Source organism: Cyprinus carpio, chromosome B15, assembly GCF_018340385.1.
Source record: "Cyprinus carpio isolate SPL01 chromosome B15, ASM1834038v1, whole genome shotgun sequence".
Taxonomy (NCBI): domain Eukaryota; kingdom Metazoa; phylum Chordata; class Actinopteri; order Cypriniformes; family Cyprinidae; genus Cyprinus; species Cyprinus carpio.
The window spans coordinates 3900229-3972317 of record NC_056611.1 but is presented as its reverse complement, the minus strand read 5'-3'; the positions used below and the strand labels follow the sequence as shown (position 1 = coordinate 3972317).

General features: G+C 39.3%; 2 protein-coding genes across 2 annotated transcripts; both read right to left on the bottom strand.

The window, feature by feature from the left end:
- Positions 1-23288: 23288 nt before the first annotated feature.
- On the bottom strand, positions 23289-26051 carry LOC109053554 (P2Y purinoceptor 12-like). The gene is made up of 2 exons (XM_019070935.2): positions 25814-26051; positions 23289-25127 (listed from the first exon to the last, which is right to left on the bottom strand). The coding sequence occupies exon 2, from the start codon at positions 25112-25114 to the stop codon at positions 24062-24064; it is 1053 nt and encodes a 350-aa protein (XP_018926480.2). The 5' UTR covers positions 25115-25127; positions 25814-26051; the 3' UTR covers positions 23289-24061.
- Positions 26052-43067: 17016 nt separating this feature from the next.
- igsf10 (immunoglobulin superfamily, member 10) lies at positions 43068-55435 on the bottom strand. The gene is made up of 7 exons (XM_042738945.1): positions 55223-55435; positions 54435-54701; positions 54202-54331; positions 52296-52686; positions 47942-51730; positions 46917-47817; positions 43068-45458 (listed from the first exon to the last, which is right to left on the bottom strand). Exons 2-7 carry the CDS (start codon positions 54692-54694, stop codon positions 43547-43549), a joined length of 7383 nt encoding a protein of 2460 aa, XP_042594879.1. The 5' UTR covers positions 54695-54701; positions 55223-55435; the 3' UTR covers positions 43068-43546.
- Between the last annotated feature and the right edge of the window lie 16654 nt (positions 55436-72089).

Here is a 72089-nt window from a genome sequence, read left to right as displayed (position 1 = left end):
ATCATGAACTTGAGATGTTCATACATTGTGCCTGTCTTTCCGTCTTCGGCATTGATGCCTCAGTCCTCACGGATGGTGTACGTGAGGTGACAGTCTGCAGATCGAGGAGTTAATCATCGGAATCTTCGCTATTTACGTGACAGTAGTCCGGTAACATTGTATGATTCCGCTCTGCGATCCTCTTCTTATGCCACTCCCACTCCAGTGACTATGGCGTTGATAAACGCGAGATCTCTGGCAAATAAGACCTTCATCCTGAACAATCTTTTTCTTTCTCATGAAATAGATTTTTTATTTGTTACTGAGACTTGGCTTAATGCTGGTGAAATGACTTCTCTTTCTGAACTCTCTCCTCCTGGCTGCAGTTTTTTCAGTACCCCTAGGTCTGTTGGTCGTGGCGGGGGTCTTGCAGTTGTTTTTAAAGACAAGTTTAAGTGTAGACTTTCACCTTCTGCGTCCTTTAGCTCTTTTGAATCTCAGTTAATTATGCTGAATTCTTTTAAATCGGTGTTATGTGTTTTGATTTATAGACCCCCAAACTCTCATGGGGATTTTATACAGGAGTTTTCTGAATTTTTATCTGGTATTGTCCCTTCTTTTGACAATATTTTAATTTTGGGGGATTTTAATATACATGTGTGCTGTCCTTCTAAGCCCCTGGTCAAAGAATTTTTACATTTATTAGAGTCGTTTGATTTTTTGCAATGTGTTTCGGGTCCAACTCATGAACGTGGTCATACGCTTGACCTTGTATTATCTTTGGGATTTTCTATTGATAGCGTGAAGATTGTTGATACTGTTTTTTCTGACCATAAGACTGTTATTTTAAATACTAACTTTCCTTGTGTTGTGCCGGGTAATACTGTTTCTGTCTCAATTTCATCTCGCATACTCAATCCATGTACAGCGAGTAGTTTTTCAGCTGTTTTTAATGTCTCTCCTTTCTTTTCATTGATCGAGTCACACTCTCCCTGTATGGGTTTAGAAGAGTTGGTCGATCAGTTTAACTCTTCTTGCTTAGAGATTTTAGATGCTGTGGCTCCGGTCAAAGTCAGAGGAAGAAAAGTCAAATCGCAGCCCTGGTTGAACAGTACTACCCGTGCTCTTAGGCAGGAGTGTAGGAGGGCTGAACGCAAATGGGTTAAAGATAAATTACAAGTCTCTTATGAGATTTTGAAGAAACCGTTTGAATGAGTATCAAAGAGCTGTTAAATTGGCTAGATCAACTTATTTCTCTGTCATCATCTCCAGAAACTGTAATAATTCTAGAGTACTTTCCTCTACTGTAAATGCTGTTCTTCATCCTACTGCTACTCCTGCACTCACTCCCTCTGCTGACATGTGTGAAGAGTTTTTAAAACTTTTTTATTGGTAAGGGTTGATGGAATTAGATCTCTAATTTCATCTGTTGGCAATGATTTTATTGTTTCTGTTGCCCCTCAGAACCAATTGACCAGTTTTATGCCTGTTTCTTTGCAACAGCTTAAGGATATAACTGCTAATATGAAGTCCACCAGGTCTCCTGGTGATGTGCTTCCTTCTTCTCTGTTTAAGCAGGTACTTGATTCAATTGGCCCAAGTATTCTGTCTATTATAAATATTAGTTTGTCATCTGGTGTTGTTCCAGTTAGTTTTAAGCACGCGGTTATTCAGCCCCTTTTAAAAAAAACCCAGCTTAGATCCATTTGACATGAGTAGTTTTCGTCCGATTTCAAAATTGCCTTTTATTTCAAAAATAAACTAGAAAAAAAATTGTGCACGCACAGCTTAATTGACTTTTTAATTAGGAATAACATCTGCAATAGATTACAGTCAGGTTTAGAGTTGGTCATAGTACAGAATCGGCTCTTTTGAGGGTGTCTAATGATATCCTACGAGGTGTTGATTCTGGAAACCGTGTTGTCTTGCTGTTGTTAGATCTTACAGCGGCTTTTGATACAGTTGATCATAACATTCTCATTGATCGTCTTAGGGATCAGGTTGGTATTCAGGGCTTAGCCCTGAAATGGTTCTCTTCCTATTTGAAGGATAGGACTCTTTCAGTCAGCTTAGGGGATTATTTTTCTTCCATTGCCCCCCTTGTGTGTGGGGTTCCACAGGGCTCAATACTGGGACCAATTTTATTTTCCCTTTATATGCTCCCTATAGGTTCTATTTTTGAGAAATTTGGGATTCAGTATCATCTTTATGCAGATGATTCTCAAATTTATGTACCACTGAAACAACATGGGCATAAAAATGCCATTCAGTCTCTCATGCATGTTTGGCAGAAGTTAAGTGCTGGCTTGCAAATAACTTTCTCCAATTAAATGAGGATAAGACTGAGATCATTTTATTTGGAAATAAGGGGTGTGTGGATGATGACTGCCTGGGCTTGTTTCCTGGGAAAAAAACTGTCTAGCGTGAGGAACCTCGGTGTCATTTTTGACTCTGAGCTTAAATTTGAGCAGCAAATAAATGCTGTTGTTAAGAATAGTTTTTTCCCATCTTAGATCAATATCTAAACTGAAATCTATTCTTACTTTTAATGATATGGAGAAGGTTGTTCACGCCTTTGTGTCTTCACGTTTGGATTATTGTAATGTACTGTATCTGGGTGTGAGTCAGGCTTCTCTCTCCCGTTTGCAGCTCGTTCATAATTCAGCTGCCAGACTTTTAACGGGTACTAAGAAGAGAGAACACATTACTCCGGTTTTAATTAAACTACATTGGTTACCCATACGGTACAGAATTCAATACAAAGCACTGTTGTACATTTTTAAGTCTCTGCATGGTCTAGCCCCTGAGTATGTTACTGATTTAATCAGCCACTGTCAATCCAGCAGATCTCTGCATTCAAATGATCAGTTGCTTCTTGTGGTTCCACGAACTTAAAATGTAAAGGTGATCGGGCGTTTTCTGTTGCAGCTCCTAGGCTGTGGAATGACCTTCCTCTGTCTGTAAAAACTTGTCCTTCATTGGGTGTTTTTCAGAGTGCGCTTAAAATGTATTGTTTTTCTTTAGCTTTTGATAATGCTTTGTAAGTGTGTATGTTATATGCCTGTTATTTTTATTTTTTTATTTTTTTTTGTTTGTTATGTTTCTCTTTTATACTTTCTGTACAGCACTTTGGTTCCACTTGTGGTGTTGAAAGTGCTTTATAAATAAAGTTGAGTTGAGTTGAGTTGAGTCGGGCAGGCCTTCCTTCGACGTCCATAGCGTGCTCTCCGAGTGTTAGTAGTGATAGTAGAGATCTGAAAGCACATAGTGACTACAAGTGACCAAAATAAGTATTTGAGGACAAGCTATACAAAAATTAAAGGGGAGAAAAGCAATACTCAAGTGCCCTGTCGGTGTCCTTGCTCGGTGGAGTCATGCAGGTAGAGTCGATGGTCTTTACACTCGTCGCTCTTCACACGAGGAGGCTTCACAGGAGGGCTGCCGCGACCGCTTCCGCGGTGACACCTACCACTTATATATTTGCCTGATTACCTGTGATTGATGTCAGCTGGTCACGCCTCCCTATTTAGCAGACCGAAACTGGCCAGTCCTGCGATAGGCAAACGCAAAACCAAACCAGAAAAAAAATGGGGAACCCAGAGACCAGAGGAACATGTAAATGGGGAACAGATACCAGAAGTGCAAACACAAAACAGGGAGACAAGGAGGGAGGTAGAACAGGGGGAGGGATGGAGGGCCAGGCCCGTGTAGGGGCACAGGGACCGGCAGCGATGGCTCCACCGGCAGCCAAAGTGCATCAGTCAGTTCAGGGCCCCAGGGTGGCCCCGAAAGTTCAGGGGACCACGATGGACCAGGCAGTTCAGGTGGCCATGGAGGATCAGTCAGTTCCGGTTGCGCAGACGGCCACGTAAAAACCCTCCATACGACCTGCCAAGACGGAACCTACCATTCCGGGGCCCCTGTGGAGACGTGAAGGTGCTCTGGACGCCCTGTGGAGACGTGAAGGTGCTCTGGACGGCCTGTGGAGACGTGAAGGTGCTCTGGACGGCCTGTGGAGACATGAAGCGCCTCGGCTTCGGGAACCATCTCGGGCACCGCATCGGACAGCGCCTCGGGCAGCGCCTCCGGAATGGCCTCGGACCCCGCCTCGGGAACGGCCACCACATCAGGAACGGCCTCAGGCCCTGCATCGGGAACCGCCTCGGCCTCGGGAACCATCTCGGGCACCGCATCGGACACCTCCTCGGGAATGGCCTCGGACCCTGCCTTGGGCACCGCCTCAACCTCGGGCACCGCATTGGGAACGGCCACCGCATCGGGAACCGCCTCGGCCTCGGGAACAGCATCGGGCACCGCCTCGGCATTGGGCACCGCCTCGGCCTCTGGAACAGCCTCGGGCACTGCCTCGGGAATGGCCTCAGGAACCGCCTCGGGCACCGTATCGGCCTCTGCCTCGGGCGCCGCCTCCGGGACGGCAGCGGGCTGCTTGGAAACGGCCTCCGGGACGGCAGCGGCCTGCTCGGGAACGGCCTCCGGGACGGCAGCGGGCTGCTCGGGAACGTCCTCCGGGCCTTGAGGAACGGTCGATGCCTGTCTCCTCCTCTGCCCTCTATGACGGCGAGTCGGTGGTACCTTGTCCGGAGACTCAGGCATTGAGTACTGACAAGTACAAGCAAGCATGAGCATATTACACCAATTTTATTGTCGCTTGAGTGGTTGCCGGTAAGTTTCAGAATCAAATACAAACTTTTATTATTTGTTTTTAAATCATTAAATGGCCTGGCTCCAACATACCTTGCTGGCTTATTAAAACAGCACACATCTGCTAGATCTCTTAGGTCCTCTGATCAACTGCTCTCAACAATTCCCAAATCCAGACTGAAACTTAGGGGTGATTGGGCTTTCTCAGTTGCTGTGCTTAAACTGTGGAACATATTACCTCTGCATATTAGAATGGCTCCATCAATATCTATTTTTAAAGCTCAATTAAAATCGTATTTATTATCCCATGCTTTTAATCTCGATTAGGTCTGGAGGAATGTTTTATTTTGAACTTGGACTAATTGTGTATGTATGTTATTTTTGTATTATTTATTTTATGTATTATTGGTATTAGATTGAAGTTTGTTGTACAGCACTTTGGGGAACTGCTGTTGTATTAAATTGTGCTTCATAAATAAAATAAACAAATATGGAGGTTTTGGGAAGTCAGGTGATCATTTGGGGCGTGGCCCTGCTCCTGAAGATCTGTTAACCAATTAACTCCATTTCACTAGCTAGGACCACACCACAAAACAAGCTATGAAACTGTTAGTTGAGCAGAGTGTTGGGGAAGAGTAGAAAGAGGACAAAGGGGTAGAGGGAACGGGATGATGGGTTGATCAGGACATCTAGAATTGATGGCTCAGAGAGACTCAGGGTTGGGGTACTGTCTCTATCATATATTTAGGCCAGACAATTAGGACCCCCAAAGTTGGGAAGAGCTGAGTTAAGCATGAGCTTGGAATGTAGATGGCCTGATCATATGGAGAGGATGCAGAGGCTAAATAGTTCAGGCGTTCAATGGTTAATGCAGGTTCTTGTTTTCGTAGCCTTTATTAGTACAAATGTGTGAGAATGAGAGAAAGCTGGGCAATCATAGCCGGTGGTTGTTCATAGGAGTAGTTGATCCGTGACAAGTAGGTTTAGAAATGCACATGTGGATCTTAGGAAGGAATGAGCGTAAGATAATAAGATGGAAATGGACGGCGGGTCGGTTGATGGGAAAGGAAGCTTTGAGACAGTTCCAGCCGGAGAGGTATTCTGGAAATCATGATTGAAGCAAGGCAATTAAGAATGGCTTCTTGAGAAGCATGTTTGTTGTCTGATCTGTTGTGAGACCGGAGTGGGATGAATGTTTATTCTGGAGCCAAGTCTAAATTTCTGGAAATGGGAAATGAGACAAAGAGTCGGCTATGAGATTGAGGAGTCCTGGTATACGAGTTGCTCGGAGAAGGAATTGTTGTTGAGCAGAGATTAAGTGAGCCTATGCATGAATTGCATAACTGCCAAACATGATCATCCCTTGTTTATAGTTTTGACTTCTGCTGCATAGTCTGAGCAGATGAGTAGATTCGGACCAGTCAACCCCCAAAGGATGGCTGCTATGACTATGGTATATATTTCATAATGCTGTGGAGACTGCTTTTGACTGTGGATTGTGGGAACTGGACTTTGGAGGGTGTTCGGAATCAACCCAGCAGCCACCATATTAACTGCTGAATCTATTTAGGGTGTTGCATCAGTGTATAGTTGGATGCAGCCGGGAAGAGAGATATAGACATTATGGAAAAGAAATGTTGTTCCATGATGAGAGGTGTTGTTGCCGGAGGCACATTTCCATTGCATGCTTATCTAATGTGACTCTGTCGTAGAAGAAGGGATTGTTGCTGCTTTTGACAGAATGTCTGACGCAAAGGATTTCCCTTGAGAAATTATCTGGATGGCATTGTTAAGGTGGCCTAGAAGTCCTTGTAGCTGATGCTTAAAACATCTGTCTAGCTCAGATGAAGTGTGAGGCTCTGAGGTTTCTACTCTGATAATGGAAGGCAGAGTTCAGTGAAAACGTAGATGAGTGTGAAAATCCTAATTATGGTGGTGCAGATGAAGGTGCAATGATTCAAAGTCTTCGAGGAGGTGAAGGATGTAAGGAGTCTATGGTTGTTAGTAAGAATCGTAGCTTCGGAAAGAGGGTCTAAAATCCTAGGGCTGCTTCTGCAATCGAATGTGGCTTATGGTGAAGTAATGCCACCTTCCCAGAAACCTCACCGGGATTCTTGATGGATAGGCAAGACTTGCCATTAGTGGTATCGGCTTTGGTGAGCCAATCTCTGTGGCCTGCTAAGTGAATGAGTATTCTGGGGTTGTGATGATACAGTTAATGGCTGGAATGTGAGTGTCGTGGGCAGAAGATAAGTTGATTTTTAATTAAACCTCTTCTCCTAGTAGGCTGTCAACTATATCAGGTTCTTGATAGGAGTGCGGAGGTGCTTTGCAAGTCAGTCTGCTGGTGTCGTAGGGTTATGAGGGCAGAAGTTTCTCGCATGGGCTCCATCACAGAATGCACAGGAGCCTGCAGTTAGACAAGGGGAAGCCCAGATGATTGAAGTTGTTGTGTGCCCTCCTGCCTCTCTGATGCAGGATTGGCCCGCCTCTATGTCAATGATTTAAGGAAAGGTTAATGTTTACTGAGGGGCATTTCTTTCGGCATTGGAGCTACTGGAGGGGATGGAGCTGCAGCAGATAGCTGTAGTTTGCATGGAGAAGTGTTGAGGTTTTAAGGAGGGCTGTAATTGGGCATGCTGAAGCTGGATGTGAGGGGGCTCCACAAGTTCACGTAAAGGGATGTTTAAAATTCAAATATCCAGCAGTAGAGTTCAGGGTTGAGAGGGCTCCTGAATGACCCTTGGTTGGATTGCTGTAGATGATCTGCTGCTGAATTATTTGTGAGCGTAGAGCTACTGAGACAGAAGGTGATGGACTGCTGAAGCTGGCCTAGTAGGTGGTGTCGCTATGGCTTAGTATGTACCTGTGGTAGGATGTGAAGGTATTGATGGAGGGAGAAAAGGGGAAATGGTAGACGAGAGGAATGGAATTGGAGGTTGGAGGAGTCATGACTGTCCCACGTGAGGTAGGGTCCCTTGGGGCACTGGATAAGGCACCTGGACTGCAGAAGTAGCTGTTTGAATCATTAGAACACTGTATGCTGTAAACAGCTGAAGGAAGGGTGGAAGAATGGATGTTGGGATGAAAGGATGTTTGTGAGTGGGTTTTAAGCCAACTAGTTGCTAGATGGCAGGATGAGAGGGTATTGATAAGGGAGAAATGGATAGACCATTTAGAATAGAATCGGAGGTTGAAGAAGTCCAGACTGCACCATGTGAGGTAGTGGCGCTGGACGAAGCTTCTGGACTGTAAGGGCAGCTATTGAGAATTATTAGGATGCATGAGAGCCATATTGCAGAAAAATGGCTGAAGGAAGGATGGAAGAATGGATGCTAGGATGAAAGGATGTCTTTGAGTGATGGGGATTGAGGATGAGAGGATATTGGTGGGGGAGAAGGTAGAGGGAGGGAGGGACAGACTGAGAGAGGGAGGTAGGGAGAGAGTGAGATTGGGAGGTATAAAGAGAGGGAAGAATAAGAAGCTATTAAATAGTAGTATATTTTAATTTAATGCCAGGTCAGCATCTTATGCTATTTTCATGGCAAACAATTAAAATACATATAAGTATAATAAGTATAACGAATCAATAAAACATCATAAAATTCTAAAACTTTCTAAGTAGCTACTGAGAATTATTAGAGACACAGGGTCATATTGCTGTAAACCGCTAAATTCAGGGTGGAAAAATGGATGTTAGGATGAAAGGATGTTTTTGAGTGGGGGAGTTTTGAGGATAAGAGGGTATTGGTGGAGGAGGGGGTAGAATGAGGGACTTTAGTCAGAAGTTTTATTGATACTGAATATAGATGAAATAACTGTTTGTTATCTGCACGATTGAACTGGATACCTTGGATTTAAGTGCGTGTTGAAGGCGATCCTTGGTTCAGTTGTCCTCAGCTCTCGATTTTGAAAGACATGCAATGAGAGTGCTGAGGAAGAACAGGAGAAGCAGCTCGCGAGGAGAGCGAGGATTACGTTTCTGCGTCCACCACGCAAACGATGATGGCGATCTCAGCCCGCGGATCCCACTGATGGAGAGGGTGGAGCCCGGGAACAGCTCAGAGTCCTCCCGAGATGAGTCTGGGAGTGGACGCTCGTGGCCCGGAATGTGTGTGACTGAACGTGAGTGCTCGGAAAACGACTGCGATCGGGACGATGAGAGGTGATCCTCAAGTGACGCCAGTGACATTGAATTGAACAGAACACCATCCAGACCAGGTGAGTCTATCTGTTGTTTGAGAGAAAGAAACAAACAGTACGGTATGAGGTGGCCCGATATATGGAGGTTTCGGGAAGTCAGGTGATCGTTTGGGGCGTGGCCCTGCTCCTGAACATCTGTTAACCAATTAACTCCATTTTCTTACAAAAATGCATCGATTCTCTACAGGAGAAAGACTCAGCATGGGGTATTCATCCTGCTTTGGCTGACATACTGAAAAACACTGTCTACATCAAACGTCTCAGGTTACGTATGTAACCATGGTTCCCCGAAGGGAACGAGACGCTGCGTCGGAAAAACGCTATGGGAACCCCCTTCAGCGTGACCAGCTCTGAATAACATGTGTAATCAGTCCACATGAATGGGCGTGACGTCATAGGCGGGTGACGTAGCGACCAGGAAGCTATAAAAGCACGTGAGGTGGAACGAGCATCAGCTTCTAGGAATGAAGCGAGCTCTGGCAGGGATGCCGGAAGTATGGCCTAGAGACGCAGCGTCTCGTTCAGGGAAAGGGAACCATGGTTACATACGTAACCTGAGACGTTCCCCTTCAGGAACTCGAGCTGCGTCGGAAAAACGCTATGGGAACGAGAATGCCCACGCCGCCAGACTTGCAAGTCCCTGCCTAGTGTGTATATAGGGAGCACAGCTAAGGCAAGAGAACAGAAGAGCCTGGAGTGGATCGCAGATCTAAATCATAAAATCTGACAAATGTGAGGGGCGTGGACCATCCAGCTGCGTTGCAGATGTCCTGCATGGACACACCTGACAAGAAGGCCTTGGAGGCCGCCATACTGCGGGTAGAGTGAGCCTTGACTCCCAATTGTGAGGGGAGATCAGAGGGACTCATAGGCGGTAGTAATTACATCCACTATCCACCGACTGAGGGTCTGTTTTGTGGCTGGAAGACCTCTCTTAGGGGGACCATAGCATACAAACAGTTGGTCTGCCTTTCTCCACATGGCAGCTCTGTGGACGTATGCGTCCAGTGCTCGCACTGGACACATACAGTTTAGCTTCTGCTGGTCTGGGTCCCCGAAGGGAGGAGGACTGAAGGCCTGCAGTACAATAGGCTGCGGGATAACTGAGGGAACCTTCGGGACATACCCCGCTCGAGGGTAGAGAAACACTTTGGCCATGCCGGGCGCAAAGTCTAAATAGGAAGGGGCCACTGAGAGGGCCTGAAGATCCCCAACTCTCTTTAGAGAAGTAATAGCTAGAAGAAAAGCAGTCTTAATCGTAAGATAGCGGCCAGCAATTTCTTCAATAGGCTCGAAAGGAGGCTTACAAAGAGCTTCTAGCACCACAGCCAGGTCCCACGTGGGGACACGAGAACGTATCGGAGGCCTCAGCCTCAGTGTGCCACGGAGGAAACGTGAAACTAGGGGGTGTTCTGCCCACTGATTGGTCACCGAGAGGGGCGTGGTAGGCCGCAATGGCCGCCACGTAGACCTTCAGGGTGGAGTGAGTCAACCCTGCGGAGAAACGGGCCTGCAGGAACTCCAGCACTGTACCGACTGGGCAGCTGACTGGGTCAATTTGGCGATCTCCGCACCAAGAAGTGAAAAGTTTCCACTTCAAGGCATACAGTTTCCTCGTTGAGGGAGCTCTGGATTGGAGGATGGTCTCAACAACCTCGGTTGAGAGACCAGAAGCTACGAGATGTGCCCCCTCAGGGGCCACACCCATAACTTCCACAGCTCCGGGCGGGGGTGGAATATCGTGCCCTCCTCCTGTGAGAAGAGGTCCCTCTTGATGGGAATCTCCCATGGAGAGCCGTCGAGGAGCGAGATCAGATCTGAGAACCATACTCGGCCCGGCCAGAACGGGGCTACTAATAGAAGACGGACCCCGTCCTGGCGTACTCTCGCCAGAACTCCCGGGAGCAGAGCGATCAGGGGAAAAAGCGTACAGACGAAGCCTCGGCCACGTCTGTACCATAGCATCCAGTCCCAGAGGAGCTGGACGAACTAGAGAGAACCAAAGGGGACAGGGCGACGTCATCTGAGTCGCAAACAGATCCACCTGAGCCTGACCAAATATAGTCCATATCTGCTTCACCACCTCGGGGTGAAGCTTCCATTCCCCGGGCCCCTCGGCCCCTGCCTCGACAGGATGTCTGCTCCCATATTCATATGCCCAGGAATATGTACTGCTCTCAGCGAAAGGAGTTTTGCCCTGGGACCACACAAGGATCTGGCGTGCCAGCTGGTACAGGGGTCGCGAGCGCAGGCCTCCTTGATGGTTGATATAAGAGACCACCGCTGTGTTGTCGATGCGCACTAACACATGGTGACCTCTTAGGTCTGGGAGAAAAATTATTCAATGCTTGAAATACTGCTAGCATCTCTAGACAGTTGATATGCCATATCAGATGGCGACCACTCCACAGACCACGGGCAGGGTGGCCACTCATGACCGCACCCCAGCCGGTGAGGGACGCGTCCGTTGCTAGCGTCACGCGGCGACAAGGTTATGAAACAGGACTGTATGACAAATTGAACCAAGGTTTTCCTCCACATGTCTAAGGCACGTAGGCATCGCCGCGTGACCTTGATCATGCGAAGTGGGTTTCCCCTCGGGGAGAGACCCCTTGGTCTTGATCCACCACTGTAGGGGTCTCATGTACAGCAGGCCAAGAGGGTATCACGTTGGACGCAGCTGCCATTAACCCCAAAAGTTTCTGAAACTGCTTGACAGTGAGTGACTGACCTTCTCTGACTCTCTTGACTACCATGAGGATCGACTCGATCCGAGCAGGAGACAACCGTGCCTGCATCGTGGTCGAATCCCACACCATGCCCAGATACGTGGTCCTCTGTAATGGAGAAAGTACACTTTTCTTGGCGTTTAATCTTAACCCCAACTTTTCCATATGGGCGGAGAACGACATCTCGATGTCGAACCACCATCTGCTCTGATTGAGCCAAAATCAACCAATCGTCGATATAATTTAGTATGCGGATGCCCTGGAGTCGCAGTGGAGCCAGCGCAGCATCCACACACTTCGTGAAAGTTCGGGGTGAGAGTGCTAGACCCAAAAGGAAGAACTCGATACTGGTAAGCTTCGCCCCTGAAAGCAAACCTTAGGAACTTCCTGTGATTGGGAAGGATGGAGATATGAAAATAAGCATCTTTTAGATCTATCGTGACAAACCAGTCCTCGGACCTGATCTGAGACACGACCTGCCTGATAGTAAGCATCTTGAACTTCAGTCGCATGACCCTGAGTGGGTTTAACTGACGCAGATCTAAAAATTGGACGCAACCCCCCATCCTTCTTCGGAACTATAAAGTATCGGCTCTGTAGAACCCGGACTCTCTGTCGTGAGGAGGGACCACCTCGAACACCACCTTAAAAAACCCTCTGGAGTCTAAGGGTATTTTTGGGGCCTGGAGAAGTTTTGTCATGCCCTGACATTTGTGCTTTTTTCAGTTTCTTATAAATATCTAAATGGCTAAAGTCTAATCTCACTGTAATAGCAGCCACAAAACTAGGCTATAATAATATGTGAGCAGCAGTGTCTGTACATGATTGTGTTTTTGAGAAAAAAAATGTTATGCGTGGTTATGTGAAAAAACTAAAAAACTGTTAAATCACTTGAATAAGGCAATAAAAACATACAGAAAATTGGTTCCCAGGAATTTTGGAGAACTGGAGCTTGTAGCCTAGAATTTTTTTTTTTCTAAATGATGTGAAAATCATCTTGTTTACTCACTTCCACTGAAAACATATATATGATTTAAATTTTTCTAAGACACTTTTTGTTGGTAAAAAGTCATATGCGAGTAGGCGTCAACTATCATGAATTCACACCTGAGAAGACAAAGGCCTGCATAAGGAGCTGCATAATGAGCCATTCAGTCAGCTGTGTCACAATGAGAGGGATGAGTTACAAGAAAGAAATGTGAGGACAAAATAAATCTATATAATTTTATGTTTGTAGTTTATTTAGAATATATTTAATTATCCCACAACATAATTTAATACTCACTTGTGAGTGCATAGCAGTTAAACAGTTTATTAGGAAAAATCAAAGCTGACTTTCAAACTGAATTTTTTGCATCATTACTCCAGTCCACACAATCCTTCAGAAATCCTTTTAAACAATCTTATTTTCTACAAAAAAAACATTTATTGTTATTATTATCATTATTATTATATATATTATTATTATTATATTATTAATGTTGAAAAGAGCTGAGAATATTTTTTTCTAGGTTTTTTAGGGGGGATAAATTGAAAGCAACAGCAATGATTGTTACATTTGTTACAGTTACATTTATTGTTACATTTATATTATTTACATCAAGCTTTTGAATGGTATAGTAGTGTATATTGTTATTGAAAACTTCATAATATTTCACTTGATTATACATTTAGTCAGGAATTATAGTTTGGAAAAAAGTCTTTGGAAAAAGTCTAACTAGTAAAATGTTTACACGTTATGTGAAAGGTACAAGTATATAAATAAATAAAAAAGAGACTTACTCATGTTTATGATCTCTGCTGAAATAAAGTGCTTCATTCTTTTTTTCTGAGGAAATCCAAATCTCAAATCCTCAACCACATCACATCTTTTTGGGGTGAATTATGTCTTATTCCTCTCATCGCGAAGCAAACAGTAAAATAAAAAAAAACTTGAAGAATAGTCTCGCTGCGTTGTCTTCTGTTGTGTGGGCGTATTCAAAAGCCCGCGCGCTTCAGTGAAACATTTGAATCTCAAAAGCGCGCTCGGCGCGGGGGCGTGGTCGCATTAGAAGATAATGAAGGGAGACGTGAAAAACGGACATCGCGTGTTTTCATATGGATTACTTTATCACAGAATATTTGTTTTCAGCAGCACTTGTTTAGTTTAAAAGTAGACATGTCAGGCTTTCTATAGATATCTCTCTCATGTCTCTTCGTTGAGTATTCACTGAGTTACAGTTCATTTTAATGACGCATTTGTATCTGAAGATCAGCGCAGACAAAGGCTGCAGACAGCACTCCTTGTTTGTTATCTTTATTTTATAAGTGCACAAAGTTTTGTTGTTATTATGTCTGTATACAAAAAAAAGTAGACCCTTTACAAATTCGATTGATATATTGCTCTTACCTGTACGATCAAAACTGAAAGTGTAATTTAAGTTATTTTCGGGGTTATCAGGAGAAAATACCCCAAAACGCGTATACGCGTTAATCGACTCCAGAGGGTTAAGAGAGTATTTACTTCTTGTTCCAATATCAGATCCTGCTCGGGGCCCACTAGTGTGGGAAAGACCCCGTTGAAAGGTGGCGGCGGAGCGCCGAATTGAATTCGATAACCTTTCCCTACAGTCTGCAGGACCCAACGAGACACATTTGGCAGTAGCTTCCACGCTGCTAAATAGTCTACTAAGGGAACCAGTCTCTCGAGACTGGTCTCTGATGTACTTTGAGCTGCTAGCTCGGTGCCCTGAAGCGGAGGACCGGCAGGAAACAACTGAACTAGCTGCTTTTGAGGGCTCTGAGGAGAGACGGGCACCGTGTAATGCGGTGCACCCCCGCTCTTCCCCAGTAGGGGTCACCCTCAGCGATCCTGCTTTTTGATGTTGATTGTCAGGAACACTTTGTCGAGGGCTTCCTGGACTGAAGCACGACCCTCAGATCGGGCCTCGTCTTAGAAGCCTCCTGCTTAGAGCGCCACCGACCTCGGTCCCATTGCGGGGGAGCACGAGAGGCGACGCTCACTTTTTGCACCTCTCTGTATGAGCTGGTACCACGGCCGGGGCTGCTCCCGCCCAGCAGCCCCCTGAGCTAGAAAACGGCGAGGGAGGAACCGCTTGGAACGCCGCCGCTGTTTACGAGCCTCCTGGTATCTGTCGACAACGGAATTGACGGCGTCGCCGAACAGACCAGAAGGCGCAAGCGGGGCGTCCATAAGGAAGACCCTGTCTTTATCTTTTAAAATCAGACAGGGTCAACTACAGATGTCTTTCTGCCGCCACCAGGGCTGCCATGGACCGCCCAATAGCACGGGCGGTCCTCCTTGGTGGCGCGCAGAGCTAAAATCAGCAGTCTTCCTTAACTCAGAAATATTTTCCTCTTTAACTTCCTCGCCTTCATCTAGCTCTTTTAGCAGATATCAGCCTGGTATGCCTGTAACACAGACATCGTATGCAGACATGAGCCAGCCTGACCTGCTGCCCGCCGCGTACCCCTTGCCAATCAGCGCTGATGTAGTTCGCAGCGGCTTGGAAGGCAAGACCGGCGCCTTTAATGATGATGCCGCGTCGGGAGACAGATAGCTCGCAAGCGTCTGTTCTACCCGGGGCATCACTTTATATCCATGCTCATCTAACTGTGCCACATTGCCATAATAATTGGAGGTGGGGACAAATAAACGGGACGAGAATGGTTTCGCCCACAATCTCGACACCTCGGTGTGGAGATCGGGGAAAAAAGGCAGGCTCCGGCGTGGAGGAGTAAAAACCGCTCATCTAATTTACTCTTTTGCGGTTCGGCTTTTTTCTCGGCGGGCCAATCGATGTTTAACTTGGCTACCGCGTGAGTTATCACCTCCAACAACTCCTCATACTGTGGTGACTGACAGGGCGATTCATCGACGCTCTCCTCATCCACCTCCTCGGAGGCAGACAGGCGGAGCGCCGCGTCCGCTTCCCGGGGGGAAGTAGCGCCGAAGCACGCTTCCGATCCCAGAGAGCGAACGCTGGATCTGGCAGGTGAGGACGAAGATAGGGACTCGCCCGTCTGCATTCCCTCTACCAGATCCAATTGCGATCCCCACGAGTGCAGCTGCCGCTCTGCCTCGGCGAAAGCAGGGCCAGCACCGCGAGGAACGCTCGAGAAAGCTCCCACCTCAAAGAGAGCCCTCCGAGAGCGAAGCGTACGCAGGGGAAGCTGTTCACAGTGCGGACAGTCGGCTCCCTCGAGAGCCGACTCTGCGTGCTCCGCTTCCCAAGCAGACCACGCACAAAACTGTGTGTATCCCCGCTCGTGATGTAGCGAGAGCAGGGAGGAACACACAGCTTGAAACGCGATCCACTTTCGCCCAAATGCTTTGTCTTACTATCAGCCTTTCTTGCCATGTTTTGCTTGTGCAACTTTCTAAGACAGACAACAGTAAATAAGACTGACAGACACGTAATGGTAACTGACCACACACAGAGCTTCGCTGAATGACAGAAAGCTGACGCTCGTTCCACCTCACGTGCTTTTATAGCTTCCTGGTCGCTACGTCACCCGCCTATGACGTCACGCCCATTCATGGGACTGATTACACATGTTATTCAGAGCTGGTCACGCTGAAGGGCGTTCCCATAGCGTTTTTCCGACGCAGCTCGAGTTCCTGAAGGGGAACTTTCTTTCTGTTACTATTAGGTACTATTTGAACATTGCTGCATATAGGTCCTATAAATGTACAGCTGGTAGATGTGCACAAAATGAAATATCAGATTTTTCAAATAAAACATAATTAATTTCTAGCCAGTTTTGCACAATTATTTTTAACCCTGCATGGTGCAAAAAAGTTTTTGCACTCAGTTCTGGTGGAAAAATATAGTAAAGAAGGGAAAATATTGTTCATGTGCTAAACTTCCAGGTTTCTTCAACAGACATACATACGGAGATCAAGCAAATGGGAATGGAATGTCTTCAGCTTTATATGAAGAGGAATTCTTCAGTTGTATAATTATTAATGAAAAATATTGGTAACATCATGTTAGAGACCAATTCTCACTATTAACTAGTTGCTTTTTAGCATGCATATTACTAGCATATTGTCTCCTTATAAATAGTTATAAAGCACATATTAATGCTAAAAAGTTAGTCAGAAATATACATTTACACACAAACTGACCACCATTATGGAATGGAACGCACAGGATTTTGGGATATCAAAGGCAGCAAAGGATACATCTATGCTGCCTTCAAAATTCGATCAGAAGAAGGTACCCTCCGGAGACAGGAAGTAAAGCAGAATTTGGATTCGAACGTGCCTTGATGCCTTCCTGCCTTGGAGGCAGCATTTTAGAGTTTTCAGATGCAGCCTACATATTTCACAGATGGAAGCAGACAGAAACATGAAAATGGTCTCGTTTGAAAAAAGAGATCATAATCTAAAAGATAATATAAAGTATTTGTGGCTCTTTGCAGCTGACTGAAGCAGTAGTACAAGTAGGAATGTGACCCATACGAAAGTTTGCTCAGAGGTAACAAATTTCACACCGCGATTCTATTGAAGATAATTTGATTAGTGATTGTCACAGAATGAAATGATCTACATAATGAAATTCCTGAGAATGAGATCTTTCTTGTGATATATGACTTGACTGTTCTGTGAAAAATATATAAAATAAACACACATATAAAAAAAAAATTCCTACAGTTAGGCAGAAATTTGTGTGTGGGACAAATTCATATCTAAGCTTAATTTTCCTGCTTTATGTATCATAAAACCAAAAGGAATTCTTTGTAAAGAAGAGACTAAGCTTTCAAATGAACCCATATATGGGCTAATACCATATAAGGAAAGCTATGCAAATTAAGCATAAACATTTTTAACGTGATTTGGACCTGTATCCGGGTCCGCAGAGCTTAAATTAATAAGCAGCAAATTAGGAGTTTATTGAGAGAAAAGTCATAGTTAGCTAGCTAATAGTTAGTTAATAATGGGTATTGGTTTTTGAAATAAAGTGTGACCAAAATATGTATTTTTTTCTGAAGTGCTACTGTATCTTGAACAGACCATAAAATTCCATTTAATTTAGCAGAATATTTTATTTAAAGCAATTTATAAACAAGGAACATCACAAGCAATTTGAGCAACAATATTAATAGCACACAATGCAGAGTTTAAAGAATTAACAAACAAACAAATAATAAGAGTTAGTATAGTGTCTTTGTTTATGGTTTTGGATTAGTTATTGTACGTGCTTGTGGAATAGGTGTCTTTAGCTGTTTCTTGAAAGTTGTGATGGTGTAGCAGATCAGATGGAGGTTGGTAGCTCATTCCACCAAAGAGGAGCAAAGGGTTTCCACAGGTATTTAAAAAACGTCATAGGGCATCTTATAAATGAAAGGCTTTTAAAAATTCTTGAATAGCTTAAATATTCTAGAAAGAAGACTTAAATATTATTTTCAGAAGCCTATTATTGTAGATTAATGCATATTCACACTGCTGAGTTTAAAGGCAGGCACACTAGACTTTTCTCCACTGACTTACATTCACACGCATGTGAATGCAGAAAAACAAAAACAGTTTCACATTTCACTGCATTCGAAAATTTGGGGAAATCTGACCCATGTATTCACATGACATAAAGATGAATGACCAATAGAAGATCAATGTGTCCCACAGAGTGATCTCTTGATGAATTCAAAGAACACAAACTTTAAAGCTACAACTAGATGATATATTCACATTTTGAAACAAATTAATGTTTGCTATTTATGTATTTACTGATATCACATCCCAGCCATTGCAGTGGCCAAAATGTCAAAGGCTCAAAGTCTTGTGTAACCACAGCTTTAAGGCTCGTAGAAGACCTGTCTCCACATTTTACAGTTCTTGTTGAATAAATAAATGTTGTTTATTTGTGTGTGTAGGCCTGTATGTACAGTATGATTCAATATAATTCTTCCATAAAATAATTTAGTGAAAACTCATTTTTTGAATACATTATGTATTCCGATTCTTTTGTGTGTATTTGCTCTGGTGTAGAAATATGGTATTCATTTTATCAATTGATTTTATCAATCTTAAAAAGCATTACATTTTATGCTAAAAAATATGCAGCAACCCTGGAACAGAAAGTTCATGAAGCTCTTTGTTGTGTTGAGAAGTATACAATACTTGATGTTCAATTTATAGTAATTGCTTACTATTAACACATGTAATGCGGAACTAGACCACTGGGGGGATCTAGTGGGAAATGGTGTAGAGTAATGCGAAGAACGAGAATAAAAGAAGGTTTTGAGTGTTCATTATACACGTGTGGAGTGTGTTCTGTGAGAGAGTTAAAAACACCACACTCTTCTTGTGAAGGAATGACCATATGACAACAGAAACCTGCTGTAACAGTCAAAACCATGTTTACATGTTTTGAAAAATCGCGCAGCAGACAGAAATGAGAATATATTTGGCTTTTTGCCATACTTTTATGTCACACACAGAAACGCACATGTGTGTTTACTGTTACTGATCTGAGCTGAATCAGCACTGAACTAACTTGAGCTTAACAATGTCACTGTTGTCTTTTAGAGGTACTTTACAGCAGAAAAAAATATTCTATATAGCTGAGATTGTTTCATTATTGATTCTGTTATTTTCCTGTGTATCTCTGTGAAGTGGATTTAAATCAATCTATATTGTATAAAATGCTATAGAAATAAAGATGTGATTAAAGAGTGACTTTGGAAAGGGCGGAAACACTAATCTACACTCTAAAAAATGCTGGGTTAAATATAACCCAACGCTGGGTTAAAAAGGGACCAACCCAACAGTTGGGTTGTTTTGACCCAGCGGTTGGGTTATTTTGACCAGAGGTGGGTAGTCCAGGGGTCAGAAAGTAAAAGTCCTGCCATATTTTTGCTCCATCCATGAACTCAGCAGCTGATTTCACCAGAGGAGGAACCAAGTCATTCCTTTCAAGTCACAAACAAGTCTCAAGTCAAATCCCAAGTCCTCAAAGAGTTAAAGTTAATGAGATAAATAAGTGATTAATTAATGATGATTGTGCATTAATGATGAACACATGCTGTTATTGGAAATTACAGAGGATCAGATGTTGATGTTTTATTGGTTAAAATGATGTCCACCATCATGGAGATCAGTGTTTGATTTAGTTGTGCTCTTGACCCCTTGACTTGTTGCGTTAGATCTCTCTCTCTGTAGAAATGCACGTGGTGTTTTACAATGATGAGATATTTGCTGTTTTATATGTGATGAAACAAGCCTCATGAAATGGCTTGATTTCATTTAAAATAAACTTGCTTCCATTTACATGTTCAGGTTTTGCATTAAGAACTATGTGAAACTACAGAACACTGTTGTTCTAAAATATATAGTGAATTAATAAAAAAAAAAGTATGTGTGTATATATATGTGTGTGTATATATACATATAATACACCAAAAAAAAAAACTACTATACTATTTAGACACAGAGAGACATCAAGAACCAGTATACCAATCTCAACAATGGTGACAATCAACAAAATGCTTCATGATGCAATGAATGCTGGGTAACACCATAGTAAAAACTCCCATCATGCACTGCAGTATGAAAAATTATTGTCACCACTGTTGAGGATAGTATGATAAATGTTCATGGCTAAATTCCTGAGCTGATATAGCTTTTTTTTTTTCATTCAATATTAACACATTAAGGTGGTATTTGTTTAATAGTTTTTTTTTTTTTTGTAGTTATACAGTACCTGAACAATAAACCAAAGAGAGAGACCGCTTTATGATGTTTATTTACCATGAGTTATTAGCAGAAATCACAAGTTACTCTGCTACTTCAAGGTTTGATTTAGCAATGCACAAATGTTTGCTGTGAAACAATATTGCAATTGCTCAGAAACCAACTACTTTGAGTTATTAAAAGGGTCAAGAGACTAATTAAAGCAAACCTTGACCACAGTTATGGTGGCATCTTGTGTGCTTTTAAAAAAAAGAAATAAATCAGTATATTTCATCCAAGGCTGTGCCTGGAGTCAGTTGTAGTTCTTGTGTTTCTCTTTTTTTCTGTTAAGCTGATTGTTAACAGCAGGTGTTCATCACTAATGCACAATCTTCATTTAATTAGTTACTTAATTATCTCATTAACTTTAACTCTTTGAGGACTGGGATCTGACTCGAGACTCGTTTGTGATGTGAAAGGAATGACTTGGTTCTCCTCTGGTTAAAAGCAGCTTGCTGAGTTCATGGGTGGAATAAAACATATGGCAGGACTTTTACTTTCTGACCCCTGGACTTTATACCTCTGCCAAATGCTGGGTCAAAACAACCCAACTGTTGGGTTGGTCCCTTTTTAACCCAGCATTGGGTTATATTTAACCCAGCATTTTTTAGAGTGTACCATATAGGTGATATCATTCATATGGTTTTAAGACATTTATATGTATTATTATTATTTTTTTCTATGCACAAGGAGTCTGACAGCAGCTAGTGCTCCATGCAGAGGTCTGAACTCACCATCATCAGTCTGTCTGGAATGACATGAAAAAACAGAACAAACTGAGACGGACTCAATCCAGAAGAAATGTGGCAATGTCTCCAAGATGCTTGAAGAAACCTACCGGCAAAACTACATTACTGTGAAAAGTTTTAGGCACTTGTGTAAAAATGCTGTAAACTGAGGATGCTTTCAAAAATAATGTTTTAAATAGATTTGATTTATCAATTAACTTCAGTTAACTAAATCAAATCAACAGCTGGCGTGGGTTTTCAGGTAACTTTGCAGGTTGGTTTCTTGAAGTGTCTTGGAGATGTTGCCACAGTTCTTCTGGATTGAGTCTGTCTCATTTTGTTCTGTTTCTTCATGTCATTCCAGACAGACTGATGATGGCGAGATCAGACCTCTGCGTGGAGCACTGGTTGTTGTCAGACTCCTTGTGCATACAAAAATCTCACTGGATTATTACAGTTAATGGCAAAATAAATGTTATTTCCTGCTGACACAACTACAGCAAAAGATAGAACTAACAGGCTTAAAAACTAGTTGTTTTTTTTTTTTTTTTTTTTTGGTGAAAATACTAATGGCCTAAGACTTTTGATCTCTCTCTCTCTCTCTCTCTCTCTCTCTCTATATATATATATATATATATATATATGAGAGAGAGGGAGATCAGTGAGCAGAAAGCAAGTCTGAAGTGAATTATGTATGAACCATTTTACCAATTATTTAATTTTATATGGTAGGCTACCTAAACAATTTAATTAACTGCTAAATATCTCTTTCAAAAGTTGCCAATTTGATTTAATTTGAAAATACGTCATTCTGATCCATGTTATCTGTTTTAATGTGACGACACAAAACACATTAAAAGAGCTATTTTTGACATATGATCAAGAGTGAATGTGTACATATTTTAAAATAAACATTATTTGCAAATATTTCAAATGCATTACAATACATTCAATTTATTTTACTCTTTTTATTTGTTCCCTGAAAACCCTTTAAATCATGGGCCTTTGTCAATACACCAAATTATACAAGGCCCCGTGGTCGCACACTTCACACAGTCCTTGCAACGGTTCTAATGACTGCTGGTTGACATGTAGTTGCAAAATTACTTAAAGTTACTTGAATGTCTAAATGGACTGAATAAAGTGTTACCCCAATGACTGATACTGAGGTTTCTAGGTACACTTTAAGCTAGACTGTCTGCTGGCACCCTTACATCCACTAGCCAGTCACTAGCCAGGTTTGAATAAGGGAGAAAAGCATAAAATAAAACATTTGATTCACCAATGTAGCTGTTACAGCATGATCAGAGCTGGGTAAATTACTTACGAATTGTAATCCGTTACTGATTCCAAAATAAAAAAAAAAAAAATTTATTACAACACATTTTAGGTAAATATAATTAGACTACTTTTTGATTACTTTTGACCTTATCTCATTTTTCACATTGATTTAAATAGAATACACTGTAAAAAAAAGTCTGTAGTTTTTACAAAATAATTTTGGCAGCTGTGGTTGCCAGAATACTTTTGTAAAAAATACAGAAAAACTGTAAACACAATTACGGCCAAAAACTGTAAATTTTACAGTATAAAACTGGTATTTACAAACAAGAAAATTTTAATGTAAACCAGTAAATTCAACAACGCACACTGCTATTAAAATCTGTTTTGTACCTTTAACATACTGACAACCACCATAATAATGCAGGTGGTAAAGGAGAAAGCCACATGAAGAATCGAAGTTCTTCACAAGTAGCTTCGCCACAAGCAGACAAGCAAGTTTATATTAATATATAGAAGGTGCACAAAGTCATTCATGCAAACACAAAACACCCATCATGGTGACACACGATACTTAAACAATTCAATAAACTTTCATTAAACAGCAGAAGATGTAACATAAAGCCCAAATGTACAACTGATAACAAAAAACTATTAAAAAACATGATTATTTAAACAAAAATACTTTCAAATGTGGAGCGTCACACAGGGAATTCTGGGAATATCAGTTTACAGTTTTTGACTGTAAATTATACATTGATTTGTTCTTTTTTTATTTCTAAAAACTGTAAAATTTAACAGCATTTTACTGTAAAATCACATGAAATGTCTGGTTAGATCTTTTACAGTTTTTCCCTGTATATAGTCCAGTAATTTACTGTTAACCTATTAACACTTTTTTTTTGTAGCGTTTGTCTAAATGATTGAAAAAAAAAACACATAATCCAATTTGTCCATCATATTATACCATATTGATATAAAAAATACAAATATTAATATATTCCATTCACTGTTGTTAAAAAGATGAAGCACATTAAACATTATGTTAAGAAAATATATTAGGTGAAAGAGGATCAGGTGATAGAAAGTTTTGTGAATTTGTGCATTTTAATGTGTCAAAAAGACAAATGTCTCCCAAAGCTATAGTAATACAGGGTTAAATAACCTACAGAGTGATAATTCAAATAAAAAATAATGTGTTGATCAGTAGTTGATGCAATGTTCAACACTTATTAAACCTGAAATGATTTTTGTATATCCAGTGGTCAAATGCAGTGTAGCCACATGATTAACGACTGATCTCTGTGTGAACGTTCACAAAACTGGAAGAATTTCTGAGAGCATATAAACAGTGGACTATTTTAGAAAGGAACATTTAAAAGATGGAAAAGTGGAATTCGAGAGAATCAATAAATATATAGCTATAGCTTACAGTAACTGTAATCTGATTATGAGTATTGTAAAATGTAATTTAATCTAATTACAAGTAGGCCCTACTTAATTTTTGGAATCTGGGCTGCGTTTCCATCATAGCTCCATTGGTTTCAGTGGGTCTACGGTGTACTTAAGCTTACGATGCTTTTGGGAAACGCAGTCCTGATTAACCAAGATTATATGTGATCAGTTACTGCCCAGCTCTAAGCGCCGAAATATGTTTAAGCACAGAAGAATATTGATGTCAGTAAGACTATCACTGTAGATGATGAGAGTGTTTCCAGCAGCAGAGAAAGACTGTGTGTCCTTCACATCTGAGAAGGGCTGGGCGAGTCTGTCCCGAGCTCCCTGAGCGCCCTGCAGCGGCCTGGAGACAGACACATAGTGTTAAACAGCGAGCTCCTGAACGACTTACAGAGGAAGAAGTAGATGAGAGGATCCAGCACAGAGTTAAGGGAGGAAAGCCACTGCGTGCTCTCCTTCAGCTGGAAGAGAAACAGCTTCTGCTGGCAATTTTGCGTGCTTTCATGTGTCTGGCTGATGGTGTACGGCACTCGGGCGAAGTGGAAGGGAACGAAGCAAACAATGAAGACCGCCAACACCAGGAACACGTTGGCTTGAATGTTCTTCTGAGGGGTGTTCGTTCCTGGCGTTGCCTGGTGTTGAGCTTGTGTGCGGGCGTAAGACTTGTAGAGCTCTTTCGAGATGAGCGTGTAGCATACTATCACAGTCACGAGGTTCCCCCAAAAGATCACCTGGCACACGTAGTTGACCAGCTCGTGCCACTTCAGTCCCATCTCTGTCTTGAGGTCACTGCATTTAATGTGGTCAGAAGTGCTGGGACGGCTCGTCAGGATTATGTTGGGCAGAGAAAGAGCCAAGAGCGACATCCATATGAAGCCCGAGAGGATCTTTCTGTATAGCAGGTGTCTATGGCTGGTGCCCACAAAGGGCCACATGGTCTTTCTGCAGCGGTCGATGCTGATCAAGCCAAAGAAGAGGATGCTGATGTACATAGTCATGTAGAAGACCACGGCTGACACGCGGCAGACGAACACACGCCCGCTGACAGATGCCAGCTCCGCATCGGTGAGGATCTTGAAGGGGAAGGTGAGGGTCATGATAATGTCGGCCACCACGATGTTCTTCAGATAGATGATGAAGTGAGATTTACTAGGGATTCGGAGGAACACCCATGCTGCCAGGCCGTTCAGTGACAGACCCAGGATGAAGAGGACAGTGTAGAGAAGAGGCAACACGATGATCTTCAGAAAATTATCTCGTGAACAGGCCTCAGATGACTCATTCTTGACGGTCTGGTTGGAGTCAGTGAGGCGAGCCAGCGCTGTCGGGAGCTCCATAGATGCGCAACTTCTGTCAAAGAAAACACACATTACTGCTATGTTTAAAAGAGCAGAACCTTAGGCATTATCAGCCACAATTTTTAACACATACTTGACTCATAGTTTAAGTGTATAATACAAAGGGGTAATTGTTGAATTGTGCATAAAAATCATGGCATCTTACTTCTAAAGCACGCTGTAAATGTTTCACTATGTCAGGTCTATAACAATGAAAATCAAGTCTGATTACTATTGTGACACATATGCTATTTGTTTTATAATTTTCTATGGGAGAGAAAAAGCTTAAAGGCCTTTTCCCTTGGATTACAGTGTTTTTGCAGTAGATAGTGTTTATGGTTGAGGTCATTGCTTTAGATCAATAATCCATTTGAAGTGATTTTAGAAGAATGTTACTTAAAGACATTATACTCACGTTCCAAATGCAATATCAATAATATTTTTTTAATATATTTATACAAAATTACATTATTATTTCATATGTAATGTACAACATTAAACATTTGAGATAACCAGTAATTGTAATGAAAATATGTTAAATAGCAAGTAGAGAAGTGGAGAGAAAAAAGGTTAATGAGTGTATTAATCATATAAAGACATCAGTATTTATAACTGCACACCGTAAAACATCTTGTGATTCTTGTTTTGAAACTCATTTTTAGTAAAGTGTCATTGTATTATTCAAAATGTAACACCTACCTCAACAAGACGCCAAGATAAATTGTGATGAGTTTTACTCTGAATAAGTTTAGAGTCACTTCATGGTTTTAGGAAACAAGCTTCATTTTAGGGCCTTTCTGAAAGGAAATGATTCTCACTTTCCCCCTTCTGCTTTTTGTTTCCTGCCATGGCAAGCAGATACAAGGAGAAGTTTAAAATGGTCTAAAAGCTGCTGTTACATCAATTGTGCATTAGTTCAACATCTTTCGTGCTGACTGAGCCAAACAGCGTTTGTGTCTCAAAAACCACTGGAAAAACAATGGTGGAACACATTTGACCTTGAATTTTAAATTGTGTTTAAATAACATCAATGTTCATTTTCAAAAATGTAGTGCTTTGAACAATCTACATTGTTTCAAAGCATCTTTATAGAAAATTCTGCCTTAATGTCTGAAAGCACCCAGTGAGCAGCCAAAGACAACTGTGGCAAGAAAAAAAGAAGAAAAGAAAAAACTTTAGGTTGTGAAAAAAAAAAAAAAAACTTCACCTTGGGGAATTTGGCATCCTTTGGCAGTACAAAGAATGATCATACTGTAACAAGTCATCAAAACTATTACACAGTACGTGTTATACAAGTCATGAACAAATATATGATTTGTTCTCACTGCACATTTTGGGTGATTCTCAAACATAATGCTAAAAGTCTGTATATCTTAGCTAACAAGTCATCAAGTGGACCAACTTTTGAATGATCATTGGAGGGCAGCTTTTGTTTTGCTAGCTTTCTTGTGGTGTATTTTTAAGGATGCATTTAACTGTATCTTTTGCATCCTCCAGTCACCCATAATCCTTTGCACACATTCCAATTCACAATAATAATAATAAAAAAAAAGTTGCAGTTGCTTCAGACATAGACGTAAAATGGGTGTCAGATTGTAAAAGTTGTTTAGGTTGCACAGCTTTGCAGTGGATATAATCATGTAGTGTGTGCTCTGTGTGCACCTGACAATGTTATTGGACCAGTACAAATAGGGATAGATTTAAAGATACTATTTGCTTTAAAAGAAAAACAAATAAATAAGAAAATTAATAGAAACACATGAATAGTATTTCTATATTTGCAGAATAGCAAAGTGAATTGCCAAAACCCTAACTCTTTTATGAATAAGCAATTTCCTATGAATTCATACATGATTACTGATTGTTATCACAGCTACTCCTATACATATTATAACGAGCTGCAGCCTTAATGCAGAGTTTTACTCACCAAAAAAATATATATTTTTGCAAACATAAATAGATATTTATTTAAAATGTTTTCTTAAACATTGTCCATGGTGGCATGCAGAGTAGCATATGGAGCTCAGAATGAAAACAGAGCCGGGTTGCATGGTTTTGACTGGATTGCGGAATAGTTTTTATTCATGCAATGTTTCCTGTACCACAACTGATATGTTAATGCACTGTCACAACCGTAAAATGCATGATAATGACTAAATATTCAGCATCTCAGGCAGAGGCAAACCAAGCTGAAGTGGGGGCCCTAAGCAAAATTAACAGATGAGGCCCTTCTAAAAGATTGTTTTGTAATATATCTTTGTTACCTATATATTTATATAACATACAAAAAGTAATTAAAACACATATAATAGAACATAAATTGTTTATTTTGCAAAACAAAGTGCTTATTCTTTTACCAAATATCAATGTTTATCTTTATGGTAGAAGATACAATACTGTACAAATACAATCTTGAAGATACAGAACAATCTTTGTATTTACAGTAACGGATTGTCACCTTAAAAACGGTACTTTCGAGCCTTAACTACAGTAAATGCTGTCACTATGTTCTCTATATCCAAATTAGTGCCATTGCTGACAGCCTCTCTTGGTTCATTGTTGACCTGAGGTATGTTTTAATCAGCTTTACTAGTTTTATTAGTTGACAACTTATTATGTTAACTCAACTAATTTAATGTAGAAGAGCTAAATAAAAAAAAAATTCACGTCTTGCTTTCGGATTTATTATAAAATGACTATGAAGTCTAGCAAGTGCAGGAAGTCACAAAGTCTATAGTTTTGTTACTCTGAATTTACTCTGAATCACTTAAAGCACAGCTCTGTTTTGACGTTGGCTTGTCAGATAGTTCATTCCGTCCATTGCTACAGTTCACAATCAATCGGGGATCAATTTGGCGGATTCATTCATAATTTTTTACACTTGCGTTTGTCATTCCTGGAACAGTATATGTGGACGGTCCTTTTAAACTTTTCTTCAAACTGTGAATGAAGTAAAAACCGAGCAAAGCGCGCTTCCATTATGGTGCATCTGTCCGAGATTACTCACACTAAAACTCTCGATATAATCAAGAACTGACTACACAATGAATATCTTATTTACATCGTGTAGGTTTTCTTTAAGATCTGTGAGCATGTAGAACTACGCAAACTTACAAAAACAAAAATTAGATCAGAGCAGATTCTGAGTAACCTACAGTAGACACCTCTGATTGGCCAGTGTTTTCAACAGAGATGCCTATGATTGGCTACAATACTCAACGCTGCAAAACACGTTGTAAATAGAAACTTTTGGTTTTGTAATTCGAAACCAGACCACGTGCACAAAAACACACAGGAGAGTTTTAAAGTGGGTGACTTTGAGCGGGTACAGAATTGAGTTGATACTACTGTCTGGAACTGTAAAAAGACCTGTCCCCACCCAAACAATTTTAAAAACTCAGCGGATCTACACGAACCACACAAATGACCCATTTTGAATTCAAAACGGCGAATTTCACCGTAAGGTGACAAGTTTGCATCCCTGGTAACGAATCTTGCCAAGCAGTGATGCTGGTGATGTGCACGTCTTTCCCAGTACCATCTATTCTATTGCAGCCTATATTAATACCTGCTAAAACACTACATAATACGCTGCTCCTAAGTGCAACCATTGCTAACCTGTTTCCCAGTAACCCTGTTAGTGATTGGATTATTACCAGTAATTCATCTTGCAAATAATTAAAAGAAAATAAGATGGAATTAACATGAAAATATTTGTTTGTCATATAATTATCTTAAGTCAATCTTATCTCCATCATTTACCACTGTCATGTTTCCTCTTTTCCTCCTCTCCTTTTTTCCACTTCTGGCTGCCAAACGGATAAGTCATCTTCATGTTTAAATTAACAAATACAGCCAGTCCTGTCGATATGTTTCTTTCTGTAAACCCCACATTAAAAGGCACAATTTCTATCTTTTACAACCTTATTTCAAAATTGCATAGCCCTTCATTAGAAGCTATAAGAACCATGTGGGAGCAGGACCTAGGTTCTGTCTTCACAGATCACATGTGGGATTCAGTCCTGGATCGGATACACTCCACCTCCATGTGCACCCGACATGCTCTTATGCAATTTAAAGCAGTACATCGTATCCACATATCTCAAATCAAATTAGCTTGTATGTTTCCTGATGTGGACTCGACTTGCGATAGCTGTAAGAGCGCACCTGCATCACTTTTTCATATGTATTGGACGTGTCCCACCTTGAATGAGTTCTGGATGTCAGTCTTTCAAACGATTTCTGAAGTACTTCACCATCAAATTGAGCCAAACTCTTTTACCGCAATTTTCAGCATTGCTCCAAATTTGGGCAGCCTTTACCTTACCTTTAGCCTTTATTGGCTCGTAGCTTTATTGGCTCGTAGGGCTATCTTAGTCAAGTGGAAAGATCCTGCTCCTCCCTCCCACTCACATTGGATTAGGGACATTATGTCCTGTATGAATTTAGAGAAAATACACCACCCAGGGATCTGAGAATAAATTTGACAAAATATGGCGCCCTTTCTTGACATTCTTTGAGAAACTAACTACAACAATATCAGAATAACTACCCCTTTTCCCTTCTTTTTTTTCTTTTTTTTTTTTTCAGGTGTGTATTTAGTTTCTTCCATTCTTAATTTTTTCACTTTTATGTAATTTAATTTAGACTGTGATTTAAATTATCTCATGCAGGAATTTGTAATACAGGTCTGTTTGTAATTGGCTGGGAGGGCGAGATATGGGTGGAATATGTTTATATGTATATCCTAAAAAAAATGTATATTCCTTTGTATAGTAATTGTTTTTGCAAAGTTGTCATTCAATAAAAAACCTCTGACAACAATTAGCAAATACACGACAAAGCGCTGTGCCAGTTTGAAAACAGCGGCAGGCGCATCACGAGGAAAAAGCAAGCACATCCTGCTTAACATGAGAGGGGGCACCCTAGGGGAGATGCAGATATATTGCTCTATGTTATATTAATAATGACATTTACGATTGTTCAAATGGTCAGCCGTCGGGGGCCACTCCAAAATGCAGAGCCCCAGGCAATTGCCTGCCTTGCCTGCCCTATTGCTACACCTCTGATCTCAGGTCAGGGTCACAAAAACATGCATGATTAATTATTCAGTTTACATACATAAAAACATACATAATTAGGAAATGCTTTTTTTGTCTTCATCTAAATGTGTATTCTGAAATTCAAATAATTAAAAAAATGCTTTTCTTTTATAACTATATGGTATTGCTCAAGCATTATTTAATACTTTTTTTGTGGAAGCGTTTATGATATAAAATATATAATAATCAACAGAACTTTGGAGCAGGAGCATGAGCACACATCTCACAGTGAGCAACAACGATGAGCAGGAACAGACTGAAGAGTAAGAAAGGAGGATTTGACAGGTTTAGATCACTTATGGGTACAAATTTGACCCCAAAATATGGTTAGTTAGGTACACACACACATTCCTGTGTGGTATGTTTAGTATGGCTGACTTGGACTGTTGTCATTATTCATCACAATGCCATCAAACTGCTGAGTTTGTGTATAGCTTTGTGTATATGATTTTGATTTATTTTTATTTTGTTACAGTTGCAATTGAGAATCACATGCCAGTATATGCAGTGATTAGATTGTATGCATCACTGAAAACCATTGACAACAAAAGATTAATTTACTTTGCAAGGATTAATAATTGTTCACACATGCTCTTAACACTCTCTCTTAAATCGTAATGTTATAAAAACAAAAATAGCCAAATCATTAAACTGTTGACAAAACAGCCTGATTCTGCTAGGAAACCAGTTTCCTAATGTTTCTCAGACTTCCTAAAACAGTTTTACCATCCCATATGTGAGTAGTTTCTATTAAAACTTAAGTCATTGTCACAGATCTGTAAAAGCTATAATGAAACAATATTACTCACAATGTTGATTCATTAAGCTTTCCAAAATCTTGCCATTTTGTTAGTGAAAATCAAGTTAGTTACACTTTTATTGCATGTACACACTAGTGTGAGTATTTCTTGCTTAACACTTACATCATCCTCCACAATCAACACGTGCTTCAAAATGTTTATTTATTGAAGATTCTCTTCAATTTTGGCGTGATGGCAGTCAGTTGGTTTCCATTAAAGCATTTTTTGATTTCTGCAATAAAATAAATTCTTGTAAGTATGCTAACATGCAGTGCATTCTACATCTTTCATTCCCAATTAAAATAAACACAGATGGCTATTTTCTGTCCCTTCCCTACTTCTCTGTCGACCGACTAAACTTCAGAGTTCATGTTAATGTCACTGTCCATAAACAAACGGAATAAGCCTTATTGATATTAAGCCTTTTTATCTTATATTTTTAACGAGCTTCAACAGCTTCATGTCTATCATACACAGTAAAATCCTGAGTGTTAAATTAACACTGGTCCCACTCTAAAAGAGTTTTAAAGTAACACTGAAGTAGTTTTAAAGTTAATGAGATAATTATGATTAATTAAGTGCTGATTAAGCATAAGTGATAAACACCCGCGGTTAACAAGCAGAATCACTGAAGAAAAGAGAAACACAAGAACTACAACTGACTTCAGCCACAGCCTTAGATGAAAATCAACTGAAATAAAAGACATAAAATCTCTCAAGATCTCAACAGAAGATGATAAATCATCTTAATTAATCATCCCCACAAACAGCATCACCAGCTTCACGTCTACAAATTTCTTAAAAATTAACAGAGGTTTAGATGTTGTTTATTGAAAAGAATACAATTTGAAGTCATCGTTGTGGAGATAAGTGTTTGCTTTAGTTGTGCTCTTGACCCTTGACTTTTTGACGCAAGATTACTGTTATAAACATGAGCCACGCACAAAAGGTAAAGGGGGAGGTGTTGCTTCAATTTATAACAATATTTTCAGTAGTTCCAGAGGGCGGGCTTTAGGTATAACTCGTTTGAAGTAATGGTCCTTCATATAACATTGTCCAGAGAAACAAGTGTTAATGATAAATCCCATGTGATGTTTGTGCTGGCTACGGTATACAGGCCACCATACAGACTTTATTAAAGAATGTGCTAATTTTATATCCGAGTTAGTGCTGGCTGCAGATAAAATTTTAATTGATGGCGATTTTAATATCCATGTTGACAATTAAAAAAAAGCTGCATTGGGATCAGCATACATAGACATTCTGAACTCTATTGGGTTTAGACAACAAGTCTCAGGACCTACTCATTGTCGAAATCATACTCTAGATCTAATACTGTTACATGGAATTAATGTTTATGGTGTTAAAATTATGCAGCCAAGCGATGATATCGCAGATCATTATTTAGTTTTGTGCAAACTTAAACATATAGCTAAAACTGTAAATTCTACTTCTTGCAACAAGTATGGTAGAACCATCACTTCTACCACAAAAGACTGCATTGTAAGTAATCTTTCTGATTAATCCCAATTCCTTAGCATATCCAAAACCTCAGAACAACTTGATGATTTAACAGAAAGTTTGGACTCTCTCTTTTCTAGCATTTTTCTAGCATCATACAGTTGCTCCTTTATGCTTAAGGAAGATTAAGGAAAACAGTCTGACACCATATTATAATGAGCACATTCGCACCCTAAAGAGAGCAGCCTGGAAAATGGAGTGCAGCTGGAGGAAAATAAAACTAGAGGTATTTCGTATTGCTTGGCGGGAAAGTAACCAATCCTACAGAAAAGCATTAAAAAACTGCTAGATCTGATTACTTTTCCTCTCTTTTAGAATAAAACAAACACAACCCCAGGTATTTATTCAATACAGTGGCAAAATTAATGAAAAATAAAGCATCAACAAGTGTTGACATTTCCCAACAGCACAGCAGTAATGACTTTATGAACTAGTTTACTTCTAAGATCAATACTATTAGAGATAAAACTGTAACCATGCAGCCGCCAGCTATAGTGTCACATCAGATAGCATGCTATAGATCGCCTGAGGAACAATTTCATTCATTCTCTACTATATGAGAGAAAGAATTGTATAAATTTGTTAAATCATCTAAACCAACAACATGTATGTTAGACCCAATTCCATCTAAGCTCCTAAAAGAGGACCTTCCAGAAGTCATAGATCCTCTTCTGACTATTATTAATTCATCATTGTCATTAGGATATGTCCCTAAAACCTTCAAACAGGCTGTTATTAAGCCTCTCATCAAAACACAACTTGACCCCAAAGAACTAGTTAATTACAGACCGATCTCGAATCTACCTTTGCTGTCCAAGATTCTAGAAAAGGTAGTATCCTCACAATTATATTCCTTCTTAGAGAAAAATGGTATCTGTGAGGATTTCCGGTCAGGATTTAGACTATATCATAGTACTGAGACTACTAATCAGAGTTACAAATGACCTGCTCTTATCATCTAATCGTGGTTGTATCTCTCTATTAGTGCTATTGGATCTAAGCACTACATTCGACACTATTGACCACAACATTCTTTTGCATAGACTAGAAAACTTTGTTTGCATTAATGGAAGTGCATTAGCATGATTTAAATCGTACTTATAATGACCGCCCTCAATTCGTAGCAGTGAATGAAGAGATATCATATTGATCACAAGTGCAGTATGGAGTACCTCAAGGCTCAGTACTAGGGCCGTTACTCTTCACGCTTCATCATCAGGAAACACGGTGTTAGCTTTCACTGTTATGCTGATGATACTCAGCTCTATATTTCTTTGCGGCATGGCAAAAAATACCAACATACCATACCGATATAAAAAACTGGATGACGAGTAATTTCTTACTACTAAATTCTATAGTTGTTAATTATATGACCTAAAAACTCTGCATGTAATAACCTAGAACACTGTATAAGACTTGACGGCTGCTCTGTCAGTTCTCCGTCAACAGTTAGGAACCTAGGTGTGCTATTTGATAGCAATTGTTCATTAGAAAGCCACATTTCTAGCATTTGTAAAACTGCATTTTTCCATCTCAAAAATTATCTAAATTAGATATCTAAATAAAGAAATGTTAATCCATGCATTTATTACCTCAAGATTAGATTATTATAATGCTTTATTGGGTGGTTGTTCTGCACGCTTAATAAAAAACTCCAGCTGGTCCAAAATGCAGCAGAGTTCTTACTAGAACCAGGAAGTATGCCCATATTAGCCCAGTTCTGTCAACACTGCACTGGCTACCTATTTAAACATTGTATAGATTTTAAAATCTTGCTTATTACTTATAAAGCCCTGAATGGTTTAGCACCTCAGTATTTGAACGAACTCTTGTTACATTATAGTCCTCCATGTCCGCTGTGTTCTTAAAACTCTGGCAATTTGATAATACCTAGAATATCAAAATCAACTGCGGATGGCAGATCCTTTTCCTATTTAGCACCTAAACTCTGGAATAACCTACCTAACAATGTTCGGGAGGCAGACACACTCTTGCAGTTTAAATCTAGATTAAAGACAAATCTCTTTAACCTGGCTTACATGTAACACACTAATACGCTTATGATATCCAAATCCATTAAAGGATTTTTAGGCTGCATTTATTAGGTAAACCGGAACAGGGAACACTTCCCATAACACCCAATGTACTTGCTACATCATTAGAAGAATGTATCCAGTCTGTATCCAGATCAGATGGTCACTGCAGTCACCCGGATCCAGTACGTATCCAGACCAGATGGTGGATCAGCACCTAGAAAGGACCTCTACAGCCCTGAAAGACAGCGAAGACCAGGACAACTAGATGAGCCACAGATACAGATCCCCTGTAAAGACCTTGTCTCAGACGACCACCGGGACAAGACAACAGAAACCTGTTGAGTCCTCTGCACAATGTGACATTGCTGCAGCCTGGAACTGAACTGCTGGTTTCGTCTGGCCAGAGTAGAACTGGCCCCCCGACTGAGCCTGATTTTTTCCATTCTGTCACCGATGGAGTTTTGGTTCCTTACCACTGTCACCTCTGGCTTGCTTAGTTATGGGACACTTCATTTACTGTGATATCGTTGACTTGATTGCAAATGATTGCAAAGATACTATTTAAACTGAACTGAGCTGGATGATGACATCACTAAATTCAATAATGAACTGCCTTTAACTGTTATTTTGCATTATTGACACACTGTTTTCCTAATTAATGATGTTCCGTTACTTAGACACAATCTGTTTTGTTTAAAGCGCTATATAAATAAAGGTGACTTGACCATTTTGTAATAATGGCATAGTTGTCATGTAGTAGCCTGATTTACTGAAGTCAAGTGGTGATGTGAAACTTAATTTGTTGTTGATCACAACTGTGTTTTAAAAAAATAATATGAAGAACTTTAAAAACACTAGAACATCTGTACTGTTTAGAAACACGTAGACATCAAGAATCAGCATATGAATCTCGACAATGGTGACGATCATCAGACAAATTCATGTTGCACTGCATTCTGTGTGCACCAATCATAACTCATCCATGGCTCCCAGCATGCATTGTGGGATGAATAAATTATGCAGCTGCATTGTCTTACTATTTGCTTTTTTCTTTTATTTCTTTCATTTTTGTTGTCATATCAAAATTATCAGAATATTTTGTCACCATAGCTGAGATTCACATGCTGATTCTTCATGTATATGAGTGCCAGAATTGGAACCTCTCTATGTCTAAAAGTGGTGTTTAAAGTTTTCTCACATTGTCACCTCATGTCATAGAACCGCAATAATACAGGAATCATAAAAGCACTACAGGTTTAGATAAAACACAATCAGAGACTCAGATGCATTAAAATGATTTTATCATAAGCTCCTTGCCATCACATATGTGCTTTATAAACACAACAGTAACAGTAAAAGATAAGCTTATATTTAAAAAGTCAAGGGTCAACAGGCGTTCAAAGCAAGCACTATTCACCAAAACGGTAAGTAAAAAAAGAAAAAAAAATCTTAATTCTCAGTAAAGATTTTCTGTTTTAGATACTACAGAAATAAAGTCAAACTGGTTAGTAATGCCTGAAGCTGGTGATGCTGTTTGTTGAGTTGTTTAATTATATTCTGCTATCTTCTTCAGTTGATTTCATCTAAGGCTATGTCTGAAGTCAGCTGTAGTTCTTTTGTTTCTATTTTCTTCTGTGATTCTGTTTGTTAACAGCAGGTCTCTAATGCTCAGTCAGCACTTAATTAATCACATAATTATCTCCTTAACTTTAACACTGCTTCAGTGTTACTTTATCACTCTTTTAGAGTGGGACCATATATGCTCCGAGCAGTGTTAATTTAACACACAGGATTTTACTGTGTTACCTGCTCCTGCCAGACAAACTGCTGAAATACTGGAAGTTTGTACAGAAAGGAAAGAAAACATTTGTCTCTTTCCACATCCCTGGAGGAGGACGTTTCATCTTTCTTTAAATAGACAATGCTGAGCTATGAAACCATTGAACAACTGACCTGTTCACGCATAAGATAATTCAGATAGACTGTAAAAACAATGCATGGAAATGTTGCATAGAATTGGCAAAAAGACTAAGCCTCTTAATGGTTGATGCATACTCAGTGTCTTTTAACATGGCCCTTAAGAGCACGTTGTCTTTGGCAGACGGTCAGACTAGTAAAGGCACATAGAAACCTGAATGAGTAGGCAGGTCTGTGTTTGTTCAGTGTTGGATTACTACTTCTGCAAAAATGTTGGCAGCTTGCTTTATGAACAGATTTATTTTTCCATAGACCCTTCTCTTTACTCAACACAGTCTGGAGATTCTTCTTCAGTAATAACTGTAACAACAGAAGGTAAGGTTCGAAATAAATGTTTCCAACTCAGCATAACTATAACCCACAGAATCTCATTTTGGCTGAAATCCATTATGCGCTTGCTTGGGCTGCTGTAAACTTCAGACATGCAGTATGTACCGAGGTACAGCTGTGCCAATCAGTAGAATAAATTCAGAGCATGTACATCGACTGCTGTCAGTTACAATGCATTCCTCATTCCTGGCAACACACCAACAGCACCCATTTCTGAACTTTTCCTAATCAAATCCACTGTTGGTGATTATACACAAATGATTATTTTGTTAACATCAATTAAGCTGCTTCACTCTGCTTCCCTAGGGTAACCAAATGTGCCATTTTCAAAGGACACGTCCTGGCCAGGATTTCTATATTGCCTAAAATATCCACGTTTTGGCTTTGTTTGCGCTGCGCAGACCAATTGTTGTATGACAAAGTACCATGAGAGCTTTAGAGAACAGAGGCTTCTCGTGCTTTTGAATCGCTCTCACAGTACTTTGATGTCATACACCGGTCGGAAATCTAAACTCATTTGCATCGCTTTGACTAATATGTACACGTATTTGCATCGCTTTGACCGTTCTCTGTAGATCCCACCTTCTCAACCCTTCTCACCCTTGTCACACACCACGATTGGTTGATTACGTACAATGTCTGCATGTTATTGGTCAAACAATCATTACCTTCATTAAGTATGAAAACAGGAATCCAAAGCCAAAACCTGGATATTTTAGGCAACATAGAAATCCTGGCCAGGATGTGTCCTGGGAACATGGCACATTTGGTCACCCTAAACATGAGTGAACTTCCAGCATAAACTTTCTCTATTTTTCTCTTTCTCATTTGCAAAGTGAAACATAATTTGTGTTTGAAATTAGATTTGATTGGGGTTAGTAGGTTGAACGGATTTGTGATTTAATTTTAAGTTTTAAACATTGCATGAAAAGAGCTGTATATGGGGAATATTACTGACCAAACATGGAAATACCATGGGTCTGAATACTGCCAGATATGTACCAATTCAGATGTATGTTACTGAATTATTCTTCTGTGCAACAGCCAATTGTTGCCAAGTAATCCCCTAAATAAAGGGGGCGTTCACACCTTTGTGCCACAGTTTGATCCTCCCCTTTTGGTCGTTCATGTTAAACTGGATTGGTCGATTTGAAACTAAACCCACCCCTAAACCAGACAACTTGGGCCGCTGAGCACATATACTTTCCTCAAAACTCATTTCATTTGTAAACTTATTTATCCCACCCAAAACTTCACAGAAAAGTGACATTATTTGTTACATTTACAATACATCCCTCCCAAAAACCTTACAGGTGAATGATGTGATTGGTTGCTGAACAGGTGGGCAGATTGATTGTTTGACTTTATTAGGGGACAATTGTAAATAGTATCCAGAACATAAAAACAGTCAGAAAACAATTTAAGGAAAAAGGGAAAAAATGTACCATCTACTTTGAAAGATTTCAAGCAAATGCAGTAATTAACACATTAAATTATGTCCCAGCAGACTCCATTCCTCACTATAGATCCTGTGTGCATCCACATTTACAAAAGTATCTTCCTCATCTTACATTGAGCTCCACCATTTCTGTCCTCTGCAGTGCTCTTTCTGTGTTTGTCTCAGTAAACCTCGTCTCCAGCGACTGCAAAACAACAGTAATGTTGACAATAATCTTTACAGGCTAATGGCCTGTTTAAGAAGTTACATCATGTCAATTTCTAAACTTATGTTGTCAATTTTTAAACTTTTTTTTGAGTGTTTCAGCTGTCTCTCTGAGTTTTTTTTTTTTTGCAGAATACTTAAAAGTAGAGTGTAGTCAAGTTCAGCTTTGGGCCTTTCCGGAGTGAAACTTCTTCCTCATAGCCTCATTATAATTCCTGCAGAATACTTAAAAGTAGAGCTGTAGTCAAGTTCAGCTTTGTCGAGTCCAAGTCAAGTCCAAGACCAGGAGGAGTCGAGACCGAGTCAAGACCGAGTCCAAAAGTTTTGAGTCCAAGTCAAGACCAAGTCCAAATGAGAAAAAAAAGGATCCTCTTCAAGACCACATACCCTTAAAGACATAAAATGTAGTGTGATGCGAGAGAACAACAGCATATCAGTCCTAACGCATTCTAAGAAAATAACTTTTTACGATTATTATTTGTTAATGATTAAAAGGTTAACTTCATGTGCAAAGTAACAACTCTTAATATGTAGGCAACACCAGCCACCAGGGGTCTCCAAACTGATGCGTCAGATGGAGGCCACAGCCATGGCAGGGCGTATGATCAGTGCCTTTTTAGAGTTTATGCAAGGTCCAGACTCATTTTTCTGTGCAAACTTTCAAAAAAGAAATCTGGGATGGATTTCTAGTGATTCCAATATTCTGTCTAGTTATTAGAAAAACTTGATGTAGCTGGTTCAATGTTTTTGTGTTTAATGCAGCTGCTAATAGTGTGGAATGGACAGCAACAAAGCATTGGAGCTAACTACTTTTTCTAGACGGAGCACTGTTGCCCTCATAGGACCAAGTTCCGATAATTTTAGCTGTAATGGTCAATTTTTATGCTTTTTTGCGCTATTTTCATCTGTACTTTTATTGTTGACGTCACATTTTATTTACTTTATAATGCCCATCGGTGTCTTTTTGAGCTGAGAAGACGCTTCGCTTAATTATTCACAACCGTGTGTGGTCAAAAATTAAAGAGAAACGAATGATGCCTGTGGCGCAGCACACAAAATCAAGCTCAGAATATGACAAATGATACCGTTTTTTTTCCATCAAAAAGGCTCGAATAAGCTACTCAGCGCGTTCTACTATAAAGAGAATGGCTGTGCATTAAACTTGATAGGAGTGTTTGAAACTGTAAAGGCCCAAAATATTTTTAAAACTTGTGTACTAACCCCGGTTGAAACAGGGGGTTTCATGACCCTTTAAAGCACAAAACACTGGTTGGATAAGGATTCAAAATTGGGTATGAAGATGGAAATCTGACCCATAGCTTCATTATAACTGATAAAATAATTGCTGTCAATTCATATGGTCTGTGGCCATAATTTTGAAAAATAATAGCTCAGTATGGAAAAAAAGCACTATGAACTAGTTCATTTTTGGAACTGTGAACTTAGTTAAAAATTTTGAAAGTTTGAACTATTTATGAACTAGTTCATAAATTGAACTTTGAACTAGTTCATGTAGAAAGTGAACTTTCCCAACACTGGACCTTATGTTACCATTTATGATCTCTGAAGATGAGTTGACCCAGTCTTGTGTGTAGGATACTGTAGAAAAGAAGAAACATTGTCTGCGAAAAATCAAAGTATAAATATAGTTTTGACATTACATATATTAGTTTACACAATATAAATAATTAATCTTACCTGGTTTGTGCATGCTATTGAAGTGGATTCTTCCCAGAACTGTGCAAGCTTACAAATGTTTCAGTCTGTAGCTATTGGTGTCCTCAAGAAGTGTGATGAGATCAGGCTTTTTGACTAAACATAATTATTGAACAGTTCCACTGTTGCCCAGGAAAAGATACACATCCTAACTCATAACACACACTGACTCTTTGGGGAGCATTAATCACTATTGCTAGAGATACTGCTAGAGAAACCACTTCTCCTGATACACCAGTCATAATTTCTGTGAAATAATATGGAAAGAATGAAACTGGGGAGAGAGAATGCCTTCAAATTATAAAACATATATAGATATGTTCTCTAATGGCTCTGTCAAACATAATATGGCTAGCTACATTTGAGTTCAATAATATTAAGACTATTTTGAGGCTGTTTTGTGAAGTTTTCCTGGCCCACCCCCTCCCTCCACCCAAGAACACAGTAACTGCTGATCATTAACATATGAAAGGTCTGACAGCCACCGGTCCTCACAACCAGCAGTGTTTCAGCTGTATATACCCATGACACTTCACAGATTGCTGCATATGTCCGTGCACACCAGAGTACATGGGTATTTCTTGAAATGTACTGTTCTGTGTAACTTGGCTCAGGTAGCTTCCACATTTAGTATATCGAGCAAAACCTGAAATTACACAGCAGTTTACCATGGCCACATATGACCAGATTTGACTCTTTTCATGCAGTGAAAGATGATGACAGGGCCTGTTTATCAATGACAAAACTAGCATGATAAAGTAATTAGTATAGGAAGACAAATGATAACATGACTTGAAGCTGCCATGGTGAGCAGCTGCTGTTCACAACATTATCATGGAGAAAAATCACTGAATGCAAGATACCTCTAATAAAAGATAAGTAAGCAATGGTTTAAGAGATCATAAAAAAAATCTATTTAGTTCTGCAGCTGTTGTTATTTTTTGGATGAGCAATTTCATACAGTGTATGGTTCCACAAAATGTTTTACCCAGACAGCAACATAGCATTGGCCCAGATCCGGCCCACATCTGGCCCGCATGAAATCCACAAAAAACACAAAAGCACAGAGACTTTCACATATTGCCATCACCAAATACACTCTGTGACCTTAGTGACTACAGTGTGGCTACACTGGTCAAATGTCCAGCACAGCGCATGTCTAGTCAAGACTCGTGAGTAACCTGACATGGGTAGGTGGGGTGGTTAACATCGGCCTGATAGACGGAGTGACATCTTGACCTCCAACTTCTGTAAACACACACGGCCACAGGCTATTCATCAACACAGGACAAACCTCACTGGAGATGAAAAGGAACAAATACTTGGAGCTACAGAAGTTGTCATTTGAGGTATCATTATCAACTATTAAGACCTAAAACCTAAATACTGAGTATATTTATTTGTGTGTGTGGCCTGATGCCATCTGCTGGTGTCCTACTGTACACCCATTCACGGGCCATCATCCAGTGTTATTCTGTCAGAATTTCCATTTTCTCAGACAGTTTGAAAGTCAAGACTCCACTTCCTGTGACAGGCAATAAACCCACACCTCAACACTTTTACTCCAACCATAAACCCCATCCTACCCACTGAGGCTCTAAGGGTGAAAGGTCACTCAATCAATAAAGTCTGTCATGTACGTCTCTCATTTAAGCCATAACCACTGAACTTCCAGGTTTAATTCCTGATAGGAATGGCACATAGATTACACATTCGGTCAGCATAACTTGCTCAAAGTCTGCTGACGCAGTTTCTACTCTACATAAAGGTGTCATAATTTTTTAGTTAATATGTATACTTGGCTTGAAATGAAATTGCTTGAAAGCAATTGATTCAAAACTATTGCCTTCTGCCAATACATGGAGATTTAAGTGACCTGTCTCCCTAATGGATGTAAGATATAAATCTGAATTTAAGCTTATATTTCAAGATCTTCATGTATCTTCAATCCATGTTCACTCCAAAAGGCATATAAGATCCTAGGCTTCATGAATGCAGGCAGAATGAGGTACTGGGCTAAAGATGAATCTGTCCCTTGTGTCTGAAGATCAGAGGTGTGGATTCTCAAATCCTATCGTGAAATTCCAGGGGTGGTGGTGAAAGGTGTTTATCCAAGCAAAGGTCGAAAAGTGGGAAGCCATGGAATGTTGGTGAAAGGAAAACCTGGAGAGCCTTCAGTTTAAACCAAAGCATGGGCCTCCTTCCTGCTCCTGGAATTATTCTCCCCCTAAGTGTGTTTGTGTGTGTGTGTTTGGGAATATGTGTAAGCGCATGCGTGCATGCATCTGTTTTACATAACTGAACCTTTCTATGAGAACACACTCTTTATAAATGTTTAAACCCTAAGAGCAAGAGAGGGAAAAAAACATTTATTATTTTTCGACTCAGTATAATACTTGGCAGAAGAAAATAAGCTTCAGATACAAATATAAATATATAGTCAAAGGAAAGCTGTTGAAGCTAATCCAAAAGGGCCATCATAAGCATCTGTCTGTGACAAGCCTGCGGGGCTCTTCTCAAAAGGATAATGGGAACATTGCATGTTGAGGTCCCATTATAAATACATTTCTTCAGCGGTGAACAGAAGCCAGTAATTTTCACAAATATGTTCCACAACCACAGTAAGGCTCGCTTAATATCCTTGCCAACAATAACACTCAAACTACAAAGAAAAAACAAACAACTATTGACTAAAGTGTTCAGTAACGCACATTATCCCAAAGGATAAGTAAGAGAATTGTGTGAATTGAGCTCAAATGGTACCAGGTTTGCAATACTCCAAACTTTTTATACAAGCGCAGTCATTTATTATTAGTTTTATCATTTTATTATTTTAGATTTTCACAAAAATAAACATGGTAATTAGGGAAATCATAATGATTTGATTCACTCTGATTTAGCAGAAACACACACCTTGTGCACCCTCCATGAAACAGCCTATCCATGTCCTAAAACTGTTTCTGAGTGAATATTAGACATTACAAATGATGCACAATTTTAAGCCAATATCAAAATATATAAAATTATGTATTTACAATTCAATATGGACATAATAAATGTTTTATATATATTTCAAAGACATAATTCCTCACAGTTCTTTTTTTCCTCTAAAACGGCATACAGTAATTACCCATTTTGTCTATTAAACTTTTGCTTGACCTTTACACAATCTGGAAAACCAAAGTAACATATTTGTATGTAACAAGGTTTTTTTTTATTTTTTTTTTTTTAGAGCTTGCCTTTTGAATAATTACAGTGGTCATGAAGTCATGTAGTCATGACCAAACTTATATTACTGTCATATATGTTGCTCTGGTATCTCTGCCCAGGTAATTAAAGGCTATACACTTGTATGCACCAGAATGCGCTCCTGTGGGTTTTCGTATTATAAGAGTCCCTTGCGCGTGGAGAACCTCACTGTCCAGAGGTCTTTCCTTTCCAGTAGAAAGAATAGATCGATCAGGTAGCTCCCAAGTTATCTGTGGTGTAGGCACTCCATTAGCAACACACTTAAGATGAACAGGAACTCCAGCCACTCCTCTCACAGTTGGTGGCGGGCCATTAGTAATCTGGGGTGGATATGCTACAATTACGACAGGCACTGAAAGCACCGCCTCACCAGCATCATTCTTTGCTCGGCACACGTAGTTCCCACGATCATGTATGATCGTCTCATGTACAACAAGTGTCCCATTGTCCATTAAATGGAAACGTCCACTCGCCTGTGGACGTGCAAGAACAAAACCTCCTGGTGTGGTCCAAGAAATCCTGGGCTGGATTCCATCGGTCAAGCAATGTAGGAAGAGGGACTGTCCAGAAATCCCTTGAATAATCCCCTTGGGCCGTGTTAGAATATAAGGCTTTTGAATCACCTCAAAAATGACCAGTTTCTCAATATAGCCCACTTTGTTCTTTGCAGCACAACGGTATTTACCAGTGTCCTCTATGCTGGAGTTATAAATAACAAATGTGCCGTCCGTACCCAGGTGATATCTTGAGCCCTTGAACCCAGGTGTTCCACTGAGCCGAGTTCGATTGGGGAGTGTCCATGTGATCTCAGGAATGGGTTGCCCATCAGCAGAACAGTTTAATACTGCAGTTCTCCCCACCCGAGTCACCACTCTCTCATTAAAAGGGTTGTTGAAAATAGGCCTCCTGAGCTTGTCGGTCACTTCTAGTTGAACCAACATAACTGCCTCACCTCCATCATTCTGAGCCATACAAATAAATTCTGCTGAATCTGATGGCCTAACATTACGGATCTCTAGTGTACCATTGCTATGGACATTAATCCTGCTCCCGTAATAGGGTGCGGTAATAAATATATTGTCAGGCATAATCCATGTGATCTTTGGTACTGGATACCCTTCAGCTTTGCAGTCTATTAGTTTTCTAGTATATTTAACTGCTGTATCTTTCATCACAGTTCTATTTTGATTGAAGCCATTGATGATGGGTGGGTTTCCATCGATGTCTAGTTTATATACTTTATTCTCCTCACCTGCAGCATTACGAGCCATGCAGACATACTCCCCAGCATCAGCTAATTTAACATTTCGTATATCAAGGGAACCATTAGCATGCACTAAGTAACGCTCATTAGATGCAGCAATCATGTCTTTTGATGGAAGCATCCAAAAGACCTTTGGCTTGGGCTCACCTATAGCCTTACAGTCAAAGCGAACATTTCCCCCGGGCTTCACTTTGGCATAGGAGAGATTTGGGTGCTGAATGTGAGGCACTGCAGTTACCACACTTATGTGAACATGCATCTTGTCTTTACCAAGTTTGTTTTCAGCATAACATGTGTAATCACCTTCCTCGTCAGAACCCACTTCATTCAAGTACAGTGTTCCATTATTAAATAAGGTGTACCGTTTGAACTGATCGTCTTCTGTTCCATCTGCTTGCAGGGCACTATTCACCAAGGTACCATCAGGAAGTCCCCAAGATATTTCTGGCATGGGGACACCAGCAGCCACACAGTCCACTTTTAGGTCATTGCCATAAGGCACTTGCCTTCTGCTAAAGACATTTGGTTCAATCCGAGCTGGTTTCATAGATACTGACACTCTTAATAGCTGTACATCATCCCCAACTTTGTTGCGTGCAACACAGAGGAAGTCCCCAGCATCTTTTTCATTGACTGATTCAATGGTGAGGGTACCATTTTCCAGGACTTTGATACGGCTGCCCATTCTGAAATGAGAATGTGATATTTTTAACATTAAGTGGCAATAAGTAATTAGTATTATTTAGTTATGTTCAGTTCTAAAACGCCTCATTAACAAGACTTTTACAAAAAAAAAAAAATCATTGTTCAGTATTCACAAAAGACTACAAAACTCAAAAGTTGTGGGGAATCTCTAGTTCATTCAGACCCGGTATGAAAAATATTTTTATTCAAGTTTGCTATTAGTATACTTCTTTTAAACTAAAAATAGGAAAGTATGCTTTTAGTTTACTTTTTATGTACTTCTCAGAAAAGGGCTTTATGTACTCCTCCAAAATATTTAAGTATACTTGACTTATACTTACAAAAAATCTAAATTTATTTGAGCTATAGTTGTGCTCCTAGAATCCATTTTTTCATTATTATACAGTAGAGGGCACTAGTACACATCTGCTGCACAGAATTTCCCAAAAAAAAAAAAAACCACAAGTGAAGAAGAAAAGAAACAACAGATACTAACACATGTAATCTAACATGATCATCTGACATGAAACAGTATCAAAACTGTAACGTTATGGAATAAAATGTCGACCAATGAAGAAGTTATAATTACAGTCAAGCTTTGGGGTGTTGATCGACTCCATCTACATTTTGATTATCATTCTGAATCCAATTCATAGTCTTTTTTCAGCTTTTTATTCAATGTTATTTCTTTATTTTTTATGAAACTTACCCACATTAAAGTGTTTAAAAAAAGAATGCATGAAGCTAGAATAAAATGTTTTTGTTTACAAGCAGATACCATTTTCTTTCTTTGGATGTTTTGTATGTTTATATATATAAATAATATATACAAATTAAAACCTAAATAGGGACATAGTAGTATACTTAAAGTATGATGTAAAGTTAAAGAAAACCTATAGAAAACTAATGAGAATACATTCACAAAAAACAAAAAAAATATATAAAGTTAAAGAAAACCTATAGAAAACTAATGAGTATGCTTGCAGTTTTTAAACTACTAAACTAGTAGTTTACTGAGACTATATTTTCAAAGTGTACAAAGTATTTAATTAGTAAACTATCAGTATACCTATAAGTTCATTTTAACTATAATTGCAGTACAAACTACAAACATAGAGGTAAACTAGTTGTGTACTCAAAGTTTGCTACTGTTATACTTAAAGTATACTTAAAAGTATACTTTTATATACTAGAAAGTGGGTCAATTTAGTCCCAAGGAGTATTAAAACAGTACACTTACAAGTACACTACTAGAACACTGATATTTGTATACTTTCTACAAAAAGTATACTTAAAAATATACTTAAACTTTACCTCAGTATACTTAATAAAATAAACTTGAAGTATACTACTTTTTGATAAGGGGAGTTAGGGGAAAGTATTTTGCCACAAAGACATTGCACACTTCAGGTTTAAGTTTGTACAATCAAACAAAAACACTGTCTTTTGTAATATTGTACCTGTGTGACTGGTCCACGAGAGCCTTGGAAGGAAGCCTCCAAATAATCTGAGGTTTTGGGTCCCCAACTGCAGAGCAGTTCAAATGAAGACGGCCACCATATATCACATCAGTTCTTTGTTGTGATGTCTCAGTGATCTGAGGGGCAGTTTCTGTCCTCTTCACAGACAGAGTAACAACACGCCGTTCTGATCCTGTAGAGCTTGTTGCAATACACTCATATTTTCCACTTTCAGTTATTTGTATATCCCTCAGGTAAAGTGTACCATTTCCAAAAACAGAAACTTTAGTGTGTGAGTAAGTTAGAGGCTGTACTATTGTGCCATCATGTAAGACCCAGTGTGTTGTGGGTCGTGGGTCACCATAAGTGCTACATGCCAAAAAGAGATTCTGACCAATATCAGCCCTCACCAGTTGCCGTTTTTCTTCCAGTATTGCAGGTGGTGTTGCTACCACCTGAAGACGAACAGTGGCTGTGTCAGTACCAGCTGGATTACTTGCAATACACTTATAATGTCCACTATCTAAAACAGACACATCTTGAATGGTTAGTGTCCCCATTTTGGTTACTGTTACTCTGCCAGGCTCAGTGATCGAACCTTTAACTTCGGTGTGATTAGGTAGAATCCATGACACAATTGGCACTGGTCTGCCCTCTGTCCTGCATTCCAAGTGCACGGTTTTCCCAGCAAGAACCTTGATATCTCTTATCTTTTTCTCCAGTATCCGAGTGGGATAGGCCACAACTGACAATGTAACCACAAGCTTGTCAGAGCCATACTCGTTCTGGGCAAAACATATGTACTGTCCTTGGTCTCTGATGTTTGCTTTTTGGATGAACAATGTTCCATTCTTCAGAACCTCAAATTTACCCAGTTTACCTTTAATTGTCAACATATTACCTGATGATATAAAGGAGACAAAAAATGATCAGTATACCAGAATGTAAAATAAATATGAAAACAACAATTGATAACAATACAATTCTTAAAAATGTTCATAAGCCTTGTGGTTTAACTTTTCTACCTGTAGTAGATGAGAATCGGTTCCAGCTGATGATGGGCTCAGGGTTGCCAGTGGCCTCGCAGGGGAGGAAAGCATCAGAGTTTGACAGAACAGTAAAACTGGCAGCTTTTCCACCATTAATCCTTGGCTTGAAGGTAATAGAATAGTCCCTCAAAGATGAGGTGTCATACCTTGTAGAGTGATCGAATGTATTCAGATTGACAGTACTACTGCCGTGTGGAAATGGAGTGAATGTATATGAAGTCAAACTAGTCATTGTGCCTGAGGTAACTGTTCTACTCTGAGGTTTATCAGAGGCTGTAGTGGGTTTAGTGGTCAAAGTAATGACCTCTGGGAAACTAGTGGTAGAAAACATATTAGAGTCCCTCCATTCCTCACCTGAACCAGTACTATCAGGTGATGGAGACCTCTCTGGTTCTTCAAGGGGTGTATACAAAGGCCTTAATATTGCACCACTGTGCTTAGTTTGTGAAGCTGTAGTTGTGGATTTGGTGGTGGCAGGTGTGTCAGCAATTTTAGTCACACTGATAACTGGGGATTTTGTGGTTGTTTTTTTAATGGGCCTTCTCCTTCTGGAGCCTCGCCTGTGGTAACCAGGCTTTTGCTTTCTCCACAATCCAGTTAGAGAACCTGAGGACTTATTCTGAACAGTGTCTTGCTTTAGTTTAGGTCCCACCGTTGGTGGGGTTGCTAGAGTTTGAGAAACTCCCATTGACTGTGTGGTTGTGGACAGCTCACGGAAGGCTGTAAAGGTAAAAAACTCAGCTTTTGTAGATGGCGTTATGACATTGTCTGAGAAATTTGTTTCTATAAAAGAGAAAGAGCCTGATGAGTCTTCAAATGATGTCTCTGGAATATTGTCATTTTCTCTTGTCATTGGAGGAGAGACAATCATAAGGGTACGCTTTAGTTCTGTAGTAGGTACTGTTGTTGTTGCCTTGTAAGGTTCTTCTGTGGATGCTGAGGCCCTCTGTTCCTTATTAGTGGACAGTGTAAATGAGTTTGAAGCTTGATGCTTGTTAAGGGTTTCTTTCATTTCCCCCTTGTTTCCAAACTGTCTATGCCACTGAATCTTCTCCTGTGTGATTTTAGAAGACACTGTCATTGTGGATGTGGTTGTAAAAGTTAGTTCTTTCTCTACTGAATTAAAATAACCTTTAGAATCACTTGAATCCTCAGAAATGGTGGGCACAATAGTTGCTGACATTTGTGAATCAGTGACAGCGTAAATCTTTTCAGAGCCTGACAAACGAGTTGTTATGACAGGTTTTTCTGTTACTCTCAAAAAAGAAGATGACATGTGAAACCTAGCTGTATGGTTGACCAGGCTTTGATCCACTGATGTTTTGCATTTATCTGTAGACACTCTAGATGTAACTCTTTTTCCATCGCCACATACTGTGATTTTGTCCACAGTGTGTGAAAATGTGAGATTTTCTTCCTTGTTTATAGAAAGGTTTTTGAATCTATTGAGTAACGATTGCATGTCTGTAATTTTGCTGGGCCGAATGATCCTACGTCTGCCATGAAAATTACCTTTCTTTCCTGATCGCATCTTTTTGGAGGGAACAATTTGGATTTGGTGTTTGGAGATGATGGTGGACCCAGGAAGGAGCTCTGACTTGATTCTTTGAGTGGTCTGAAATGTGATCTTTTCTTGGTCTTCCTTGGTTGTGGTGACCGCTGTGAATATGGCCTGACTCTTAGGTTCCAAATAGGTGACATTTGGGCCCTGGAAGTTGTAAAGAGGTGGTGTTCCAGTAGTAACCTCTTCTGAATCCCCAGAGAAGAGATGCTCTGCAGCTTCTGATGGTCTGTTTGTTGTTTTCTCATATTTTTTTTTACCATCACTGTGACTTAATATGTAAGCTGACTTGGTTGTATTCAGGGTTGTCTCATCTCTTTGAGTCCCATAATCACTCAAAGTATAAGTGGCAATTATTGGGGTAGCAGGTGTCTGAGTATGAGAATGTGATGTCGTTGTAACCAAATTTGTTTTCTCATTTGCTTTTAACATGTTACTAGTGCTATCATGTTTTACTTCAATGAAACCACTGTTGCCAGTTTTGTAAGTCTCTGGGATTTTAGCATCTTTGATTTTAATGGTGCTATGCTCAAGTGTTTGACTAGTTGTCATTACAATAAATTCATCTTCAGATATACCATCCCCTGAGGTTGCATCATTGTCATCAGAGGGTGTTTTAGACACCTCTAAACTTATTGTCTTTTTATTTGCTCTTTTAATTTGAGACATATCGATGAAAGTGGCATCTTCTTTCTGGTACTTTTTATTAAAGACTCTTCCAGAGTTCCTTCTATTTCCTTTTCTGCCAGTGGGAACTTTATGAAACCTGGACTGTAGCCAAGTGTATGGTCTGCCTGAGGTTATGCTTCTTGACTCTTCACTAACCCTGTGAGAGCGATACCTGCTTCCAAGTTTCTGGCTATCTTTTATAATTTGTACAACATGATCACCAGATTCTTTTAGCTCTGTGCTATTTGACATATCACCATGAACAGTTATGTGAGAAGCTAGCAAATCTGCTCCCAGAAAATTTCCAACTAAGCATCTGTAAAATCCTTTGTCTTGGGATGTCAGTCCATGTATTACCAAAGTGCCATTTCTGTAGAGCTTTCTGTTGCCATAGGACTTGTCTAAAATTGTGTGGTCAGGAAGTATCCACTGAACAGAAGCCTCAGGACTGCTGGCTGATGCACAATCAAGACGCAAGTTCTGGCCAAGGGTATGAGAGATTCGGATCCCATTAATCTCTTGTTCTTCAATATTCCGGGGAAGCACAGTGACCCTAAATGCAAGAACATCTGCATCCAGGAAGTTAGTTGTAATGCAATGATAGACACCTGTGTCTGAGATTTCAACAGATTTGAAAGTAAGTCTTCCATCATAAGCTACTAATATCCTTTGATCTTCACTGTTGTATGGTGCACGTAACCTACTTCCATCTGGTAGAATCCACTCTATATTGGGTTTAGGATCCCCAAATGTCTGGCAGTTCAATTCAATCACTCCACCAGCAAGGACTGAGTATTCAGTCTTGGTCTGATTGTCAGTTCTAATCATTGCCCAGCCATACCGGTCTCCTATATCCTTGCTGCTGTCAACATCTATTTGAACATTGGATAAATACTTGATAGTAAGGTTTGGAAATGTTGTTGTGATGCGGTCCAGCTGTAGTAGGACTGTACTTTGCATTAACCATTCATGATTGGCTTTAATTTTTGCTTTAATTTCTGTAAAAATATCATCTTCTGTTGATGCTACTTGCTTGTATGTGTAAACTGTACCTGGTTGCATAGAAAGTAGTACTTCTCGCTCAAGTCTCATAGGGGACTCACTATACATAGCCAAAATATTCCAAATCTGGTGTATATTATCATAATCAATGTTGCAGACCAGCGATGTAGAAATGATCGCACTCAGGGCAGTTAAATCTTTTCCATTCGGTCCAAAGTTTGCAGTTAAGTTTTCCATTACTGTAGGTCGCTGCACAACACATGCTATCCAGGCATAGTTGTGGAAATGATCTGTGATGTTCATTTCCAACATGCCAATGGGTTCAACAAAATCTTTAGGAGACACTGAGGTATAGCCACCATCATCCAAGGTAAAATTGTTCTGTTTCAAGTGAGGATGTATCCAAGGTCTGCTGCATGTGTAGCTATCCCTTTGCAAATGCGCAATGCTGCTGCCTCTCAGGTTAATTGGGAATTCACAAATGGGACACTGTTCTTTGAGAAACTTCCTGTCTCTTTTGCATTTTAGAACACCTGTAAACGCAAAATTAATTCTTATTATTCCATGGTCTGTCTGAATACTGGATTCTGATTGGCTGGTAGGTATGCAGTAAAACCGTGATATGCACAGGCATTTCCAAGTCAGTTTAATCACCGTTCTATATTAATGCACTGCTTTAATTGATGCACACAAACCCACACTCTTCACTTGCACCCCCCCCCCCCACACACACACACACACACAGAGAGAGAGAGAGAGAGAGAGAGAGAGAGAGAGATAACAAAAGAGTTGGAGATGGCAAAATGCTGCAAAGAGCAATACTACTTTTAACTTGTCTATAACTTGGCAAATGACCCTGAAATAAGCGGGATAATCAATGGCTTGCCGTGCATTAAAGGATTTTAAATGTATTTTGTGGAGGCAACCAGGTTCTTGCAAACTGTTAATTATCCCTTACTTATATGTTGATGTATATATGTAAATAAAAGCTATTTTACTTATTAGAACATTCCTTATGTACCTGATTTGTCTCGCTATATCAACAAAACATTTTTTCTTCTATTTTTAAAATTTGTTAAATATAGACCAGAATCTCACCAGGGTGTTTTTCTAGCCATTGTTCAAGCCAACCCATCCGACAATCACATGACCAGGGGTTTCCACTAAGGAATAGATTCTCTATCTTGTTGCAGCCAGAAAATATAGTTGCAGGCAATGTGGTTAAAGCATTGTCTGACAAGTAAATAGTCTTAAGAGATGACCATTTCAAAATCTGGCTGAACCGCAGTGATATAAAAGTGTCTGGATGAAGCTGTTGGAGCAGGTTTCCCTCAAGGTTGATCAACTGCAGCATTTTTAATCCATAAAAACTCTCTGGATGGATGAAGGTAATGTGATTATGGTCTATATGAAGACGTACAACATTGTCCAGGCCTCTAAATGTGTCCTTGTTGAGCTTCTCAATTCTGTTATAACTCATTTTCAGAACCTAGAAGTAGATAAAAATATACTGTTAAGACATGAAAATCAAGTGCCTCTAATATTTGAAAGTCAGGGGGCAATTCCAGCATGAGGCCTTCCTTAGTCCAATTCAATGTAGTCTCAGCCTCAGATGGCTGTCCCACAGACTTCATGGATGATGGAAATATCTGATATCTACCAGTTTCAAAATCAATGGTTGACTCCTACACAATGTCCAGAGTCAATTGTGATATGATATATATTGTCAAAATAATTCAAATCAGTTTGTCTATAAGTTATATTTTAAATGAATTGTTTCTGTAATCTACTTAAAATGCCATGGCTTGCTATTCCTCTGGTATGACTGATTGTGAAATTTGTACATTATTCATACCTTAGCATTTGTCTTATTATTGGATGAATATTTATTGACAATCATATATATATATATATATATATATATATATATATATATATATATATATATATATATATATATATATATATATATATATATATATGTATGTGTGTGTGTGTGTGTGTGTGTGTGTGTGATGTATGGTTTACCAAGACAACAATATTTGGCCAAGATACAACTATTTGAAAATCTGGAATCCTGAATAAATAATCTTTCCATTGATGTATGGTTTGTTAGGAGGACAATATTTGGCCAAGATACAACTATTTTAAAATCTGGAATCTGAGGGTGCAAAAAAAATCTAAATATTGAGAAAATCGCCTTTAAAGTTATCCTAATAAATTCTTAGCAATTTTTTTTAACTTTTAATACATTTACGGTAGGAAATTTACAAAATATCTTCATGGAACATGACCTTTACTTAATATCCTAATATTTTTGTCATAAAAGAAAAATCTATTATTCTGACCCGTATAATGTATTTTTGGCCATTGCTACAAATATAACCCAGTGATGTAAGACTGCTTTTGCAGTCCAGGGTCACATATATACATATACATATATCATCTTGGCACCATCATCCTTTTGAAGTTTAAGATGCATAATAACACACAAACTCTCTAAAATATCCTGTTTTTGTATTTCAAATATTTCAGAATTTCTGGAGTTCTGGAGACTTCTGTGTTCTGTTTCATTCTCTTGCATACTAAATAAATCATCATGCAGTAATACTGTTATAGCAAGTGATTTATGTTGTCAAGTCATCAGAGACTCTTCCCTTGGATTCACAGGAGATGCATTTGATATGCATGTTAAAGTCGAATAAACACTTATTATAGCTTGACTGCTTGTGATATTGATGTAACCATGGGCCAGATGTGATCAGAGATGGAACAGACAGCAGCAGTACGTCATCTTCACAATAAAGAAAAATAAACATGCCAACAAACTCAGATATACACAACATGACATCTGATTATTTTTTAGTGTCTTATGTAACCATTCTTTTACATGCAGCATGAAGGCTGGTCCTCATTCAAGCTTATTCTGGCCAAGAACACCCATTTTGAAAATAACAGATTGTCTGAATAAAGATTGTCCAAAAAGAAGAATTTAGTATTTTACCTGCAGAGATGTGAGGTCATGGAACGAGCCGTCCTCAACAGTCTTGATAATATTACTGTGCAGCATTAACAGCTCCAGGTTTTTTAGTCCAGAGAGGCTGTTCACTTCAAGAGTTGATAAACTGTTGTACCTGAAACACAAGATTGCAAATGTGGTGAATTTGCCTTAAACAAGCTGTTCTCAAAGACATTTTTAGAGAAAGCTCCACAGTGGATTGTCTGTTAGGTTTTTACCCCAGGTTAATTCTTTCAACAGCTGGCTGAATGTCCCTGGGTATTTCACTCAGGTATCGGAATGTGCAGTGCACTTCTGACGGAGCGTAGCATACGCATGATTTGGGGCAGCCGCTGCTCCTGTGTGTTATATTGGCCAAAACACACAGTAGTACCATGAATCTCCACAACAGACATGACTCTGCTGTCGGTCCACACATTTTGAAAAAGGAGGTCTGTTTCTTCTCCATTTTTGACAAGCTTAAGTTGCCATTAATCATTAGCTTTCTGTAGGAAAAAAATAAATCTGTTAATCATATCTACATTATCATTCACCACTGTTAACAAAGTTCTACATGACAAATAGCTTTTACATATTCTCCCTAGACCAAGCATGAACTTTTTAAGAGAATGTATAACAAAAAATCAAACAAACAAAAAACCTTTTTATTTAACAATAAATTATATATATATATATATATATATATATATATATATATATATATATATATATATATAGATATATTTATTTATTTATATATATAATTATCAAACTGATTATATGTAAATATTATGAACAGCGTGTATATTAATAACATTCTAGAAATGCGCTATTATGAGCACATCCCAAACGTTTAGTAAAACATTGCACATTTGACACGTATTGTTTCATTCGTGAAAATCCAGCATTAGGAACTTCTCGTGTTTTGTGACGATTAAAAAAAATAAAAATTATTTAATTAATAATATAGAGAAAATGCAATGTTTCTAGAGTTCAAAATGACAATTATTAATGTTAACACACTTACCTAATACACCGCTGAATTATTTAGATAAAGATGCACGTGAAACACTGTCCACATGATAAATGAATGATCCAAAGAATTCCGGTGAGGAACAGTCGTGTCCCTCACTTTGTCGATGTACACAAGTGCGCTGAAGTCTTTGATTTAGAAGCGCGTGTCGGCTGATGGTTAAACTGAGATTTAATCCTCCCCCTCGATCTCGCGCGGTCCGGTTACGCACCTACTCTCATGCGCTCTGGAGCGCGAGAGGTTCACACGGAGTAAAAGGAAAACATCATCATCATAAGAGAGTTTTCTTTTTTCTTCAGATTGTCATTTTGGCATGTTGATTTATAACTGATAATCTATGTCCCAAAATGAACTGTGTCATATCATAGCAATGATGTGTGGATGTCGTGAAGATGCATCTGGTGTAAATAAATATGTCATGTAGTAGGCTATGTAATAATAAATCTTCGTTAAAAAAACGAAGGGGGGGGGGGGGGGGGTTGTGGGTTGCCACCTCAATATTTAGAGCTTTTAACCCGTTTAAGATTGATGGGCGATAGGGCTTTTTCTAGATTTTAATTAAATATTTGTATTATTTTTATATTTTTTTATTTGTCATTGTTTTGATTGTATTTCTTTTCATATTTTTGCTTGCTGTATTATTTTATAAAGTGTATTTGTTTGTTTTTGTAAAGCGCTTTGAGATCTACATCTAAAGGCGCAATAGAAAATAAAGTTTATTATTATTATTATTATTGTTGTTGTTTTTGTTCTCACAGTGTTAAAATACATCTCGAAATATATTCTTAAAATATTGCATAATGCTTTGCATCATCTATAAATGTTCAGTTTTTACAAGAAACAAGATCAAAGGAATTAATATGCATCAGTGAACAGACTTGCTGGTCTGCTGGCATTGTTCTAATAAAGTACTGTATATTAGTACTACATGCTTTTTAGATTTGATTTGACCAAATTAGTGTTATAATTGTTTTTTATTTGGGTCTGATTTTTATTTACAGATGCGTTCGAAAATGGCCCAGAGTTGTTCCTCTTTGTTTTGTAGTTTGTTTGAACAAAAATGTATAAATTAAAATTGTAATCTTTTTTGTAAGTTTGTTTGTATTTGTTATGTAAATGTTATATGAATCCCCCCCCCCCCCCATTTTTTTCTAGATTTATTTTCTAGATGTGTTTAATGTTTATTAGCAAGACTGTGTAAGGTCTGAAAAAGGTGTGATTCAAGTGATTATTATGTTTTGAATATGGATATTTTTCTTACAAAAACGAATTGATTCACTACAGGAGTACATTGTTCACCCCCCTGAGCCATGTGAAACACTTTTTTTATTTTTATGGATGGGCGCTTTTTATTTAACTTCTTTTGGACTGAAGCAATGCAACACTCTCTGACTGCAATGATAGAGCTTGAAAGATCAAAGACAATTTTTAATATAAATTCGACGGGATTTGTCTGAAAGATGAAAGTCATATACACCTAGTGAAGTGAAAAAAAGTGAAAGTCGTGACATTTGCCAAGTATGGTAACCCATACTCGGAATTGGTGTTCTGCATTTAACCCATCCAAGTACACACACACAGCAGTGAGAAGTGAACACACCCTGAACACACACCCGGAGCAGTGGGCAGCTATATATCCATGTGGAATAAAGGTAAATTATGTGAAAAATAATGTGTTTTTTAAAAAACTAAGAATAAACACATGGACAGCCACCAGACTAAGGACAGCCCCCCCCCCAAAAAAAAAATAAGCACTGAGATCTGGCGGGGGGTGATATTTAGGAAGTCAGCTGGTTGGCAGGCCGGAAGAGCCTACGTATTCCGGTGGGAGCGACTTATGCATTGGAAGGGTAGGCCCTACCGGCTGCTGGTATTGGATTGGACTACGTGGTATGGGGCGCCCAGTTGGGAGGGCTCGAGCTGATGCTTAACGGGAGTAGCTCACAGCATTGGAACTGGTGAGCCATACCGGCCGATGAGGGAGGAGCAGAGTGATTGTATAGCCCGACCAGGAGGGCCCGAGTTGCCTCGACTGGAATAGGTCACGGTGTCAGTATAGGGGCCCTACTGGCTGACAAGCCCCTGCTAATCAGTGGACAAAGGGCAAATGACTGACCGAGAGGGCCCATGAAGCCTCCAACTGGAGATCAAGACTCAGGATGACGGACGTGTGGGTCCTCAAATCGGTTTGGCAGATAAAAAGGCTTTAGGCCATCCGACAAGGAGGACTCTTGCGACATCTGACAGGAGATCAATACTCACGGCATCAGATGGATAAGTCCTGCTTGCGGATGGCAAGTATAGAAACCCAACCGGGAGTACTCTCGTCGACATCTGACGGGAGATCAATACTCACTGCATCAGACGGGTAAGCCTCGCTGGGCGGGGAGGGAGAAAAGGAAAACCCTACTGGGAGGGCTCTCGCAGCATCCGATGGAAGATCAGGACATCGAACTGGTATGCCTCACCGGGGGGGGGGGGGGGGGGGGGGGGGATTTAGTTGAGAGAGCTCGAACAGCATTTGGCAAGAGGTCGAGACTTTTGGTGTCGAACGGCTGAGCCTCACCAACTGTCAAACGGGAAGGTAAAGTTATGTGGCCAGGAGACTCCCGGCGACATCCGACGGGAGCTCAATACTCACGGCATCAAACAGGTAAGCCTCACTTACCGTAGCATGGAAAGGTAAAGTTATGTGGCCGGGAGACTCTCGCCGACATCCGACGGGAGCTCAATACATGCAGCATCGAATGGGAAAGCCTCTCCGGCCATAGAAAGGAAAAGGTAAGGTTGTCTAGCCAGGAGGCTCTCGCTGACGTCTAACAGGAGCTCAATACTCACGAAATCGAACGGTTAAGCTTCTCCGAATGTAAGACGAAAAGGTAAAGTTGTGTGGCCAGGAGGCTCTCGCCGTCATCCGATAGGAGCTCAATACTCACGGCATCGGACGGGTAAGCCTTGCTGTATGTAAGAGAAAGGTAAAGTTGTATGGCCAGGATGCTCTCGCCGGCATTCGATAGGAGCTCAATACTCGTGGCATCAGATGTGTAAGCCTCCCTGACCATAGAGAAGTTTTATTTTATTTTTTATTTTTTTCTCAAACGGAGTGATTACTTTAAGTGATTTGATGACCGATGAAGGTTTGGTGGGCTTCTTTAATGTGAAACTGATTAGTTCTGATGTAGCTTTGATAAGCTTCTGAAGACCATCTTCCTAGAGTTTGGATCTGCTGTTTGGAGAAGCCTTTTTGGGCTGGTGATGTTGCTGCCCCGATGCGGAAAGAGTGGCTAGAGAAATTTCCTGCTGGGATGCCCGATAATTGCAGGACTTATCTGAGATGTTTCTGGAACCAGAAGCGAGTGACGGGTTTTTTGGAGTAGTCTAAAAATAGTGGTCTGTGGGGGAATTTAGTCTGAGAATTTCTAAGGCAGAGGTACTCGAACATGAACTGGTACGGTTGGATTGGAGAAGAGAGATTGAAAATGTAGATGAAATGACCTTTCTTGGCTTGGTCTGTCTTACTTTGTTTGAATAAGAAAGAAATAATTTCGCTATCGAGTATGGTTAGGTCTGAGATGGTGGGGTTGATTTTTGGATCGAATTTGGAAGAGATGGTGAGTTCCGAGCATCTAAGAAAACCAAAAAAGGCTAGAATGAACATGGCTTCAAGTGTACGGGCTGTGCTGAGAGGCTAGTAACCTGTGCGGAGGGTGTGGGTACATTTTGTGAGAATGTCTAACATTATGGGTTGTCTGGAGTTGGGACGGGTGAGCTTGGATCCCTGGATTCCCCTGATCAGAAGCGAGGTTTGAGAATTGTTAATTAATTTCAGGCGAGGAAAAGATGCGAGATGAAAAGGCGACCCTGGGGAATGATGCGCATAGTGAAGTTTAAGTGCCCAAGCAGAGAAAATAGTTCACGTTTAGAACAGATGAGCTGTCAAGGAGGGTAGAGGAGACAAGGATTATTCTATCAATCTTCTCCTTAGGCAGGGAGAGCTGAAATTTAGCTGAGTTTAAGTTGATGCCTAGGAATTCGATGAATGTAGCAGGACCCATGTTTCCTTAGCAATGAGCAACCCAAACCCCAAAAAAATAATAAAAAACTTTTTGGACTGTGAGAATGTGGGCGGCTGGGATTGCGTCGGGAGGTGAGATGACCAGAAAGTCGTCTAGGAGGTGAATGACGTGGGGAATTGCATAATTATTAGAAAAAATCCAGCAAACGGCGCCTGATAGCGTGTCGAAAATTTTAGGGCTGCTTTTGCATCCGAAGGTTAGACGGATGGCGAAATAGAATTTCCCAAACCATCGTATTCCGAATAAATGCCATGCATCCGGATGAATAGGCATTACTTTGAAGGCAGAAGTGATGTCTATTTTTGCAAGCCAGGCTCCTCGACCTGTGATTTTAATCAATTCAACTGCCTGATCTATGTCGTGGTACTTAAGAAAAAAATTTGTCAAGAGGGATCAAGCTATTAATGCTTGGGACCGTGGAATTATGTGGTGATGACAGATCAATTATTAGGCGTTTCATGCCTGAAAACTTTCTAGTAGCCACTCCAATGGGGCTGACGTGAAACATTTCAAAGGGGGGGTTATCGAAAGGGATCATAAAGCCTGACTTTACCTTCTTTTTTGATTAAGTTATACATAACGTCGGAGGTAGGCCTAGGTGTCTTGGGAGGCGAGTGGTTGGTCGAGCCGTACAGCGCCTGCAATATGGAGCCTGGGGCTCGATTGGTGTGCCACGCCGAGGAGGAGTGGTCTTAGAGCCAGTTGGTTGCGGCGATGGGACCAGAGGAGAGTTGGATGGGTCTTCCGATGCGGAGTTTTGGCTTCGTGACTTGCTGATAAACCGTCAATGAATAGAGGTAAGTCAGCTGTATTTATACCATAGTGTTGATTAACTTAAGTGCGCTCCACCTGTGTTAATTAGGCTTAGTATCTGATGCGCTCCTCCTGAACCTTGTTAATAAAACATAATTAAGTGTCCAAGACGTGGAGGTAACAATAATCATTTACTTTAGAAATGTGAAACTTTTTGGATTTACATTTTAGACACTATTGCACCCAAGGGTTTAAGTGAAAATATTTAGACTTGGACAGGCATAAATTTTTTTAAAGGTTTTTTTTTTTTTTTTCTTTTTTTGATTGCAGGTAACATTTATATTATTGTTGTATGTCTAGAATGAATTTAGTATTTATTATATATTATATATATTATATATATGTTCGAAATTTCACTTGTGTGATAGTCTGTTATTTTTATTATTTTTGTAACCTTGGAGTTTTCATTATCAGTATTTTGTTGTTGTTGTTGTTGTTGTTATTGAGAACAACAACAACAACAGATTTTTTCCAGTGATGTGTGCGCTTTCGATTTAATTTTTGTTTCTGCTAAACTACAATATTTTGTAATGTTTTAGGAAAAATGTTGTAGTCCCTCTTTCCATTTTTTCTCCAATTTACATATCCTCTATAGGATCCCGGGATTAGATTACATTCAGCTGATCATTGTGCAGAAACTGAAATGCAGTTCTAACATGACAACTCTCGGAGGGATTGGCACAGTAATGTACCTGACAATGTTAATATGTTTGGTCTTGGCGGAATAGATCCGCTACGCTGCTGCTGCTGCTGCTGTATATATAACATATATGAAATAACCCCCATTTATAGCATACATGATCACCCCACAGCAGATCTATACAGGTGGAGATGGGGAAGGTGGAGGGTTTCGGAAGCATGCTGCAATACAGCAAGCATAACACAATTACTTTAATTTTGATCATCTAGCTCATTAGCTACTGATACAAATATATATATATATACAATATATATATATATATATATATATATATATATATATATATATATATATATATATATATATATATATATATATATATATTCCCCTTCGGGGAACTTAACTGAATCCTTGTGTCGTGTACTTCTTCACCCCGCCACAATATATTTATATATGCCATGATGTCATAATATCATATTGAAGCTGTATCACAAATGATGTACTATACACTATGCACTCAAACACTATTTACTTGTGCACTATGTACTCAATCGTGTAGTGTATGAATTATATAAAATTATTTTGTCATTCATAATCAGAGTCGGATAGCCCTTCCCCCAGTAATTAAAGCTGCGACAGTTGAGAGCATGAAGTGTCCAACATTCGACACTTTTTTTCAGTTAAGTGCATCATCCTGGTATTTAAAGTACACTACTACTTTCAAAATTTATACTACAAAATGTCATAGAATAAGTTCGTGATTTAGGACGCACTTTGAGTCTGCACCATCTAGAGTTTCATGAGTGAACTTTGGATTTAGCATCTAACCAGATTTGCAATATGGCCAGTTACCATTAAAGTGCAAGTGGCAGCATGAGATAGAAATGTACAAAAGAATGAGCAGTGTGGAGGTTAAGAGGCCCAAGTTAAATGTAGTGTTCAGCGCCTAAGTTCGGGAGGCTGACGTCCGAGGGAAAGAAACTGCTCCTGAGTCTGCAGGTGTGAAAAGACTCCATAACATCTCCCATATGGGAGAAGAGTAAACAGTCCGTGGCTGGGGTAAGAGGTGTCTCTGATAGAAGGTAGCTGAACACCAGTGATGTATTGGGCTGTTTTCACCACCCGCTGGAGGGTCTTCTGCTCTGAGACAGTGCAGTTGCCATACCACTCTCTGATGCAGTTTGTTAAGAAGCTTTCAATAATGCAGAGGTAGCAGTTCAGCAGGATGTGGGGGACATGTCAGCTTTCCTTAGTTTCCTAAGGAAAGTGGGGTTGTTGTTACTTTGATCAGAGTGGAGATGTTGAGGATCTAGGAAACCCCCAGCCCCATCACTGTAGATGGGAGTGTATGTGTGACCCTTCCTAGGCTCTGATCAGAAAAACCACTGTGGTGTGATCTGTAAACTTGATTATGAAGTTAGAGCCATGTACAGGTATGCAGTCAAGGGTGAAGAGGGAGTAGAGGATTGGGCTTATTACACAGCCCTGTGGTACACCAGTGTTCAAGGTAAGGATGGAGGAGTTGTGGTTGTTGATTCTAATAGATTGTGGTCTGTTAGTGAGTAACTCCAAGGTCCACTTGCAGAGGGAGACATACTGGAGGATGCTTGAGCCTGGGAATAAGGCAAGGAAACACACTGGATGAATGGCTACTAGAATCCTTTTTCACACAATAATCTCACCACATTACAGTATTATACAGCAAATTATACAAATAAAAAATTCAAAATCATCAAATAACAAATTTTGAATTATCAAATTAAAGGATTGCTCTTGGATTCAGACCCCAAAATCCACATACAGAGTTTAGGCTGTAATCTGTCTGTATCATCATTACACAACCACCTCTTTCATGTCCAGCATTCTAGTCTGACAGTGATTCTGAATTATTTCCAGCAGAGAACTTTTGCTGCTGGCTCTGTGTGAGTGAGTGTGTGTGTGTGTGTGTGTGTGTGTGTGTGTCGCTACAAAATGTGCACATAATGTGTAAACTCTCTCTGCTAAACGTTTTCCTTTACATTTCCAACCCCTTTCTTTCTTTTCTTTCTTTCTTTCTTTCTTTCTGTCTGAATTGAGCTGAATAAATGACACTGTTGTCTTCTTTAGAGCTGCTTTAGACCAGACTAAACCTCAGAATTTAGAATTCACACGCTCCTCGGAATTACATTAAAATGCAATTAAAATTCAATTAAAATGTCCTCAGTCTTAACAAGATGTCAGCACTTTTGTAGATTCACAAAGTCCATCTTATAGCAGGATATTGTCTGGCCTGCATTATTTCCCAATGCCATTTCCCCTTTCTTTTAATACTTTGCTGTCACTCTGCATTTTCTTGATTCCCATCCTGTACATTAAATGCTGATTTAATGATAAAATATAATAAAAAAATGCCAGTGTGGTAGCAGACATGATCAGAGAGATCAAATACAGAGCATAACAAATGCAATAGCATAGCAATTATCTTTTTCTTTATCTAAATTCGATAGTCAATTTTTTTTGGAAAGCCAGCTGGATGTTGTGAGAGACTGGATAAAGAAAAGGGGATGATGCAGTCTTTTTGAACATGCTTTATTCCAATCAAAGCTCAAATCCCTTCTGGTTTGGTCAAAGACGTGCGTCATAATGCCATGTCTGGCCAACTGATTCTTCTCAAATACAAAGATTTAGTGTTGGCCAAGAGAAAAATTTTTAGAACAATGAAACATGTGTTTTAGATTGTTTAATATGACTGCAATGGCCCAGAACTGGAGGAAGACAACAGCTCTCTGCTGTTCATCTGCTGACTATTGAGCAGTAAAAACTAGAACATTGGCACATTAGTAAGCTGTTTCATACTTTACTAATTTATGGCATCAAGTCCGATCCAGGTTTACACCTGTGCATCAATTTCTCCAAGGCTTTATCATCCAGTATGTCATCATAAACATAAAACATGTCTCACCTTGTGTCTGGGGGCTCATCTGCACAATCTGAGTAATGCTTTCCACTATCCTGTCCTCTCATTCTGCAAAACTAGTCACTGGAGTAAACTGGAACCTTTCGTAAGAGCAATATAAAAGGCTGAACTTCAGATTTAAAGCTTCAGACATTAAACTGAGGTCCTGACACTTTGTGGTCATTAAAAATCCCAGGATGTTATTCGAAAAGAGTAGAGGTGTGACCTTGGCATCCTGACCAAATTTGCCCCTTGACCATAATGGCCTCCTAACAATCCCCATATCTACTGATTGGCTTCATCACTGTCTCCTCTCCTCCAGTAAGCTGGTGTGTGGTGGGCGTTCTGATACACCATGGCATCATCCCGGTGGATGCTTTGCACTGGAGATGGATGAAGAGATACCCCCTCACAAAGTATTACCACAATTCTCTGTGCAGTCTTAACTATCCGTGCCAGATCTCTTTGATTCTGTGTAGTGCAGGTGGTATACCACACTGTAACACAATGTAACACACTGTAACGTAATGCTTTCTATTGTGCTCCTATAGAAATTCACTAAAGGCTGAGAAGGTACTTTAGCTTTCTTGAGCTTTCTTAGGAAGAAAAGCCTCTACTGAGCCTTCTTCACTTAGTAGTGAGTGTTCACAGTCCATGTTAGATCGATTGTGATATACAGACCCACGAATTTGATGTTGTTGACTTTTTCAACTTCCTCTCCATTTATGTAGGTGGTGGTTTGTTTTCCTGGTTTCACTGTAGTCTACAACGATCTCCTTTGTTTTAGTAGTGTTCAGGACCAGGTCATTATCCGATCACCACTCTTCCTCTTCCTTATCATGTGTCTCGTCATTTCCTGATATCAGCCACACTATAGTGCTGTCTTCGGCAAACTTCACTATTGAGTTAGAGGAATGGATGGGTGTACAGTCATGTGTAAATAAAGTAAAAAGGGCTAGACTGAGGACACAAGCCTGCAGTGCTCCTGTGTTTAGGGTGAGACTAGATGAAATCCGATTACCCACCCTGACAGTCTGTAGTCTGTTGGTGAGAAAGTCCAAAATCCATGAACAGGGTGTGATGGTTAATCCAAGGTTGCTGAGCTTGTTCACCAGTTTTTGAGGCACTACTGTATTGAACGCAGACCACAAGTCCACAAATAACATCCTAACATATGTGTCGGGATGCTCCAGATGTGACAGGCTTGTATGAAGTGTGAGATTGCGTCCTCCGTTGATCTGTTCCTATAGTAAGCAAACTGATAGCTGTCCAGATCAGTGAGGATATTGGTTTTGATGTGAGATAAAACGAGCCTCTCAAAGCATGTCATAATAACTGGTTTAAGGGCAATGGGGCGATAGTCATTGAGACACCTGACTGCTTGCTTTTTGGGTACAGGGACAATAGTGGTGGCTTTGAGACACATGGAAACTACAGCCTGCTGTAAAGACAGATTGAAATTGTCACTAATTGGTCAGCATATGACTTCAGCGTACGACCAGGCAGCATGTCTAAGCAAAGGTCTTTGACCTAAGCAAAGACCGCACACATGCCTGTCGAACCATGGCTTTTGGTTTGGGAACACCTTGATGGTCTTAGAGGCAAGCACAGTATTGGTGCAGAAGGCTATGTAGGCCAAAACAGATGAATCATATTCCTCCAGGTCTGTGCTCTGTGCAAACAGTTCCCAGTCTGTATTCTCAAAGCAGTCGTGCAGCTGTGAAATTGCCTCTTCACTCCAGACTTGGACAGTTTTAACAACAGCTGGTTGTGTTCTGCAAATAAGAGGTCTATAGGAAGGGAGCATTTCTACTGAAATATGATCAGATAGGGCAAGGTGTGGAGATAGAGCTAGAGAAAAGCAATATATAAATGTAATGAATTGTTGTTATTATTATTATTCATTATTATTTATCATGATTTAGAGTCCACTCGTTTTGTTTGTTGGACTTTTTTGTCCTCTGTTAGTGATCTCTCACTCACATTAAAACTTCTCTCTATGTAAAAATCTTATTTAAAATTGAATCAGCATTTGCTTGTTATGGTTCCTTTAGATTTTAGATTTTTGTTGTATTAATTTTTGTGATTAACTTATTATTATTATTAATTTATTTTTTATATTGACATTTAAGCCAACCAACGAAACTCACCCTGACAGTACAGTATTCTCTCCATCACCAAACAACACTCATTAACACATCTGGCATGAACCTGTCAAATAATAACTGATTTTATTTTCTAGTTTCAAACACGTAATTACATTGCTCTCTCTTGCATCATGAAATCCAGTAACTCCTGAGTTGAGATGTAAAGCAGTTTACCTCTCCTTTAACGTTTGTTGTTTGTTGGTACTGATTTTGATAAAGAATTTAAAAAATCCTGTCTGCATGAATTTAACAGGGACTTACAGTACTATATCAGCAGAAATAAGGATCAGTTGATGAAGAACACAGTGTAAACCCGAATGCTTAAAGTTATTACCTGTATTCAGAAGGGGACAATTACATCATACAAATGAGCTTATGGATATGAGATCTTCTGGGAAAGTTATGGGAAGAGTTGTTTTTTTAGTTAATAAACTTAAGTTTGAGTTGATGGGAATCAATTTGGTTGTGCTTCATGGTCTTAGGGGCAGGGCAAAACACATCATGAAAATGACTGGTTTAGTGCTGTATTATGTTATTACAATGGGGTTGTTGTCACTGTTGTCTCTTGAGTTACATGTCAGCGTGTATATTTAGAAAACATTTTTGTAACTATGACCGGTCCACTGTCACTTGCAATATCAAAATTGCAACAGTGCAGACAATGGAAGAGGAAAGCTAAGTGTGCCAGTTTTATCACATTTTCTCTTATAAAAGAATCTTAGAGGCGAAAGCACGGGCAAACACACACATACATACACCCACAAGGGGCCAGTAAAAAGACCCAATTTGTTAAAAATGTGTTTGTTTAGCAAATGTCCTCATCATGGATTCAATGTGAAATATCACAATATATATATATCACAGTATATGGGAATTATTTTCGTTTTTTTTAAGGTCACCATTGTTGAGGTTCATATGCCGACTAAACTAAGGGACACATGACTGTTTGGAAGTTTCTGTAATATTACCTGATTACACGAAAACAACTGGCTACTTTAGAATCAATTTTACTGTAATCACTCCAACTAATTACCAACGCCGACTTCAAACAGTTCATAATCAATGATTATCATTACACCATATACAGTATAATCAAACCAACATGTAATACAGGTTAGATAACAAAAATGCTAACCACTGAAATGCACTTGTAAAGTTGCTTGGGATAAAAGCAGCTTCTAAAGATTGTTAGTGTGTTGTATAACACCCTGCATGGATATTTTCTCTGGGATTTTGAGAGTTACAACAAATGTTACAAGCAGCCAAAGAACAAAACGAAGCCACATAGCAAAGGGTCAGAGCCCAACTAAGCAACACTGATCTCTAACATTGGTTACTTTACATGTAAACATAAATCAACATCTAAACCTTAGTTAATTCTCAATCAGATCTTCTGTAGACGTCTGACAGAAATAAAGTCAGTCTGGTTTAAACTTGTGCCGGTATTCGATAATGAGATATATCGCGGTAATGAATATGCATGATATTGTTATCGTGGGCATTTCTAAATACCGAGAATAATTATATATTACAAATTATTCAGAATTTGGGAATGCATTTTAAGAACACTTTTCCCATCAACTGGTTAAAATGTCACACACACCGCTGTATGCTGCTTTAAAGACGCATGTGCGCTCTGATGTAAACAAGCACGCATGAGAAGCACATGGGGGAACACGCGCTGAATGAAAGCACATTCACTCTATGACAGCAGATGGCGCTAAACAGCAGAAAATGCAGCCCTTACCCTGGAAACCCCATAAATAAAGCAGCTGCTACTTTCTAACATTTAAATAATATAAATAATATTTATATAATTCCATAAATTTTTTCCATTTTAATCTGGACTACAACATGCCCTAGATATTGTTTGAAAGTGTTGTGTTGATTCTTTATTGTTCATGTAACACTTTACATTAGGGTTTCTTAGTTAACAAACTGCCAATGAAAATTCTCTGAACATTCATTAATCTGTAGGTATTCCAATATTTATGACACATTGTTAAAATTGAAAGTTGCAACTTTGTTATTTAATGAGCTAACATGAGCTAAGACTTGAATTTTTTTAACAAAGATTAGTAACTTCTGTAGCAAATGTAGCTATTGCTCGTTGTAATGTTAATGCTTTAACTAAGGTTAACGAATGAGGTCTTATTGTAAAGTGATACCTATGGGTCTTTTATAGTTCTTTTGCACTTTAATCTGTGTAAAAACTTTTAACTTTAATATATTTTTTTTGTATTGCTCTATTGTATTTAAATGTTCAGTTATTTTTGTTATTAAGAAAAAGTTTCTTTACCCTGTTATTTAACCCACTGTTTTAATAAAAAACTGTATTATACCACTTTTTTTAAAACTTAAGTTTCATAACCGTGATAATACCGTAATAAACCGTGACAAAACATTATCAATTAATCGCAACAGGAAAATTTGATACCGGCATATCCCTAGTCTGGTTATTAATAAGTGGAGCTGGTGATGCTGTTTGTGGGGTTGTTTAATCTGATCTTGAGAGATTTAATGTATTTTATTAACTCAGTTTATTTTATCTAAGGCTGTGTTCCTGGAAGTCAGTTGGTAGTTCTTGTGTTTCTCTTTTCTTCAGTAATTCTGTTTGTTAACAGCATCTGTTTCATCACTAATTCACAATTATCACTCAATTAATCACTTAATTAATTTAATTGCAATGTATATCTTCTTTCAGTGACTTGGTCAACTGAATTAAGTTCATCGAGTACTCACAGACTATTAAGTTTTAAAAGTTAATGATGTTAAGGCAATCGGTTTGCCTCAAACGGTTTGAGTAAACCTATCTTGTCAGGTTTTTAAGGATATCTGTTTACTCAAACGGTTTGAGTTAAGTTACTTGTCGGGTTTTACAGTGTATCACATGATCATTTAGAAATCATTCTAATATTCTGATTTATTATGAGTGTTGGAAACAGTTCTGCTGTCTAATATATTTGATGAATAAAAGGTTAAAAAGAAACTGCATTTGATTAAAAAAAAAAAAAAAATTTTAATAATATATATGCGAATAATATATTTTCTTTACTATCACTTTTTATCATTTAACACAGTCCTTGCTGAATAAAAGTATGGATTTAATTAAAAAAAAAAGAAAAAAAATTACTGACCCCAAATTACTGGACCAGTAGTGTGATATTGGTTATTACAAAATATTTATATTTTAAAAAACCTGAAAAATTTTTTTTTTTTTTTTTTACTTTTTCTTCATCAAAGTATCCTAAAAAAGTATCACATGTTCTGAAAAAACGTTAGCAGCAGAACTGTTTCCAACTTTGATAATAAATCATCAAATGATTTCTAGTAGAATGATTTCTAAAGGAGCTCATGTTAAATAATGATTTAAAAATTTTTAGCTTTTTTAAATTGCAATCATTTTAGACCTTGGTCAGAATCTAACACTATATCAAAACAAACACTAAACTCAATCAGAAATTAACCAGAACAAACAATATCTAAACACCTTAACACAATCTTGAACAAAAAAATCAAAACAAACAAAAAACTGAAACCTCAACAATTACCCCCAACGAATAACTCAATATCTCTTTTACTTAAGAACTCACAAAAAAGATCAGAAGGGTAAATGATTCTCTTCTGGCCACAAGATGTCAACAGAAAACCTACCTACCAGCTCTGGGCCTGGCTGACTAAGATATTGCAGAACACACAAGATGTCAACAGAAAACCTACCTACCAGCTCTGGGCCTGGCTGACTAAGATATTGCAGAACACAGAATAAAGCAGGTCAGGTTTTAGCAATCGAACCAAGCAATGAAAGTAATTCATTGAGGTTAATTTTTAGTTTTTTTAGTTTGTGCTGTTTGCAGCGTGTGTTAGCAATCATAGCAACTATGTTCCTTGCTTTGAAAAATCTATGTCATTCCTGATGACTTTCTGTCATCTGCTTGTCATCCTCCTGTGTTGTCTGTTTGTGTCATGAATTATTGTGCATCGTTTAATTTTGTGCTTTTTGAGTAACTGCTCTCAGTGAACATGCTGCAACACATTTCACAAATATCCATGTAAATACAAATGATCAATAAGAGTTTTCCCACATCTTTAAATTAATATTTTCTGTTCCATAAACCTGAATGAATTCACAGTCCTTAGGTTTTGCTGTGTATCCTAAATAAAGACTTTATATTCAAACTGTATAAACATGCTTTTGCTGACACCACAGACACAAGGCACTTGTGGCAGGGATTTCGGACTGCAACAGGCCACAAACCTACTGTACAGGTGAATGACAATGACCCCTCCCTACCAGATAAACTCAACACCTTTTTCTCTCGGTTTGAGATCGCAGATAATAGAGCAGCACAAAGGCAGCTGCCTCTCACCAACCAGGCATTCTAGTTAACGGCAGACAGCATGAAGAGGGTTTTTTCTAACATTAACCCTCAAAAAGCTGCTGGTCCAGATCATATTCCAGGTTGTGTGTTGAAGGAATGTTCAGAACAGCTGAAGGATGTCTTTACGGAAATATTTAACATCTCCCTTAGCCAAGCCAGAGTGCCCATCAGTTTCAAAAGTGCTACTATAATAACTTTGCCCAAGACGCCAAATCCAGTCTCCATGAATGACTACTGTCCTGTGGCCTTGACCCCGATAGCTATGAAATGTTTTGAGCAGCTTGTCATGAATCATATGAAGTCATGCCTCCCAACTAGTTTGGACCCATTAAAATTTGCATATAAAGCGAATCCGTCTACGCAGGATGCCCTATCCACTCTGCTCCACCTCACTCTGACACATCTGGAAAATAGGAATACTTATGCCAGAATCTTGTTCATTGATCATCATATCATAACGTTTGCGGATGACACCACAGTTGTTGGCCTCATCACTAATAACGATGAGTCTGCATATAGACAGGAGGTAGCGCAGTTGACAGAGTGGTGTAAAATACACAACCTTTCCCTTAACACTAATAAGACCAAGGAGATGGTTGTCGATTTCAGGAAGACTGGCCATCGGCATCATCTCCCACAGCGTCTTCACTCTCTCCGTAGACTGAAGAGGCTGTTGGACCCTCTTGATGACAGCTTTGGTGTTGTCACTGGAGGTCAACCCATCCAATAGAAGGTGGATCTTACTATACCAAAACGTTTCTTGCAGTTAACATTTGCCATATTTTACTTCAAAAATAAAATAAAAATAGAATACAGTAAGATACAATAACGGGGAAAAAAACAAATAAATAAGGAGATAAAAAAGGAATAATAAAAATAGTGAAGGCCTCATCAAACAAATATGTCTTGAGGTGGGTTTCAAACATGTTTACAGAAGTAGAGGATCTAATAAAGTTATAAACTTATGGCAGCGTGACCGAGGAATTTCAAGAAGCAGCTGGTTTTGAGATCTAAGAGATCTCTGGGAGGCATGAAAAATAATAAGACTGGAAACATATCCTAGACCTAGATCATATAAAGCTTTAAAAGATACAACAGTACCTTACTTCATTCTAAACTGAACAGGTCACCCACAACGTGAACCCTCTGCAGTTAAGACTGACTTGCATTGTGAAAGCATTACAATAATCAAGATGTGAAGAAATAAAAGCGTGAATTACCATTTTACCCTCCTCTGTTTTTCAGACAAACGAGTACACACACGATTCCAGCAGTACACGGTCATTATCCAAAACACACACTCTCATACAGTTTACCCTCCAGACACCACATGCATTTACATATCTGATGATCTGTGAATGCTTGTTATGTTCTGTTGTGAGACAGTGTCCAATCTGAACCAAGCAGCGGCAGCCGGTTATGACAACATCTAACCACATCTAACTGATTACATCAGTTTGAATTTATCCTTCGAACGACAAACTGCGACAATGGAGTGGGATCATTTTCTGATATTACCAATTTGAATCTGTTCCTCACATAAAGATTATATGGCTTCAGAACTTGGAATGCAACCCAAATTCTTTGTAATCATTTTGTTTTGTTTGTAATATTTCTTTTTGGTCAGTAAATGCCTGTGACTACTTGTATCTGCCTGTTATGTGTTTTATTTTGATACATATAATTTCATTTAATTTACTTATTGTATAAAAAGATTTTCTATTTTTACACATGCATGCCAGTAATTATACTGTTTTTTACGCAAAATTTTTACTTCTCACACAATTTCTGAAAGCTGATACTCAAAGAGCAGAAGCACACACACAATATGCAAAACCATACACGCATTCTCAGCCTTTAACTCATAA

What these genes read in the sequence shown, in the direction of transcription:
- LOC109053554 (XM_019070935.2), bottom strand. Translation starts at nt 25,114, where the DNA reads ATGGAGCTCCCGACAGCGCTGGCTCGCCTCACTGACTCCAACCAGACC.
- igsf10 (XM_042738945.1), bottom strand. Translation starts at nt 54,694, where the DNA reads ATGATTAATGGCAACTTAAGCTTGTCAAAAATGGAGAAGAAACAGACC. An exon ending in GTTGAAAGAATTAACCTGGG is followed by an intron (nt 54,332 to 54,434) that starts GTAAAAACCTAA and finishes CTTGTGTTTCAG; the next exon opens with GTACAACAGTTTATCAACTC. An exon ending in CCGATTCTCATCTACTACAG is followed by an intron (nt 47,818 to 47,941) that starts GTAGAAAAGTTA and finishes TTATATCATCAG; the next exon opens with GTAATATGTTGACAATTAAA.